General features: G+C 35.6%; 4 protein-coding genes across 6 annotated transcripts; 2 read left to right on the top strand and 2 right to left on the bottom strand.

Moving 5' to 3' along the window:
* The first annotated feature begins 11328 nt into the window (after positions 1-11328).
* LOC105059890 (polygalacturonase QRT3-like) lies at positions 11329-13812 on the top strand. The gene is made up of 3 exons (XM_010943385.4): positions 11329-11675; positions 12174-12410; positions 12599-13812. The coding sequence occupies exons 1-3, from the start codon at positions 11439-11441 to the stop codon at positions 13634-13636; spliced, it is 1512 nt and encodes a 503-aa protein (XP_010941687.2). The 5' UTR covers positions 11329-11438; the 3' UTR covers positions 13637-13812.
* A 6571-nt stretch (positions 13813-20383) lies between these two features.
* LOC105059889 (uncharacterized) lies at positions 20384-28731 on the bottom strand. 3 transcript variants are annotated; one of them, XR_003798398.2, is made up of 3 exons: positions 28394-28731; positions 27756-28321; positions 20384-21644 (listed from the first exon to the last, which is right to left on the bottom strand). XR_003798398.2 is itself a non-coding variant. In XM_010943384.4 (2 exons), the coding sequence occupies exons 1-2, from the start codon at positions 28708-28710 to the stop codon at positions 27811-27813; spliced, it is 828 nt and encodes a 275-aa protein (XP_010941686.1). In that variant the 5' UTR covers positions 28711-28731; the 3' UTR covers positions 27755-27810. The 3 variants fall into 3 exon arrangements, 1 of the variants encoding a protein (XP_010941686.1); XR_834341.4 differs by lacking the exon at positions 20384-21644 and adding an exon at positions 25734-26186 and having other exon boundaries at positions 28394-28729; XM_010943384.4 differs by lacking the exon at positions 20384-21644 and having other exon boundaries at positions 27755-28321.
* Positions 28732-46515: 17784 nt separating this feature from the next.
* LOC105059888 (small ribosomal subunit protein uS17) lies at positions 46516-51804 on the top strand. The gene is made up of 6 exons (XM_010943383.2): positions 46516-46667; positions 48078-48118; positions 48204-48304; positions 50524-50668; positions 50754-50843; positions 51527-51804. The coding sequence occupies exons 1-6, from the start codon at positions 46656-46658 to the stop codon at positions 51627-51629; spliced, it is 492 nt and encodes a 163-aa protein (XP_010941685.1). The 5' UTR covers positions 46516-46655; the 3' UTR covers positions 51630-51804.
* A 3748-nt stretch (positions 51805-55552) lies between these two features.
* LOC105059887 (uncharacterized) lies at positions 55553-56419 on the bottom strand. The gene has a single exon (XM_010943382.4). It carries the CDS (start codon positions 56376-56378, stop codon positions 55686-55688), a length of 693 nt encoding a protein of 230 aa, XP_010941684.1. The 5' UTR covers positions 56379-56419; the 3' UTR covers positions 55553-55685.
* Positions 56420-61266: the final 4847 nt, after the last annotated feature.

Below are 61266 nucleotides of genomic sequence, written 5' to 3'. Positions count from 1 at the left end.
TTTTAAAAACACCATATTTTTTGATATTTTTTTATTTTCTCCCAAAAAATAGTAAAAAATAGAAAAAAATAAAAAAATAAAAAATTATAAAAAAATAAAAATTTTAATTTTGATAAAAATAAAAATTATTCTTTAAATTAGTATTTTCATTTCAAATTATTTTTTAAAAAAATATCTGAAAAAAATTGGTATAAAAAAAAAATAAAAATACCATTAAAAATTTTAAGAAATAGAACTTATAATTCTAAAATTTAAGAAAATAAAAATTTTAATTTTAATTCCAATAAAAATCATCATTTCAAATTACAATCTCCTTTTCAAATTAATTTTTTTAAAAAATATCATAAAAGAAGAAAAAAATAGAAAAAATAAAAATTATAATTTTGAATGAATTTTAAAGAATAAAAATTTTAATTTTAATTGAGATAAAAAAAGATAATTTTAAATTATTTTGTCCATTTAAAATTTATTTTTTAAAAAAATATCTCAAAAAAATCTTAAAAAATTAAAAAATAAAAAATACCATTAAAAAAGAAAAAATAGAGCCAAATAAAAATTATAATTTTAAATTTAAAAAAAATAAAAAATTTTAATTTTAATTCAAATAAAAACCATCATTTCAAATTACTTTTCCCATTTCAAATTAATTTTTTTTAAAAAAAATATGTCAAAAAAATAAAAAATAAAAAAAATACCATAAAAGAGAAAAATATTTAAAAATTGAGAAAAAAATAAAAATTATAATTTTTAATTTAAAAAAAATATTTTTTTTAATTTTAATTAAAATAAAAAATATCATTTCAAATTACTTTTCCCATTTCAAATTATTTTTTTAAAAAAATATTCCAAACAAAGAAGTAAAAAATAAGAAAAAAATGAGAAAAAAAATAAAAATTCAAATGTTAACTCAAATAAAAAACATAAATTCAAATTATTTTTTTCATTTGAAATTAATTTTTTTAAAAAAATATCCTAAAAAATTTTGTGGGGGTTAAAAAAATAAAAAATATCATTAAAAAAATATCAAAAAAATAAGAAAAAAGTAAAAATTATATTTTTGAATTTAAAAAAATAAAAATTTTAATTCAAAATTTTTTTCAATACCACACCGTACGTAGCTGTTTGTGTCCGTACCAGATCGAGATGTATCAGTACGGTCCGATTCATCTCATAATTAAATTATCCGATATACTATTATTATTTACATTATAATTTCTATAATCTTTTTAGCATAATTTTTTTTCTCCTAATATTTTGAGACATATTAGAGTATGTGTAATCATATCTACAAAGCATAATATCCGATCACTTGAAATTAAATAATATAAAATAAAATCAATAATTAATAATATTAAATAGAATAAAAATGTCAAGCGTATAAAAAATAGTACAATAAAAGTTTCAAAAATACTAAATACAAATCTAAAAAAGACTAAGTCCCATAAGGACGTCGTGGTGCTCGTGGTCGCTTGGACCTTCTCAGAAAGGTCCTCAACGGCTGCTCCTGCTCCTGCTATGATGGCTCCTCCCCTATATCAGTAGAGGAGGTCTGCTGGTCATGCTGCTCAGAAATAACGGATGCTGTCGGATTATCTACAGATTGAGCGACCCGCTCAACCGTCTCATATGGATACATGGATGGGCCTGAAAAGAAAGTATCATACTCATGTGGCCAACTGGTATCCGATGATGTCATTTGGGGGATGTAGGAAGAAGAAGGCGCTGCCATCTGTGGATCAAAAGGCGGTGTCATCTGTGCAGCATCTAGTGATGACATTTGCGGAATATGCGGTGATGACATATATGGGATATATGGTGATGGCGTATATCTCATATCTGGGGCATCGGCTGCTCCATACCAAGGCGCACAGCTATATAGATCAACACCAATCGCCACCAATGTTTCGGAACTTGTTCTCTCTATCTCATGCAGTATCCGAATCCGTTTGTCCTCATCAGCCGTAGATAAAGCACGATGAGCGTCCAACACAAGACCCGACATAGAATCAGTCTACAAAATAAATCTTAATCTAATGAGATAAAAATAAAAAATAAAAAATAATGAGATAAAAATAAAAATTAAAAAGACTGAAATAGAAGGGTGCCGCAAGGCCGCATAGACCCACCACCGGAGGGCCGCCGCCGCGGATCGAAAGAAAAAGGTGCCGTAGGGCCGCACAGACCCGTCGCTGGAGGGCCATCGGGGCCTGCCGGGGCCCGCCGCTGTGGATCGAAAGAGAAGGGCGTCGCAGGGCTGCACGGGTTCACCGCCGGGGCTCGCAGCGGCCCATCGTCGAGGGAGGCCACCGTCAGGGCCCGCCGCGTGGAGCAGCCGTCGGGCCACCACGGGGAGCAACCGTCGGGGCCCGCCACCCACCGCCGGCCGTCTGTCGCTAGCGGCCAAGGAAAAAGAGGGAGAGAGAGAGGAAGAGGGAGAGGAGGGGGTCGGCCAAGGGAAGGGGAGGGCCGGGGCCCGCCATCGGGGCGCACCGGCTCGCCGCGGCCCTCTATCGCCGGCGGCCAAGAAAAAAGAGGGAGAGAGAGAGGAAGAGGAAGAGGGAGAGGAGGGGGCCGGCCAAGGGAAGGAGAGGGTCGGGGCCTGCCGTCGGGGCGCATCGGCCCACTGCCGGCCCTCTATTGCCGGCAGCCAAGGAAAAAGAGGGAGAAAGAAAGGAAGAGGGAGAGGAGGGGGCCGGCCAAGGGAAGGGGAGGGCCGGGGTCCGTCGTTGGGGCGCGCCGGCCTACCGCCGGCCTTCTGTTGCCGGCGACCAAGGAAAAAGAGGGAGAGAGAGAGAGAGGAAGAGGGAGAGGAGGGGGCCGGTCAAGAGAAGGGGAGGGCCGGGGCCCGCCGCCGACCCTTTGTCGCCGGTGGCCAAGGAAAAAGAGAGAGAGAGAGAGAGGAAGAGGGAGAGAGGAAGAGGAAAGAGAGAGGAGGGAGCTCACCGCCATCGGGAGGTCGTCGTCGTGCCGTCGAAGAGGAGAAAATGCCGGAGATAGCCGGAGAAGAGGGAGAAGAAGGAGAGGGGATTTTTTTTTTTTTAGAATTTAAGCTTCAAAAACACCAAAGGGAATGGTGTTTTCAAAAATGCCATTCCCTTTGGCGTTTTCCTCCATTTTTTTCTTTTTTTTAATGATTTTTTTTAATTTTTTTATTTTTCTTTACTTATTTTTATATGATTTTTTAATAAATAAATTAATTTAAAATGGGCATAGTAATTTGAAATGATAATTTTTTATTTGAATTAAAGTTAAATTTTTTTAAGTAATAATTACAAATTTTATTTTTTGCCATTTTTTATTTAAATTATAATTATAATTTTTAATTTTTTAAATTTAAAATTATAATTTTTATTTTTAAATTATAATTACAATTTTTTATTTTTTTCAATTCAATTCTTTTTTCTTTTTTTATGTATTTTTTATTTTTTTTACACTATTTTTTTCTTTTTTTCAGATATTTTTTAAAAAAATAATTTGAAATGGAGAAAGTAATTTGAAATGATATTTTTTATTTTCATTAAAGTTAAAATTTTAATTTTTTTAAAATTTTAATTTATAATTTTTACTTTTTTTCGTATTTTTTTCTTTTTTTTCACTTTTCGTATGGTATTTTTTTTATTTTTCTTGAATTCAAATTAAAATTTTAATTTTTTTTATAACTTAAAATTATAATTTTTATTTTTTTCTCATTTTTACCTTTTTTTCTATTTTTATGAATTTTTTTTGAGGTATTTTAAATTAATTTAAAATGGAGAAAGTAATTTGAAATGATGTATTTTATTTTAATTAAAATTTTGACTTCTTTATGGCACTTTTATTTTTTTTATTTTTTATTTTTTGAATATCTTTTTTTTTAAATTAATTTAAAATGAGAAAGCTAATTTGAAATGATGGTTTTTATTTGAATTAAAATTAAAATTTTAATTTTTTTTAAAATTTAAAATTTTAATTTTAGTTTTTTCTCATTTCTTTCTTTTTTTATGGTATTCTTTATTTTTTAAATTTTTTAAGTTTTTTAGATATTTTTTAAAAAAATTAATTTTAAATGTACACAATAATTTAAAATTATCTTTTTTATTTGAATTAAAATTAAAATTTTTATTTTTTAAAATTTATTCAAAATTATAATTTTTATTTTTTTCTCAATTTTTCCTCTTTTTTCTTCTTTAATGATATTTTTTAGAAAAAATTAATTTGAAAAAATTAATTTTATGGTATTTTTTGTTTTATGCTATTTTTTAAGATTTTTTTTGAGATATTTTTTTAAAAATTAATTTTTAAATAATTTTAGAATTATAATTTTTTTTCTTTTCTATTTTTTTAATGATATTTTTATTTTTTTTTACACCAATTTTTTTCGGATATTTTTTTAAAAAGATAATTTGAAATATAGATACTAATTTTAAATGATAATTTTTATTTTTATCAAAATTAAAATTTTTATTTTTTTATAAATTTAAATTTTTTATTTTTTTCTATTTTTTATCATTTTTTTTATTTTTTTGTGGAAGGAAATAAAAAATACCAAAAAATATGATGTTTTTAAAAACGACATATTTTTTTGGTGTTTTTATTTTTAATTTTTTTTTTATGTGGCCTATATGAAAAATAAGGGGTGACGTGGTCATGATAAAATGTCATTCAAAATGATGTTTTACTGATTTTGCATCATCCTGATAAATAAGTTAAAAATCAAATTATTCAGATAAATAATTTTTTTTTTATATTAATTGAAAAAAGAACTCCGGTGGTTGAAGTCCTGATATGTCTGGCTCGATGAGTCACTTCAATCCATTACCCCATCGCAGCAGAGCGAGGTGGCTCCAGGAAACGGCGGTGTACCTTTTGATTGTTGGTAACCAGATGAGAGGGTGTGGGGGAAAGAGTTGTGCTAGTCGTGGCGAGGGCTGGGTAGGAGGGAGGTGGTGGATTGGCCGTAGTAGAGGGCTCTGGATTTGGTGATGTGGGAGGTTTGTCCAGTGTGGGAGTGGGTAGGAGGGAGTATGGCATGGGAATGGATGGGAAGAAGCATGGGTTTTTGTGAGATAGGTGTGCCGGGAGGGTGATGGTGTGCTCGTATAGGCTAATTTTGTTTTCCAACGGGAATGGCATTTGCTCCTGACAAGGGTGGTTGCAGGTGAGGCTGAAAGGAGGAGAAATGGCCATTTCGAGGAAGGTTGGAGGTGGAGGTCGGAGGTTGTGGACATCTCCTGGTGGCTCTTATGGCTCTCTTATCCATACTTAATCACGTACGCAGCTAAACCAGATTTGCAAGCCTAAATCCATATTTGCAAGCCTAAATCCATATTTAATGGATCTGATAAGGTAAGTGTCGGGGGTGATTTTGTACCAATCAAAGCTAGCTGAATATATGGACAAATGGAAGATCCAAATAAAATCGGATCTTGTCAATCTCATCTTCTAGACAAACCACTTTAAGTGGTACTATCAGTCTCTTGACTTCGATCATTGATCTCGATTTCAACCGTCGATTCAAGTTATCAGTATCAGAAAGATACTCCTATCAGTCGATCCGAGATTTTTTTGTCGAATCAGATCTGATTTGAAAATCTCATAATTCAAACGGTCATGACATGATAGTTGGCCATAAAATAGATAAAAAAAAAAGATAAGAACATATTTTATCCTATAAATCAAAGCTAACCATTTGAGCCAACGTTTCTAATGAGATAAAAGATAACAAATATATCTCTCTAATAATAGGAGATAATAGGTGTATCTCGTTCAATAAATAAAAAATAAATATTTTTTTTTTTTAAGGCTATTATTATTTGGTTGGTGCAAGGTATTTGCTTGTTGTGTTGGATTACCTTGAATGTGGTGGCAACTTTTGCCTGTGTCCTGATAACTTTCTATCCTCTCTCTCTTCAATGCACCTAAAAATTGGAGTTTTGTGAGAGATTAGTTGGTAGATTATGATGTCTAACTTCTTTGTAATCAGAGGATGTCAATTAAGTGCAACAACACATTATGTTGCCTTCCATTTCTTGGGAGTGGGAAGAGCAATTGGAATAGAACACGCTGGAAGCAACAAAGCCCCAAAGGGAAACAGGCACCCCCGACTAGCATTAATTACCCTCTACCCATCTTCTTTAATGACTCCACCATGGCAAAATGATTTGATTACTATCCTTATGGCACTGTCTTATTGTCATCTTCATGATTCTCTAAACATCCATGAAACCATGATTACCAAAAAAGAGAAAAGAAAAAAAAAAAAAAGAGAGTCTTGGCCGGAGAAAACCTGGCAATCTGGTAGTATTCGGAGATGGCTGACAGTCAGCCCATTTCTTTAGGACTTCTACTTGGAGGTTGATCAGTTTATGGCCTCCGTGCGGCATACACCAGGTGCAATTGGACCATGCAAATCCCATGGTGGATAACACGCCATGCAAACCTTTGTATTTCACTGATTTTCAATCATGCACTCTCCATCGTGCATACGCTTCAGGATTTGTTCTGATTCACTTGCATCTGGTGCATGTAATAATTTGCCTAGTTTATGTGACACGCACACACCCCTCTGGACATATGAGATATTACGTATATATACTTCTTGAAATTGACAATTACATATATATACCTCTCAATCGTTATGTTTTTATAATAATATCTTTTGCATCAGATTCTTAGATGATGATATTAGTTAATAATTATTTTAAATATAAAATAAATCCATTATCCCTTTGCATCAAAATTTGTTAAAAAATTTATGCAAAAATAAGTCTTTTTAATGCAAATAGAATGCTAATTTTTTTTTTTTAGGATGTTAATCCAAAATAATGATGGAAGGGATACAAATAAATCAGATCGACTCGTGATCCAACCCAATTCAGACCTAATTAGACTCAAAAATCCATGTTGGAGGACTCGTGGATTGGATCAGGTTCAAATATTAGACACAATTTAAATCATGGGTCCGGTCTAGGTCTTTTATTTTTCAACCCAAGGCCTAGATCTTTTATTTTTAACCCAACCTAACTCAAATTGGCTCGTACATCATCTTGATCTAACATAGAGAAAAGATGTAAACCTTCCTAATCTAAGGCATCCTAACCCATAAACCTCAATTTATAATTCTCCCTCTCCTTCTCCTCCACTCTAAATATCTTTGCCAATTCACTGGACGAACTTTCATTTGAGCTAATTGCTCCTTTTCATCACAACAACTACATTTTCTCTTATCCATTTTCACTTAATTATATTTAAATATTCATATTTTTCTTCTTTTATGGATTCTTATTTATAATGCCCTCAATATATATATATATATATATATATATATATATATATCTGTGTGTGTGTGTTACGGTTTATAAACTTAAGAATGACTAATTACTTGGATGAAATTAAAAAATTTAAAATGCAAAATCGAATTTAGGTTGGCTCCTTTTAATTTTACTTAATTTTTTGTTAATTATATATATATATATATATATATATATATATATATATATATATATATATATATATATATATACTTAAGAATGACTAGTTACTTGGATGAAATTAAAAAATTTGGAATGCAAAATCGAATTTAGGTTGGCTCCTTTTAATTTTACTTAATTTTTTGTTATATATATATATATATATATCTGTGTGTGTGTGTGTGTTACAGTTTATAAACTTAAGAATAACCAGTTACTTGGATGAAATTAAAAAATTTGGAATGCAAAATCGAATTTAAGTTGGCTCCTTTTAATTTTACTAAATTTTTTTGTTAATTTTATATTTAATTATCAATATTTAATGTTCAATTAGTTGAATTGCAAATCTAGCCCATCTTGATGAATTCGAACATTTTGGGTCAAGTAGGATAATGTTTGAGCCTAATCCGACCTAAATAATTCACTGGGTTTAAATTCCTTTCCATGAATCTAAACCAACCTATCTTGATCCACTAATAGGTTGGGTCTTGGTCTTGATCTACTAATGTGCAATTGGATCAGATCAGAATCAAGCATATCCTAACCTGATCCGATCCATTTTATATTTAAAATAATAATTTATTAACAACATCAGCCAACAATTTAGCAAGAAGGGAGCCACCAAAATAGAAAAGGGGCAGTTGGTTGGGGGGAGGTGGGGTTGACTGATTAAGGGTATGTATGTTAACGGTGATTCTTGATGGTTGCAATATCTCATATGTGCATGAAATATAAGCAAAAATCCCTTTAAATGAATAAGCTAAATGAGAAATTTATTTTTTTTCAGACTAATTGAAAAGGTTTGAGCTAACAATGTTTTTGATTTGGCTCAAATTTGACTTGATTTTAATTTAGCTCGACAGACCCAAACCTAGTTGCGGGTAAATTTACCCGATCTGACTAGACCCTTCTAATTGCCACCTGTTAGCACTAACCAACATTTTCCTCATTTCCTTTTGTGAAAAATTCTTAAAGTGATGCCCATGCAAACTGGTACCATTTCAATTCCACTATATTGTGTGCATGCGTTCCATCTCCTTTGACAGTACATATGAAATTGGAAGGGCAATTCCAACCTTTCTAGTACAATACCGATACATTGGATGTCAGCATTCTATCACCCACAAGAAATAATTGAAAGCATTGAAGAAAAATGTAGGCCTTCTTGTAGAGATGAGACAACAACCGTTGTGGAGCCCATTCCTTGGTTAACTAGGATAGAGTTTGTAGACCGAAAGCTATGCGAAGTTTAGGCATCATTATTTGAGAACTTTCAACCAAAGCCTCTTACTCAAACGCTGGTGGGTTTTCTTTGAAGGACAATCTGACAATCATACATATTGGCACTGTAATGGATAGAAATTCGAGTACTTCATCCTTAATCTGACAATCAAAAATAGATAAATGATAAAATGACTAAAAAATTTTGTAGAATACTGTAGCAAAATCCGCTTCTTTTTGTTGTCAAGAAGAGTGGGCTTTTCTGTCTATGAGATGTAACTATCACACAGTGTCGCTTTCTTTTATCTGCAATGTAGCTTCATCTCCTTTTCATTAAAAAGAAATAAGGAAAGAAAGAAAGAAGAAGGAAAGAAAGAAAAAGGTGGCATCATTTTAGGCAGCAGGGGGTAAAACAAAACGCTACCATGGGCGCCACATGCACATGATACGAACAAATAATTAGGTACACAAGAAATGGTCTCAAGACCAAGAAAAGATGAGACGTATTTCTTGGGAGGAGCAGCTGAAACGACTTAACTCACCGCACCTACAGGAAGGCATTCGTCACCATCCTAATTCTCTATCCACCTTCCCTTGTCACTCTACCACAACATCAAAATAATTAACGTTATTTTCCTGTCGCCATTATAGTTCTGTCCATCCACATTACCATTTGTTGGTCCTGGCTTAATGACCCATGGAGTGCCAACTGCCAACCAACTAAAAAATTGTTCATTTTTTTTCCTAAAAAGAAGGAAAAGGAAAGCACCTACAAAAGTCATAAAATGCTACATTATGTGTAATTTTAGATTTCAAGCATCTCTCCTTGAATCACAGCTGTATATCCATGTCTCTAGCAGGAAACATCATACAAGTTTTGAAAAAAAAAAAAAAAAATGAAAATGACTATGGCACTCGTAGTAATGTTTTAGATGCCAAGGTGCAGAGTGATACATTATTCTGAGTTACTAAGGCACGACATAGATGGGAAATTGGTTCCAACAACTTAACCTCAACATGCGAGAATAGAATTATTTAACTTTGAAAACCACATTATGAAACGTTTAGAAACAAGCCTTACCCCAATATTAAGTTATTAACCACATTTTCTATTGTCTTTTTTCAACGGTCGAGTTTGAAATTAACAATGTTCAAGCAATCAAAGGGCCCATAGCCCAGCTGATCTAAGAAGGGCTTGAGCACGGGGACTTGATGTCTTTGCTAGACCAATAAATATTGGACAGACTTTGGATAGCGATAGCCACCTAATTGTACCTAGCAATAGAAGTCATGTCCATATCTCCTATGAGGGGAAAACAGCATTTCGTATTACTGCCTAACTTTCTAGGAAGAGCAAAAGTTGAATTAAATCACCTCATTTTCAACTTCTCAAAATCAGCTAGCTGACATCTCTCTTAAATCACCTGGCACCGAAAGATAATTTCCAAAGCAAAGCACATAATATCTTAACCAAATTTAATCACAAAACAGCATGGACCACGCAAGCTCAACATACCACCACATGTTTCAATTCTTGGGACATCAAATTAAATCACTTAATTCTTGCGAGGGAAACATGTGATTCATCGGATTTAGGGTCATATTAGGTACAAATCATTGTGGTTCAGCACATATCTAACTTGTTCAAGAGTCTTTCATCAAAGGGGTCGGGTTGTATCTTTGGAACCTTCTTTTATGATGTTAACCATTGGATCATACAGGCCACTTCCGGATTTGTGCATATGGATGAAAAGAAAAGGTTAGAATGTTTTAACTATATGACAGCGGCCTTACAGATGTCATCACAAAAGAAGATCAATCATTCTTTGGCATGAAAGATACAGCCCGGACCTTCATCAAGAAAACTTGTCCAAAAGTCAACAAGTAGCTTCAAATTTTTGATTTTATTTAAATCACATTTGCATTAGCTCAATTCCTTACACCCAGGACTGACTTGGATTGATTTAATGTAAATTGGCGTTAACCAATGGGTCAAATGCAGTTCCTGGTCCGGTCTGGACAAGGTTTCTCCAATTCACACTAATCCATTTTCTCAACCTTTTGGTCCAAGTCTAAGTAATTTAGAACAAAATATAGAGACCATAAGGGCACTTTTGTTGAAAGTAGACCCAGAAAGCAGTGGACTTGGTTATGTGCCACAACCTTTTGGTTCTCCCAATTCATCAGTCAGCAGACCACCATACCTGGCAGAGAACAAAGATAATAAAGACCTTTGAAGGAAGAAAAGAGAGGGAAGGAAAATTAAAAAGGGAATGCCCTCAGAACAAAGCAACTTTTGTTGTCCTCACCAAAGCTGTTAAGCATCATTAACATATTCTACATGTTTGAAAGCCCACCCATGTCCTCTCTGATCAAGCCACCACCATCCCAGACCATCCACTCCCCATCCAATGACTCATATTCTTACAACAAAACCTCTTACTAATAACAAACAGAAGCCAAAAGAACTACATGTGTGTGACCTTCCAAACGATAGGCACATGAAAAGGAGTCCATTCTCTTTTCCTTTCCCTAGGTGATCTTTTAGTCCTCCATTTGGCCCCCCCTCCTCACATGCACTCTACATTATTATAATCCATGTAGTCATAATATCACTATCTTGTTCATATATATATATAAACCTCTCACCCACCCCACACCCTCCCCCCCACATCTCTCTCTCTCTCTCTCTCCTCCTGTCCATTTCCTTCAGCAGAAGAACTATAAGAAGGCAAAGGGTGAGGACCTGACAAGCTCCTCTCAAGCACGATGGTGAAAAGAAAAGATGGTGGTGGGTTGGGACACCTTCCAACGGTCATTGGGCTAATGGGCCTTGTGGGCCTTCTAGCGGTCGCCGACGTCGATGGTGGGTATCCGGTGGTGGGCGGCGCTGCCAAGCTTGGTCTCTCCAGTAACCCGTATCGCCACCGCGAGCGTGTTGTTCGTCGAGTGGAGAGCCTCAAGGCCTCCCTCGCCGCCGGGACGGCCCCTTCGCCGAGTCCGCCGGTAACTCCTCTCTCTTTAGATTCCTCTTTTCTTCTTGTTTTTCTTAGTCTTCCTGTCTCATCGTGTTTAGCCGTTCAAATCTGCAAGAATTCTTGGACTTCTTGGATTGTGTTTGGTCCGCGGTTTCCACGGCCGGTGTAATGAAAGACTTCCACTGGGGCAATCAATGTAGGTCTCATCATAGAAACGTAAAGGCATGTGCTCTGTTTCTAATCAATTTTTGACCATTTTGTTACCGGGAAACACGGTTCCGATGAAAAATTTATTCGAAGTTTCTTGGATTCGGGAATCGTAGACTATAATCCAAGCTTTGCCTTTTCTCAAGATATAGTTGCTTTAATTATGTCTCCATAGTTTAGAGAACTAAAATTAAAATATCATTTAATATTGCTTGGGGCAACATTGGTTTTTATGAATTTCTTTTTTTTCCTATTAATGTGTTATGGTAAATTTTCTTGCTAGCATTTGCATCATTGATTATGTTAATGAATGGTGCAGATTTCATCGAGATCGCGAGTGTACCATGTGACGGACTACGGTGCCGACCCAACTGGGAATACCGATTCCAGTGCAGCCATCAGTAAAGCAATCTCTGCCGCCTTCCGAGACCCATCTGATCGTGTTTTGATGGCCGGGATCGCCGATCTTGGTGGTGCCGAGATCCATTTAGATGGGGGCTCATACTTGATTAGTTCTCCAATAACATTACCAGCTACTGGAGGTGGCAATCTTAAGGTACATTCCCAGTGCATGTCCCTAGTTTTCTTCTTAAGGAAATAAAAATCCATGTTAATTATATCAATTAGATCTAATGGTTGAAATTACTTTTGCATTTTTTTCAAAAAATGAAGTTAGGTTTCAATTTGCTTTATTTAACTTGAAATTTTACAGTCTTGATGTTAATCCAACTTTAATTAGTGCAGATCCACAGCGGATCATTACGAGCATCTGATGATTTTCCAAAAGATCGTTATCTAATTGAGCTATGGGCCTCACACTCGTCTGCCTCAGACTCCAAAGGAGACAATGATTCCACTGACTACAACTATGAGTACATCACCCTCAGTGGCCTGATGCTGGACTCCAATTTCCGGGGCGGCGGCATCGGCATCGTGAACTCCCTTCGGACGACGATCGATAACTGTTACATAGTCCATTTCACATCGGATGGTATCCTGGTCCAATCAGGGCACGAAACTTACATTAGAAACTCATTTATCGGCCAGCACATCACGGCCGGGAGTGACCCTGGTGAAAAGAATTTTTCCGGCACTGGGATCAATTTGATGGGCAATGACAATGCCGTCACCGATGTGGTCATTTTCTCGGCGGCAATCGGAATTCTAATCTCCGGTCAGGCCAACACCCTAACGGGGGTCCATTGTTACAACAAAGCAACAGGGTGGGGTGGGACCGGCATCTATTTGAAATTGCCTGAGCTAACCCAAACCCGCATCATCAATTGTTATTTAGACTATACCGGTATCGTTTCAGAGGATCCGGTCCAGCTTCATGTATCGGATTCATTCTTCTTAGGTGATGCCAATGTGGTGCTCAAATCAGTGAAAGGTGTGATCAAGGGTGTTGATATCGTTGACAATATGTTTTCTGGTGGTGGTAATGGTGTCAATATCGTCCAATTGGATGAATCGAATGGAAAATTTAGCGACATTGATCAGGTAATCGTGCAGCATAACGTTGTTAGCGGTATGACATTACGATCAACGGCTGCAAAGGCCTCATTGGATGGAAATGGGAGCGTGTGGACCGTCGATTTCTCACCGGTGCTACTGTTCCCTGACCGGATCCAGCATGTGCAGTACACACTGCTTGCTAACTCAGCTTTTCCAAACCATGCGCTGCGGAACACATCAGGGAATCAGGTGGTGATCGAGACTGATGTGGCAGTGGCAGCGAGCGTCCATGTGGCAGTGGACCAGAGTGTGGCAAGTATTGGGTGAATTCTAGTTTTAAGTGGCATCAGGGATTGTAGAGGTGGGGAAGGTTTTCAAATTTCCTGTAGAACACTATCATCCTGATTCAATTGTTTCTGTTATTTTCATTGTTCACACAATTCAAACTGAAAATAATAGTAAACATACTTAATGAAAGGAAACAAGTGATGGATTTCTTTATATACTTTGGTTCTTCCTTTTGTTCATTTTATTTTGGGATTGGACATAACAGTTGATGAGGTTCTTTCCATTCTCATTTCCCTTGCTTTATGTACAATGGCAATGCATTACAACCACTGTAAAGGCTAAGTTTGTGTAGTGTCACTGTTTGAATATACCAACACTAATTTGCATGTTAATCTCAAATGCATGCATCTATAATTCAGTTACTTAAAAAATATAAGTTATCTAAGCTTAACCTATTCATACCACCTTCATGAACTTATTTTAATAAGCAATTAAATGCCATCCATTAGAGCAATATATTAGTCCTGAAAATTATGTTAAATAAAACAAGCTCCATAACCATTATAAATAACTTCATGGTTTGACCCCTAAATGTGAATGAGAGATTCTAGAAACTATACCATGGTACCAATCTCTTTATCACTGTCATGCTGACCCTATCAACCAAACCACTCAAACAGGTTTAGTTGATCCACATGAGAAGTAGGTATTGTTATAGAGTTGGCTGCTTGGTTTTTTCAGAGATTTACCGGTTAGAGCCTCAACCTCGCAAAGAAAATGGATGTTGCGTTAGGGAAAGAGAAGGAAAGAAAATGGTTGAGGAATGGTTGTTATAAAGGCATAATGAACTAAAACACAGCAAAATTTGGAACAGGTATAAGGGTGCAAGAGCTTGTCAATCGATCTCTGTCCTTATCCCATTCACTGATCTAATAGTAAGAAACATGAACAAAAGGATTTTGTTTCTTTTACTCTTCCCACTTTCCTCAAGAAGACGACAAGAAGCTTCCCAAGCATGCAAGAAATGTGCGGTGGAACATTAGAATATATACATATATATTGTTCTTCAAAAAAAAAAAGGTTCAATGAATTCATGGACCTTAAATTTGATTGCATGAGATACGTTACTGGATTGGCCTTGTATAGTGTGACAGCCATTGGGGCCAAAGTCGATGAAGGGATTGGCAGAATGCAACAGAAAGATGCTCATTTATTGTGGACAAAAATATTTCAATGATGAACAGAGCCACAATATTCTTCAAAACATTATTATTTTATTGGCCAAGTAATTCTTATACTCAGTTGAAGATGATTAGTACAAACCATTTTGATTCTTGATTTCCTGAATTAGTTAATTATCCATGAAATATTTGTCCACGAAATTTTATATCAAATTCTTGTCGGTTTCCTTTTGTTCTCTTGGATGCTAGTCGCTGGTATCACCTTGTCAATGCTTCTTTATTTGCAATTTTTACATAAAAAAATATTCGATTCTGAATACAGTTACAGTCTCGTATTTTTCATTTAGGATTAAGATTTTTTTTTTTTTCAGTCTGTCACGGTCTATACTCTTGGTAAGACTTCTTAAAAGGTGAACAAAATGATGCAGACCACCATCTCCATATGTCAACAAATGGACCATCTATCTTGGCTACGTATCAATTTGCAACACATACTTTTCAATAAGCTTCTCTTGTTTTATTTGCAGCAACACAAATTATAGTTGTACACTACAATGACCTCTAGTCCACAACCAACTGCAGTGATGGTGTTTCCAATCACCATTCACCACTTCATGACAATCCTCAATGTGTAGAACCTAAGAGAAGAAAGAATGAAACTTCCTTCAGCCTCCATCACATTTTTAAGGTGTTTACAAATGGGCAGACCATCTCTGCCAGAAACAAACAACAAAGAGTCATAACTTGAGCATTCATCTTTCAAAGTTGTAACCAGAATAGCAGCTAATTTGGAAGCTAATAAAGCATATGGAAAATGCAATGTAATTTCCCATGGTAGGAGAGCTAACATTATCAAATAACAAAGTTGCAAAGGGAAATTTATTAGGTACAATGTTGTTTGTAGACAATGTGTATATGGACTAAAGAGGTCTTCACATGAGTGGTCCAAGCTTAGAAGGATTCATCCATTTTGGGTGCTTTCACTATTTAGGTTCACCATCCTCTGGTGCTAACTTACAGTATCCTGATATCTCTAAATAAATAAATAAATAGTTATCTAGTATTGTCCATTAAAATATAAGCTTGGAATTGGAGTTGATCGAGATTTGATTCAGCAAACTGATAATGATAGTGGAGCAGCAAGTCTTCAGCAGAACTACAATGCCTCCAGCCAGTATCCAAAGTCCAAGGTTTTGAAATCAGTTGCAGCCAATGGAGAGGTGTTTGTCAACAATTCTCATTCTATTTGGTGGTGCGGTTGGACAAATGAAAGGTTAGGCTGGTAGAGTTGTTCAGCCTCTCTTCCAACAGATATAAAAGGAAAACCATCTAGAAGAGGACTACCTGAGATCTACAACACAGATATGTTCATGGTAGTTAAAAAAAGAACATAGTCAAAAGAGGCCTACCTAACCAAATGTCTTTTCTCCTCTCCTCATAGTTGGTAAGCTAACATCATCAAAAGTTACACATAAGGGCTAGTTTAACTATAAAAATTGAGGTCACCTATGACACTTTATGCTCTGATCTTTTAAATCAACATAACCGGTTGATTACCACCATCCATCACATCCATCATTAAGGGAGCGTTTGGTTCGTAACCGAAATCAAAATGAAAATCAAAATCAAAATGGCTTGGAATCAGAATCAGAATGATCAAATCTCCCGAAGCATGGTTCGTGATCGGAATTGAAATTGGAATCGGAATAGGAATGAAAAATTGAATCCATAGAGAAGAGTAGGGATTGAGTTCTATATAGATTGACCTATTCTCATTCCACTTCGGAATCGGAATCAGAATGGAACTCCTCCCAATTAAACGGTTGGAATGGAAGTCATCCATTTCGATTTCGATTCCAGACCCCCACTCTTCCCAACCAAACATCCTCTAAGATTATACTTCTCAATTTCAGTGTGCATGTAGAACTAGATAAATACAGCTCAAAAGTGAGAATTTAAAAGATTTATAAGCTAACATCATCGAAAAATACATGTGATAAATGGACGAAGCACAACTGAAACAATCTCTAGAAATTGAGGTCACCGGTAACAACTCTTTATTCGGTCTAAAGCACAAGAAACTCCTCTCAACTTTTGAACTAATGCAACTTGTTGATCACTATCCATCATATCCATCATTAAAAAAATCATACCTGTCGATCACAGTGAATGTAGAACTAGATAATACAGCTCTCAAGTGGGTGACTAGTGATTTATATAAGCCAACAAGAGCTGATTGAACAAATTTTGGAGGGTCCCTGATTAATTAACTGTTTCCAAGATTTAGTATTTATCCTTGGAACTTACATGCTATGTACTAATATTAACCACTCAAAAAGTTAATACAAGTAAAACCTTCAATAACGTTAAGTAACCTTCAAGAAGAAAACAAGTTCCTAACGTTAAAAGAAACTTGCTCTTTTTTTCTGCAAGGCCCTTTTACATCATTGCCTTTTCATATTCCAACTTACATAGATCTGCTATAAGAGAGGAGAATCGATATCATTGGAAAGCAAGTGCACATGCATGGATAAACGATATATTGCGTGGAATCATTCATTTTAAATTTTCTTCAGCACTATAAGTAGATAATTTTGGTTCTCCACAACCCCCCCCCCCCCCCCCCCAAATTATTCTTAGAGAAATAAGTTGATAGAATCTATTAGTTTGAAACATTTTCAGATTGCTTTCTACTTGTCTTGTGTGTCAGAACTTGATGTCTAATCATCCATAATCTACTTGTCTCGTGTGTCGGAACTTGATGTCTAATCATCCACAAAACTGGCTAAGTTTTATTTCTACCATGATTAATATTATCAGAAAGCTCATTTTAATGGCAACCCAACAGAGGACACAATGTAATATTAAAATGTGAGTTTGTTCATAACAGAACCAAGTCAAAGTAGGTTTGAGTGACTAAGACACTTTCCATTAGGTTGGTAAACCATCAACATCGAAACAATATGATAGAAGTTTTCATACCAGATTGCAATAACAAATTACAACATATCACGAATCAAACTAAAGTACCGCTCAGTTTTTAAAATTAAATCATCAAATTCATTAGATCACCCCAATGGCACCCCTCCCACTACTCCAAACCATCATGCTTAAGTATGGCATTTAATTATTTTTCATGTCCATCATCAAAACTGACCATAAAAAACTTAAGGATACAAAAGATGCAACAAATTGTAGCTAATTCTTTTAAAATAAATAGCCTAATTTTAACTCACATATAAACACTCAAGGATATCTACCAAGCATGCAAAAATTGGAAAACATGGTTGACAACAAAAGTAATATCAGGTAATGTCAATTTATTATAAATTAAATGACCTATGGATACATGATTCATGAAAAGCTTCATCAAAACATGAAAGATTGTTACTTGGAATATGATGTAAAACAAAAATTATGCATCACTTGTTTCTAAAGAAGTTCCTCAGTACATTTAAACAAAAGAGGCCCAAGCAAATTGTTGATGAGCCTAAGATTCTTTATACCTCTAATCACCAAGATTAAATATAAATTGAATATTCCAATGCTTTCAGCGCTAGAAAGATATTTTCAGCTTCATGTCAAGATTAAACAAATCCGGTTAGAATTTAATAGACTTTAAGGGAATCTCTAGGAATTAGATCTAGTAGATTTTGGTAACCTTTATAAGACACGATACAATTTTCACAGTCCTTTTTCTTTAGTTAGACTTGTGATAGAGTGGAAAAGTATAATAACAGCTACTGTTGTCATTTGATATTTTGGATATGCTGAACTGCCACCATAAGGCAAGAGGTCCATTCCTGCAGCCACAGAATACTCCAGATGGGCTGAAGAAGTAAACGTGATGGAGTTCAAAGAAAACCCACTAAAGTCCTCCTAAGATAATATCTTAGATCAAATCAGGATCTTATGTTGACTCATCTCTGATAATTGTCCCGACAATTTGGAAGGTTTGCTCATCAAAATAAAATTGATAGATGGTACTCATCCATTTATAATGGAAGGGCAAATGGCCTGGTTAATGCCTTCAGCTTCAACACATGATATACAGTGGTGACAAAAAGGTGGCCGGATTGCACCTGAGATTGTTTAAAGCATTTAAGCCTTACCGAATCGCATATCAGACTGCAACTCAATCTATGCCTTACCTTCTTTAGCGTTTGAGGTGAAGGAAGGGCTTTCATTGGAGATAGGAATTTCTCTAGGCATCACAGTGCAATATGGGCAAACAACTGATAAAGATGCTCAATTATGCTTTGATGAGCTTGATGCCCTTGATGAAGACAACTTAATGGTTCATGAAAATTAAGAGCTGTGTCAAGCCCAAATGGCAAAAACCTACAAAAAGTTGACCTGAATCTGAAATTTTGAATGAGGTGGAATTATTTATCTTGGGAACACCTGTTACTGCTGATTGCTATGCATATTACCAATTGTTTGAAGGCCAACGGAAGCAGCCTGTTCCACCTATGCATGGAAAATTCCTGAAGAAATACCATGCACAAACAACCTTATGCCTCCCAAATAGGTGGAGATATGTAACCTATTTAGTTGATGGGAGTAGAACATAAGCGACTAACGAACTTGGTTAAAGTCATAGAGGGTAAAAAGGTTCAAATCTTTACCATGATTTATCCCCACAAGAAAAAAATAGCAACCTTGCTGTCGGAAATATTTGAAAGGAACCAATAGGTGAAATTAAAAGGTTTAGATTAGGTGAAAATCAATTTTGGACCCCAAACCAAGTAAACTAAATCCATCAAAATTTATTTGCTCATTAAGGAACAATTTTGTACCCTATACTAGAGTACTTGATCAAGTACAACAAACCCATGTGATTCTCAAGATTTAAAACATAAATGCTACTGTGAAGCACTGTTAAGGCATGAATGATAACCATCTATAGCAATATCTCAAATTTGCCATCATGAAGGTGGAGGACATTAGGTCCTAAGCGCCTTAACTCTCTATAAGTTTTGAAAAATATTTGGCTGCAAACTTGCAATTGTACTATCCTATGTTCACCATCTTAGCATCAAACCCCCATTGGTACCATCTGATTACTATATCGGTATATCCAGTACGAAAGCTGGTTCCATGTTCTGACACTCGGTATACCCCCATACCGTGTACTAGTTCAATACAGTATGATTGGTATGCATCGATGCTAACTGATACAGCCAAATTGTCACAATGATAACTCTACCCAAAACTCCAGCAATTAGTAAAATGATTCTGTACTGTATTATTACATCACCAGTCCTATCTTGAAGTCCCTCCACATCCATGTATCCGTGTATCCTACACTTTCCATCCCATTTTGGTGAGTTCGTAATTTTACGAGGATTCTAAAATTCTCTTTCTTTTTAAATGTACTATGGTTCCAAAGTATAAACTCCTCATTTCCAGTGACATGATATTATGAGGTGCAGAAGAGAGCAAGAAACTCAGGCCTCTTTAAGCAAAGATATCACCATCATGAAACTGAAATCTAGAATAATGAATTATATGTTTAGCATAAAAGCAAGATATCCCTCTTGGTATGCTGCATCAAAATCATGAGGATCTACTAGAAGCTCCAGTAACCTATCCTTCAGGATCGTCAAGAAATTATCAGCAGTATTTCTCCATCATCTTTGTGAAAGTCAAACAAAATTAGGGGCCTAATGGAATCTCAATGATAAAAATATTGCAAGAGATTCATAGGCTAGCTGTTGCAAAAAGGATGATGATAAACGAGACAAAAAAAGGTTTTCACTTCTTGCATTGCCACCATGCAGGGAAAACCACAGACTGACACCCTTGTGCCTCATTTGTTGCCTACTCACTGTTTCCTGGCCCTAAGCCTTGCGGTTCATTGTGGTGTCAACAGCCCTGCTCACCACCATGTTGAGCGAAGATGACAGTATGGCAGCCCCCAGGCCTCGTTCATATCCGTTTGCTAAGTCCCGATCATGAGCCTTGTCATTTAATGCCAGGTTCATAACTGCTTGCGGCCATGCCAAGAGTAGAGTATGCATAACAGCTCCACATCTACTTCACCACTGCCGTACCAGCTTTTGTAAGCTTCACCATTCATCACCACTGTTGATAACTCTCCTTGCTGTTGTACCAGCCCATGATTGCTGCATAGATTCATTCACTGTTGTATCATACTGTGTTGTTGCTCTTCCATCATGAGTAATTTAATCAAACTGTGCCACTGCTGCATTGCTACGGTTCATTCTTCGTGCCACTCTACCAATAACTTCTTTGTCCAAGTGTTACCATTCTAAACCACACCCTTTCTTTGTAATTGATTAAACTTGTGAGTCAGAAGCCACACCTTCAGACTCCAATTCTTTGCCCTTTATTATCAGAGATGAATGAGAGCAAAGAAAGTACCATCTGCCTTATTTATCATCCAAAGGAAAAAAAAAGCATATGGTTACCAGCACTACACCTGATAAACATGGCTTACTATAAGGTGCTTGCTGCCCTCATTAACTGTGCTTGGCCTGTCAGATCATCTCACTGTTTACCTCTCACAGTATTGCTTTCTGTCCTACAACTGATATCAAGATTTTTCATCATTGACCATGTCCTGTAACCACATAACTGAGGGTTGCTTTGCTTTTTTCTTTTTTCGTCTTGCTGTCCTATCATCATATAAGAAATGTTGCTCTTGGAATTTGGCCTTCTTTCAACTAAATTTCATGAGTCATATAAATAAAGCACTTGGCCTTCTTCCTGTGGCTCTACATGCTTTTTGTTAAGTGCAGACACTTAGAATACCTTCATCTTGTGGTGTTAGCGTGCCTTTAAGTCTTGGTATCTACTTTGTCCTTTATTTTCTTTGTGTAGAATGAAAATAGAAGCAGCCTCTGAGGAGAAACAATAAAACATTAAAGAGATTGAAGGAAAAGTCTTGTAATTGGTCTTAGGAAAGGTGAGTAGATATAGAAAAATTTAATATTCCACCTCAGTTTGATTTGGCAACAATCCATGATTACATTTAGAAGTGCCCAATTTATCAAAAAACAATTCTTTAAATAAACCATAATTGACAATGCATTATCGCATTCCTAATTATCCTTAAGGTGAGATATCAACCTTCTTGATCCCACATGCATAGATTCACATTTATGCGTGACTAAAACTCATGCTAGAGTATCCTTGATCTGAACTAAACTAGGCTCTAACCAAACCATTCCTTATACCATGTAAACTCAGCATTCTGCATAACAATCAGCGTATCAGTCATAACTCCATACCCCAAACTCAGAATTGATTTCCATGAAAAGCATTGGACTCTTGACTCTATGCCCTTTCCAATAAGTACCGCATTGCATATGTTTGGGCTCATAAAGAAAATTGAAACATTCGGAAAGCTTGTGTTAAAATGGATTGTTTTGGTTAGGGCATGCAACATGATGCTTAGAAGGGAAACAAACACATGACTGTCAATGCATTATCACCTACACAGGCATTCTTTAACGTGATATATCATCCTTCTTGATGCCACCATTCACATCCACATTCACAGATTCAAATTTATGGGCTCGAATCAAATATACTATACGATGCTTGTAATGACATACGACATGTGATTTTAGACAGATAATACTCTTAAAACAATTTGGACCATTTGTATACATACATATGTACATACATACATCCATACATATTAGCCATCTAAGAAAACTACACAACTAGAATAAAGCATATGGTTCTCTTCCCGGAGGGGATATTTTAGTGTTTAATAAGTAAAACTAGACTAAAATGGAAATCTTATGCGATCAACCACTTCAAAAAAAAAAAAAAAAAAAAAAAAAATCTTATTGTGCTGCAACCTGCAAACCCCCCTCCCCACCCTGCACCTACTTCTCTATCCTCTCCAAATCACAAGCACATGCACAAGGGAGCACATTGTAAATATGGCCGTGTGGATAATAATTACAACCCCATAAAATTTATGCACTAATAAGGTAAAAGAATGGTCTTCTAAATAAATTAAATCTTGCACCTTAAGGCTCCTAATATAATAAATATTAATTATAAAATAGAAAGAAATAAGAATGAAGATATGATCAAGTTTAGTGTAGAAAGAGCCTGACACATGTCCAATGAGTACCAGTTGGACTAGAATAATCTAAATTTATTTCAATAAAGCTGATTGAAATAAATAAAATTGATGTCTGTTTTTAGGTCACATTTGAGCCAAAAACAGCATTACTTCATGCAAAGCATAATGCACTTCAGTTCTTAACACCAATTTTACTTAAATATTTCAATGGTAGTATTGGAGTCATGATCAAGCTAAGGGCCTAGATCACGAGCCAGATGATTCAAGCCCAGATCAATTGCAAGGAGCATCGAGGAGATGCGGGCACATCAATCGGACAGTCCAAATTTTTTTTCATGTAATAAATCTGTATGACTGTATCTCTCGTCTTTAATTAGAATTTTATTTATGTGGCTACTTAAGTAACTTGGGTTTTTATGTTGCTTGTGTATTTCTCTTAGCCCTTAAGCTTCTTGATCAACAAGTCACTCAATCCCCAATTTATTTTTTCAAAATTTATTGGGTTAATCGACTTAGGTTTAGGAAAGCCAAAGTGGGGAGCCTTGAATTGAGCTGCATGTGAGTTTTTAATTGAGAAAGTGTTCCCCCTGGCAGACCTGCCCTCCTCTCTCTCTCTCTCTCTCTCTCTCTCTCTCTCTGTGAGTGTGTGTGCGTGCACGCGCGTGTGTGCGTGCGTGCACACGTATGAACCAAAAAAAAAAAAACCCTCTTTTTAGTCTTTCTTATTCTCTTCTATTGTCTCCTATTCATTTTGATAGCATCCCTATTTTCACTATCCTAAACCTTACTTTTCCTGTAATTTCTGCATGAACATAATTTCTGTTATAAGACATGAACTCACTTGGAACCCTTTGCAAACTTCAAATTTAGTTTCCCAACATCCTTTGGAGCCTTCCAAAGTTATATGCAATTATAGAAACCAGCCAGGTCATTCACATTCATCAAAACACTTCTTCTACTCTATTTTCTGTGACAGGACAGCAACGTAACATATTTGCCTAATCTCTAATTTCCCTCGCCACTTAGACCAATCTATGCTCTTGTGGGTCATCCCAAACTGGTCTTCCTTCAGGTCAATTTCTTTTCAACTACTTAAAAATAGAAAAAGATTTAGACTCAAAAGAAAAGAAAGCACTCTAATCTCCTAATAATGACCCTATTTCATTCCAAGTTTAGCATTTCACAAATCTTCTCCATTAAAGAGCCGTTTGTTTGGCTCTCTGCAGTTGAAGAGGCACTGCTGGTAGAGCCACATGTGGCTAGAACTGCAGCAATTCAACTTGCATGTAATTTTTTATATTCCGTTTGGCTGGGTACAACTAAAGTTGCCATAGCGACTTTTCTTTTGCTTGGTCAAATTTGTAAAAGATATTATCACACCTGAAGAGGAGTGGAAAGCCTACCAGTTAGTCGTAGAGCTCCTTTTTTTTTTTTCCTGCATTCCACGACTGTTTATCTCATCTCATCTTCTTTTGATAAAAATCCCATCATGAAAAGGCCTCCTGAAAACCCCAGTTGTTGCCATTGCTATCCTATGACTAGAATTCTCTTCTAGATCTCTTCCCCCTTATGGAATCAACAAGTTGTTCCCATTCTCTTCTTTACCCAATATGGCAGCGAGTGGATCACCATTCTCAATGGGCTGTTACATCTGGACTTCCCATTTCTTCCCCTTCATGAAATCACACACCACCAAAGTCTTACATATTTCCTGAAGGCCGCAAGGAATTGATGGAAGCCCTCACCTCACTGGTAAGAAACTTGACCTTAAGCCCGAGAGAGGAGAGCTTTGTTGGGGCTGTCTCAAATGCAGAGGTGACAATCGCACAGGTGCAGGTAACAGAGAGCAGTGAGGGCCTGGGAGTTCAATAATGGGGGAGCAGCCATTGGCATCATGGCTATGGCCAAGGAGGATGGTCTCCATGTAGAGGTTGAGGTGAGGAGGCAGCCAAAGGTGAAGGCATGGACAAGATACTTGAAAGAGTTGGTGCCCCCGTCTACAACGGCAAGGAGAAGAAGAGGCATCTGCAGGTATGAGAGAAGGATCAAGGTTTGGAAAGCAGAGTCTCGATATCTTACCAACATATCTAAGATGCCGATATGCACGTTGAGCTGCTTTAGCTCAACTCCCAATCATTTTGATCACAGGTCAAGTTGCCAAAGTATCGTAGGATGCTGTACATAATTGGATGTCATCTATCTTAACCATGCGGGCATTAAAAAAAAAAAATGTATAAATTTTAAAAATATTTGGACAGTTTGGACCGTCCATTTCATGATGAGCTGCATCCTTTTAGCAGCTCGAGTTACCGCACTAAATGAGTTGTAGCCCACCAAACAGCTGGACAGAGTTATAGCCGTAGCTGACTTTGCCCGCAGGTCCAGCTACAGCCTAGGAAACAGCCCCTAAAGAAGAGAACACTTAATGGAATAAAGGAACATTTTCCCTCCCCAACTCCTGCCCCTGAATCACTTATTGCTCTGATCAGAGCAACAGTTGGAAACTTTCAAAATCAGTACATAATAAAAGTTATATAAAACCACCTTTCAAGAGTAAATAATCCTTCTTATAACAAGAATGGACAAGCTTTACATGTTAAATATTAATTGGAAATATTCATAAAAGGGTCCTAGTCATATTTTTAATCTCCTAGATTACCATAGGTAAAGCATTTAATAGAGATCAACTAAATCGAACATAAGCTCCACCAATATCAACAAAAATTTCCATTAGATAGTAATGCAACATCACCACAGGAAAATAGTCCCCACATATTCCAACATAAAATAATTATCAAATCCTTCCTAGATCATCTTAACACTTCAGAAAAATCAGTTAACTAATCGGAAAAACCACAAGAGAATGCTAAACACTAAATCCAATTACTTCACCAAATTCAACACCCATCCCCTCTATTACGGCCCAGAAGATCAACATTGTTACATGCCTTCGCTTTGCTTTAATTTACCACTAAACACGATCACAACATCCTAGACAAGATTTTCATAATTACCTTGCAGGACCCTATATCATGGGCCTCCTCCTCAAGAATTACGGTTTGGTCAACACATATAAGCTTCATTATGATAGAATATACAAGAATATACGTAGCATCATCCTTCAAGATATGAGAAAAGCTCTAACAAAGGAGAAAACTTTTGTGGCTAAAAGCTTCTCTTCTCTAAATCCTTAAATTTCTGTCAGTGCTTCTCCAGTCTTGTCTCCCCTTCAGATCAACTTCTTCAATTGCTAAATCTGCATTTCCATGTCATCTTCTTTTGTGCTTAAACATAGTGCAATAGAAGATCAGAAGCCCTTAACAAGTCCACTACTGTTTTCCTATTGAATATTCCAATCAAAATTACAATATTAGTGAAAAAAAAAAAGAAAAAGAAAAAGAAAAAATGAGAAGACAACTAAACAAATAAACAGGAAGACAAAATATATTATCCCATTTGAGTCATAGATGTTGCAAGGATATGTGTTGAAATGGTGGAAGAGAACTAGACAACATCATCCAATAAGCAAAGGCTCCAAAAACAAGTATATTTTAGATGTAAAAAACCAGAAAACAGAAGCAAATATTCAATTTGACATTGTAAGAGTCCATTAGTTGATACATGAAGGGTACACATTGCATTAAATGCCACAATCAACCACAATCTAAACCCTCATGCACTTGATTTGTTACTCAATGTCTCTGCCTTATTAAATATCAACAAAATAAACGTGTGTTCGATCTTTGCTCCTATGTTGGCCATAATATTGACAGTTCTGTGTCAGGTTTTATCTTTCAGGCTCAGCTAACATTCACACTGGCTGTATACTAAATGCTTTAGTTTGTTTCAAGTGATTCCAAATCTAGTCAAAATTGCCTGAAACATTATGAGCTTCACATTCTATATAGATTTGGAACCATTACCAAATCTGACAAAACTGAAGCTTCGTTAGTTCAGCCAAAACCAAATTAAATTTCTGAAACTTGCTTCAACATTTAGCGATTCACAATTCTAATTAGTTCACTTCTATATGTGATCAGTTAGGCTGAAAGATAACAACATAAACCAATCCTACATATATGGCCTCTAAAATGGTCTACTAAATGATTACTTCTGACATAGCAAAAAAAAAAAAAAGCCACAATCACCAATAATCCAGTCTCAGAATATTCCCATAAGAATTATGCAATATGGAGACAAGTTAGACTCCTTTAACAACTACCATGTTTGCAAAATATGGAGCTTTGTTCAAAATCAACATTTCATATGAAAAAGGTTCTTCCTTGAGGTAAATCAGAGTGGTCATTACTTTTCCCACCTTCATGATAGACTTCCTAAAAAGTTGGAATAAGAGATAAATTACAGACTAAATTTTTCCAATTCAATTTGCAATGTCTTTTAGCTTATGAAAGGAGGAGGATAACTATTTTCAAGGAAAGATAAGAAGCTTGCTGCTTCTGAAAATTTTACTAGCTCTAGTCAAATGGATTTATAGTGTTGGCCTACAATTTTGAATGGAAACTGAGGCAAGAAGTCCTTATAAAGATCAAACAAAAGCAAAAACTCATCCAGCACCATTAATTTTTGCATGAGATGAATAAAGAACAATTTCTTCATTCCAAACTTAATAAATTAGAATACTTCACATAATAAACCACTCAAAAAGTTGTAAAAGCAAAAAATATTTCTATATTAGCCATAAAATTGAGCTAATAATGATAAGACCAGTACACAAAGTTAGAAACACCATGAAAAGGGAAGATGAATCATACAAGGAGATATATTTCCCATGTAAACGTGTAAGCTTGTATTATTGTGTTATTAAATCAGACAGGCAAGTTCCCAACTCAGAGGTCCTATATCACATAGATTTCTCAATATAATACATTTTGATATCATGAGAACTCACCGTAACATTTCCTTCACTTCATATATACACCACTAGCTTTCTTCCAATGCCCAAGCTATGAACAAGTGACAAAACCCTCGATACCAATCCCAAACAAACCTTGCTCCTCTTGCTCCAGAGTCCCCCTCACCGCCTGATAAAGCTTCATCCACGAGCATGGCCTCAAAACACCAGAACCCTCCACCTCCTCCCCCAAAAACGTCAAATTGGGACTCGGTGGGCATGTGCCAGCCACCAAATCCATCACGGTCACCGTCCTGACCGCCACCCGGGGGAAATTGAACGCCAAGTTGTCAACTTTATGCTCATATATCTTCCCATTCCGATCCAATCGATACCTCGACGTCCCCTGGAATCTTCCCCTCGCCTCCCACGGCACCCGGGGGACTCCCTGCAGCTCCCACCGGATCAAGATCATGTTCTCCGACAGCTGCCAAACCCGAGAAATCTTCAACCCAATCTCCCGAAATAATATCCGGCCATGCAATCGGAGCGCCCAGAAGATCAATTTATAGTTCTCAATCCCGTGAAAGGTATTGAGTGGATCGATGAAGGTGATATCATCCCTGAAAAATCAGGAAAAGGGGTAAAGATCGTAACTTTAGGCGTAGTAGCAGATCGAACGCTAGGGTTTATACCGGTAGATGTCGTAGTTGAGGTCTTTGGAGAAGAGGGAAGGGAGATCGTCGCGGAGGGTGCGGACGGCGAGGCCAAGGTTTAGATAGAACTCGTCCTTATCGCTGTTCTTCTCGCTCTTCTTCCTGGTTTCGTGCAACGCGGCGGGGGGCTTGCCGTGCAGCGCCGGGGGCTTCTCGCGCGTGGCATCGCGGAGGGGCGGGGGCTCGAGATTGGTGAGAGGAGAAGAAGAGAGGAAGGGCCTCGGAGGGGTATTTTGGGAAGCGCAGGGGTGAGGAAGGAGGGGAGAGGACGAGATTTTGGGAAGAAAAAAGGCCATTTTCTTAAATCTCCTTTTCCTCTTTCTTTTTTATATATATATTTTTTTTCCCTCTCAGGCTTCTATGGTTGAGAGGGCGGGAGCCGGTTTCGTGGTTTCGAACGCTGCAACGAGTACGGTCGTGGCATTGGATTGGATGGGATTTTTCGGATTAGTCCTTAACAAAGATAATTTTAGATTTTCTTACATTTTAAACCTCATCTTATTTTTAAATTTCTTTAAAATACTTTAATTCTTTTAGAAAGAAAGTAGGACTGGGTCTAAATTAATGTTGCGCCCGTGGGTTCCAGTCGGCTGGATTGTGTCGAGCGTAGGCCATAGGAGGATGTTTGGATGCCAATTTTTCCTAGTAGGTGTAGCTAGGGTTGCTTGGATTAGGCCAACATGGGCTAGCTCTCGGCAAAAAATTGTTTGAATTTTGACCTAGTATGAACCTATTAGTCCAATATTGGATCCAATTTAGTTTAGGTCTGGATCTAGTATAACTTGGTTCTGGTTTAATCTGAGTGGGTTCTGGGTTGTGCGTCCAGTGGCTTGATTAGATTTGGCTTCAGACAAAATCTAAAAGGGATTGAATCAGGTTAGAAAGTTTATCTTATTGGGGATCATGATGTTTGTCATTTAGCTCATGGGGATCATGCTTTTAGGCAGGGCCAGTCCTGGGGCAGGTCAAACTGAGCGACCGCCCCAGGCCCCAGGCCTAGACCTTGTATTGATGTTCCAATAGGATGCAAGGATGGCTTTCTACAATATTATAACAAAAAAAATAATTAAATAGGTTAATGTTGGATTTTATACACTGTTTAACGAATATATCTATAGAAAATTATTGCACGTAGATTAATTTTTCAATGATAATTAATATTTAAAGTATGTTAATTTTTAATAGAGAAGGTTTCATTTTTTCATTTAGCCCTAGGTCTAAAAAATGTCAGGACCGGCCCTGCTTTTAGGTGAGGCTTATCTTATTGATGTTGCTATGGGCATGGCTAATTTAAAAATATGGAGATACATTAACAAGGTATTACTTTGCAAAAGAAATATCTAGTAGTGTGTTTGGACTGACATGTTGGAACCCATTGAGGCCATACCAAGATGGATATTCTTCTTGACCTTAGGATGGAAGAATCTTTGGAGAACTTCAGAGCTTTGTGCTTTCATTGGTGATTTATGTACATATAGCACATGGGTTGTTAGCTTACATTATTTTCATGGTCTTTTCCCTAGTAAATTGTAAGAAATAAAGATTGTGAATAAATCATTTTGTATTATTCACATTGTAAAAAATTCATCTAAGTTTTAGTTCATCACTAAATCATGGACCACATACCAAAAGTTGCAATATACTTCAAATAGACTTAAACGTGGAATTCGGAGGTTCACAAAGTTCTTTAACATGAATATGTATCTACTAGATAAATTATATCACCAATAAATAAATAAATAAATAATTTAATATATGTATTGCTGATTATGATTACAATTAAAAAGTTGAGATACAAAGTTTTTCTATAACTTGGTATTAAAGATATAGTAAAATACTTAAACTATATAAATTGATTTAATTTTATAATTTTTTAAATCCAAAAATAAGCTAGTCTTTAGGTGACTCCATTAAAGATTTAAAATATATTTGATGATAACTCTAATAGTTTTTCTGATAAAACTCTCTTTAAATGTTGAAACAAGGAATTCTTAGGTTACTGGACTTTGAGAACAAGAAAACAAGGGATAGAGATGGTATATATAATGAGACCCACTTGTACTAACTTGTTGACTCGAAGAACTTTGAAAGGAGTAAAAAGAGAAACACTTCTACGTGAAGAGACTAAGATGAGAAATAGTCATTTAATAGCATTAATTATAACTTAACTATTTTTATTTTTTTAGAATTTAGATATTAACTAAGTTATCCTATGTAAGATATTTAGCAGCCTTGAGCATAAGAACATGCACCGTAACTACTTAAGATGGCTTGCAAGCACTTGCTTAGATAAACTCTAAGAAACTCTTTGTATGTTGTTTTTAGATAGAAAATTTGTTAATTTCTAGTTTATTTAGGACTTTTATTTGTGACACTAGGTGGTCACCTATTAAAATTCATATGTACTACTGCTATGAGACTCCAACCAGATGCTGACGTGACTAAAGCTATATATCGTTCGGGATTCAAAATGTCGGAGAAAATCTGTAAAAGAAGTCTACATTTGCCGGGGGCATTCCGACGGAGACCCTTCGATGGCTAAATTAGTTAGAGTTCGGGAATAATAGAGGAGAAAAAAAAATGACGAGAGAGATAGCTTTTCTCATGCGAGAGTTTTTCTTCCTAAAAATATTTCTTATTCGAAGGTTTTCTTTTCCTACCTTTTTTATAAAGAAATTTAGCCATAGATTGATAGTTGGAATCTGTAAGTTATTAAACGTGACTCTCTAGATTGTTGGACTATGTTTTGATCATTTATTAAAAAAAAAAAATATGTCCGTCAATTTGGTACCAAAATTATTAGTTGTGGATGTCATTGCAGACTTCACTCATGTAAAAAGTTGAGTTGATGATTTGAAATTGACGCGGAGTCAAGGTCCCGGATCTGCATTCGGCACAATTTCATCGAGTCACTCTGGGTCGGCAGGTTAGCCCACAACATGTACAAACATGTGCTTTATTTGTTATAAGCTGATCTCTATGTACTAAGAACAGAATGTTCTAACAACCAATACTTACAATTCTTGAGTTTCACATACCACTTTGTTTCCGGATCATGCTAAGTGAAGATTTCTGGTATTTTCTGAATTTTTTTTGTAAAGAATGAAATTTTGTCATGTTTTATTAATTTTATCTTCTTTAGTTTTTATAAAATATTAATTTCAATTATTATTTATTGTTTCTTGGAAATCTAAATTTTAATTTACAGATGATTGATATTGGGGATCCTATATCCCTAGCATAATATTTTTATTGACATCTAGTTATAATGTGAGGATCTTTTTAAATTTTCAATCATCAGTATATTCTTGGCATCGTGTTAATTATTTTTTGCTTGGTTTTGGTTTTTTTCAAAATAGAAATTTATTTTAACTCTTGCCTTTCTTGCTGAACTATCATAATAGTTCATAGATAGTGATTTTGTTTGTCGGAAGAATCTAAAACATGTACAATGCTTTTGCAATTCGAGTTAAGGATTTTTTTTTTTTTCTTACTTATAATAGCATATAATGGCAATTAATATTGTATGAAGGAAAGAAGAAAAATACTAAAATTTATTTAAGCGCTTTTAACTTTGGAGTGGTTGTTACTAATATGCCTAAATTTTATACTCTTTTATCTTTTCCAACTTGTGGAGGGGCAGCTGTCCAGCCCCACCTCCTTCTATTATGGTGAAGGCAAGATTCCAAGATAGGCACGCACCTTGTAAAAGATGCTTGCATTTACCAACTTGATCATTGGAGTCTAAAGATTTTATACTCTAATATTTCAGATTTTTAAATAGATAAAATCTAAGAAAAATGATTCCAAGAGCAGAAGCAAACAATTTTAAGTGATATGTAATACTTGGCATGGAAAAACTAAAATGTTGGTCAAATGATGTTGTCCCACTCAATCTTTTGGATAAAGATGACTTGAAACGAATGTTTGAACATTTTGATTCATAGTGAGCCAAATCAATGACATAAAAAAATGATATTCAGGCATCTTATACACACGTTTGATTAGTGGATAAACAAAGCCCTACAATAATTTACTGATTAAATAAACAATATCACTTGAAACCAATTGGTTTATGTTACGTATCTTGCTCTTGTTTTGAAGAGGTCATGAGCTTTAAATTATAATGCACTTTTTTAGTTGCTTATGACGCCCCGAATAAGCACCCAAATTTCATTGGAGTTGCTGTCTAAGTATCTTACATGGGTAAGGAACCAAAGAGAGACGGGGTGGGCGGGGCCTGCCTCGGAACATCCATTTGTTTCCAACATTAGGAGGCCCCCGATTGCACTTAGGCATGTATACGGATAGTGCTGCGGATTAGGTTGTTGAATTTGTAACTGAATACTTTGAAGAAGCTCTATGAACAGTTATTGCTATTTTAATCTTTTTCAATTGGGATATTTTATTTTCTGATCTTATTGGTTATATTCATATTTGTATGGTGTGAGTATTCTGTCCTATCAAAAAAAAAAAAAAAAAGAAGAAGAAAGAAAGAAAGAGAGGATAAAGACTTGAGAGGGATTTGGGATTTAGGTTGAGGTAAAAGGAAGCAAGACAAGGTGCACTCTCCTCCTTAGTATCATTAGCTGCTAATGGGTGCGGACCAAGGTTAGACCTCCTAACCTCAATATTTAGGTTTAAGCTTGGCCTTCATAGGTCCATTCCTAAGTTGATCCTGTTCAAATCCTATTTGTTTTCTAACGGTTCATTTGGTTGATGAAAAGTGAGGAGGAGAGTCAGTTTTTGAAAGTGGGGAGGAGAGTTAGTTTTTGAAAAGTGAAAAGAAAGCTTCTTATTTGGCTGGAGTTTTAAAAAGAAAGGGAGCGAAAAAAGCTATTCTCATGAGAAGTGAAAATCCATGGGGGAGATGGATTTCGATACTTTTCATGGGATGGGAGGTGGTGGTATTTTTTTTCTAAAATATCTTTTTAAAATCTACGGCTAAGATTTTATAAAATATCAATGGATGGTTTGGATGAAATACTGAATAGTGATACAATATTATATTAATATTATCTTAATATTTATATAAATATAATATTAACATTAATATTTAATATTATAATATTTATTATATTTTAATATTTACATAAATATAATATTTTTATTAATATTAATATAATATTTATATTAATAAATATTATATTTATATGTATATTAATAAATTTATTATATTAAAATATTAATATAATATTAACATATTAGTATTATATTAAATCAATAAATTATTATGATCTAACATTATATTATAATATATTAATATTATATTTATATTAGTATAAATATAATATTAATATTATATAAAGTTTAGGAGTAAAAATGCATGGTTTTATATCTACTAAGAATATAATAGATATTTTACATAATTTTTTTAAAAAAATGAATGTTCAGCTAAATATAAACTACTCTACAATAAATTATTTTTTCATAATCAATCAAATATGTCAAAATTTTATTCTTAAAAAATAATATATCAGGAGATAATTTTTTGAAAAGCTATTTTTTGAGATGAAAAATTTTTCTTATGTGCTAAACGAGTCCTAAAATATATCATATTCTAAGACCTCTCGACAATGCCTAGTTGCTCCTGTCTCTTCTCTTCCACTCTCTCGGGGTACTTGGAAGTAGATGATGATGTATTCAAGTGATTCGCCGTATAGGAAGTGAATAAATAGAATTGCCATCAAAAAAAATTGCCAAGTAGATAAGAGATCGAGAATAGCTAGAAAATTTTGAGAGCTGGGGTCTAATTATAGTGCTACGAGTACTACAAGAATTATGGTTTATTGTCTCATTTATTATAATCATGTTTACAGTAAATCGCTACAAGTATTTTGTCCCAGCATTTATCAATAAATATTGATATAAACAGGATTTGGCAAATTTATTGTGACATTTTTATTAATGTGATGGCACTACTTTTGTTGCTATGTTTATAAATGGACAATAGATATATCTAAACAAATGTCACAAAAAAAATTAATTGAAAGTAATAAAGTAATTTAATGTTAAATTATTATCTAGGATGATAATTTTTTAAATTGTTATCATATTAGTATCGAATTTTTTAAAAATTATTTTAATTTATAAGCCTGCATTCCCAAATTTCATTTTTCTTCTCTAGCAACCATAATCCACTAGTTATTTTTGAATTCCAAATCTTTATGCCTCAGCCAAATTGTTCCTGAATTCCAGAGTTGTGACTATCTGGTAGCAACTTTTGAAGACATACAAATACCATAGCAGAGGTTTTGACTTAAGCTTCGCTCATTTGCTAAGAATTAAAAAATTAAATCAATATAAAAAATGATTTTTTAATGTTCAATGGCAATATGAAAATTTAGGAGGCATTTACATGGATATGGTTTAATATTATCCTAGTCCAGTTTCCATTAAAAACTTAGAAATCTTAGAGAAATTCTTTCCTAATTATCAATTTGTTAATATGCTTTAGAAATTTTCTTCCCTTTTCTCCAAAATTTTAAAAAAAAAATCCTTGGAAGGAAGAATCCGTAGTCATACTGGTGTTGCAGCAAACACAGCACTTGGAAGTAAAACTCTCAATATTTTAGGTTAGCTTCAGCAACACAAATAAGAGTAGTCAGCTTCCATTTTTTGTAGCTATGTACAAATATAATATAACTAAAGCACACAACAAACATAATCATCCATAACTCGCGGTAAACTGATCGCAGCACACAAGCTGACAAGCATATGATTTGGGTGGGTATGGTCATGTGGGGTAATTCCGGCTATGATATCCTTTTAGTGAGCCATTTTTCTAAACCAACACTCCAAAACCATTGTAATTTACTCCTAATATATATTGGCTACCCTTCTTCCTCATCCTCAGACTGCAACGAGCTGAAGTCTCTTGACAATTTCATGAGTCAAATGCAAACAAAGGCCGGAATATTTAATGAACTTATCAGAACATAAATCACTTGTAAAACTTTCACAAATGATGGATGATGAATGGAAACAATGGAAATCCCCAGACGGTAGAAAAAAGCTAGGTATGCTCTAAAAAGTTTACAATACAATTTACAGGTTCCATAATCAGTCTACAAAACAATGGGGCTGGCCCTAGGGCTCTTATGGGAGTTTGCTTGCAACCACATAAGGTTGAAAGAGATGCAACAATAATGATGTTGTTGTGAGTCTAGAGTGAGAAAGGTTAGTGTGAGAAACTCCAACGACTGAAAAAAGCTTTTTTTTTTGTCTTCACCTTAGTTTGTATTAGGGTTTTGGCCGTCTGTCTCCATCGGTGGTATAGGTGCATTCATGGACTATGATCCTACCGGATCGGTCCAAATCTCGTTTTCCATTGGGAAGGGTGTCCTCCTTTCTATTGCGGAGGTATTGCTAGCTTCTCAATGAAGCTCGGACAGCAGGTATGATAATCGAGGCAATCGTTCTGCTTTTGAGGGTACAAAGAATGATCATAAGGAGAAATTGAAGTGGATTAGGCTTCTCTTCTCCTTGATTGGCCCTAAACATGAGTAAGAAGGTCCATAGTCAAGCGAGGGAGGTTCTTTTTCAACGGACTCTTGCTCATTCGACAGGCATATCAGCTTCTCTACTGGAAGCATCATCTTCATCACCAAGGGTACTTCCTTCGTTGGCGGACAAGGTGCCCGAGTCTGCTTCTCAACCGAAAAGCCTAATGGTGGATCCGAATTGTCAGTGGTCACATGTAGTTCAAGGGCAAAAAAAATTTTGGTGGAAGATGATGAGGACCATTGACGCTCAAATCGAACAATTGGAGCAGAGATTTTCTAAGGTAATCCATTTCTCAGACGATAAAATCAAACCAGCTTCGCAATGATTACATTCTGCATTAATAGGTAAGTTTCTAGGGAGGGATTTTCTTATAGAATTTGTTGAGAAAGAAATATGAACACGATGGAATTTGCAAGGTGAATTTTATGTGTCTGCTATGTCTCAAGGGCTACTATTATTTCAGTGCCCTTCAGAAGAGGCTAAATGTCGGATCCTTGCTAAGGGTCCATAGTCGTTAGCTGGGCAACTGCTTGCCCTTAAGCCCTGGAGACCAAAATTTAGATCAGGAAGGGATACGGTCAATCACCTGTGAGTGTGGCTTTGGCTTTTGGACCTCCCTTTGGATCTGTGGGACAAAAGTAAAATCTTAAAAATTGCTTCTCAAGCTAGTACTCCTTTGTTTTTAGATGAGTGGATGGTAAAATCTACTAGAATGGGCTATGCAAGGGTTAGTGTTTTGATGGATGCTAAAAAGCCAATATGCCCATGAGCTAGAATTAAACTATGCGACGAGGTAATTTAGCAGCAATTCTAGCATGAGAAACTACTGGATATCTGTTACAGTTGTGGGTGCATAGAGGTGACTCAGGATGCTTGCGAATGTTCTGCCAAGACTGAAAATGATGAGTTATTATTTGGGCCTTGGATAAGGACAGCACGAATACCAGTTACTCCGGTGTCCTAACTGAAACCAACAAAAGAATCTCGATTCTTTGCTCCTATTAGTGATCGATCCATCAATGAATGGCTCCAGCCAAAGAAGCCTGCAAAATATGTTCAGATGCCGGACAAAAATAAAGAGATGAGCAATCACTACTACAAAAAAAGACTATGGCAGTGCTTATATGGCAGCGATTTCTAAAACCGCTATCATGGAACCTACGATAGTGGTTATTCGTAATCACTGCCGTAGGTTAGACCTACGGCAGCGGTTATTCGTAACCACTGTGGTAGGCATAATAACTGCTGTCATAGATTTGACCTATGACAGCGGTTATTTGAAACCACCGTGATAAGCATAACCTACGATAGCAGTTATGGATAACTGCTGCTGTAGGTCAGATCTACAGCAGCAATTACTATAACTACTGCCGTAGATTATATCTACCACAGCAGTTATAAATAACCGCTGCCGTAGGTGACCTACGATAGTGGTTATTCGTAACCGTTGTGGTAGATCGGATCTACAACAGCGATTACTATAATCGCTGTCGTAGGTAAAAATTTTATCATTTCATAACTTTTGACCTAGAGGTTAGATTTCAGTAAATTTTTTTTGATTTCATATAACTTTTTTGAGATTTATGTAGCTGTGATGATAATTTTATAAAAAAATATCATTTTATTCCTCAAATTGGAGTTTTAAAAAAATTTAATCGATACTTACAAATAATTTTGGATGATTACGTGAATTTATAATAGTAAAATTAAATTTCAAATATATCTTCATCATTCATTATCTAAATAATTATTATTAGAATATCCTCACAAAGATCGTCTCGAACTGATAGCCCTAGCTTTATCGATCATTAAAATTTGATTTCGATGACCATAAATGATCGTATGATGATCTGATAGATAGAGACTACCGATAGGTCTGAAAATTTACGATGATGATCTTGATGATTATAGTATACTATCAAAATTTTATTTTAATCAAACATCATTAGCATGATCAATTTAGCATGGAATGATTTTGATCGTTAAATGAAAAATGAATGATCACAGGATCAATTGACGTTCGATTGAGATAATTTTTTGGATAAATAATCTTTATTAGTACTTAAATTATTTATACGATAGTAATTATAAAATTTAAATCATGCTTATATGTTTGAATCCATTTGGATATATTTTACAAAAGCATAAGTACAATTACTTAAGAAATTTAAAAATGAGTAGTAAGCGACATATAATTTTAGATCTTTCATATATGTACAGTTTGAATTTTACGATCATCATCATATAAATGACCAAAATAGTAGTAAAAATTATTTATCTAAAAAATTATCTTATAATCGAATATCGTTTGACCTTTTCATCACTCATTTTTTATTTAACGGTCTAAATCATCCCACGCTAAATTGATCATGATAATGATATCCAATTGAAATAAAATTTTGATAGTGTAATATAAATATCATTGAGATCATTATTGTAAATTTTTGGATCCATCGGTGGTCTCTATCTATCAGATCATCATGCGTACTCATCGAAATTAAATTTTAATGATCGACATATCTAGAGCTGTCAGATCGAAGTGATCTTTTGTGACTATACTCTAATGATAATTATTTAGATAATAAATGATGAAGATGGACTTTAAATTTTAAAATTATATCATATTCAGAGAAAAATAAAAAAAATTATATTCTGTCTCTATAGTAGCGGTTGCGTAATAACCACTACTATAGGTCTATGGTAGTGATTTACTAACCACTGTCATATCGTACTTATTGCAGTGATTAGTTATAACCGTTATCATATCTCTATCTATGACAGCAGTTATCAGCAACCGCTGCTATAAATTGGACCTACGACAGTGGTTATCCATAACCACTGCTATAGATTGACGTGTAGCAGCGGTTATCTATAACCACTGCCATAGATCCAACTTATGATTGATTGTGATAGTCCTACATCGATTGTGGAAGAAATGAATGATCTGTATATAATAACTTAGATTTTCAACCAGCTACAGCGTGGGCTTAAGCATTTCACGATTTCTCTCTATTGGGCCCCATCGCCGCCGCCCCTCACAGTCATCTCCACCTCGACGGGTGGGCCCACCACTGCCGTCTGCCTTCCCATCCATTGGTTGGCCATCATCCATTACCTACCAACCATTTTGCAGTGGTTGGCATAACCGCTGCCGTAGTTGGACAACCACTGCCATAGCCTCTATGGCAGTGGTTGCCATAGCAGCAATTGCAAAATCACTGTCATATCTTTCTATGGCAGTGATTGACACAATCACTGTCGTATCCAAAAAAATCGCTGCTATGGATCTACGGCAACGACCATAATGGTAGCGGTTGTCTAACCACTGTCGTGACTATGGCAGCGACTTTTTGGGCTACCACAGTGGTTGAAAAAATACTGTCATAGTTTTATTTTGTAGTAGTGAATACTCAAACTATATCTAAATTCTCTCCCCTAATGGAGAAAAATTCTAGAGATTTACAAGAATCTGGGAATATAAAAGTTATTGATGTGATGGTTTTTAGCGCTAGTCCAATAGAGGTGAAGAAAGGAAAAGGTAAATGTAAAAGATCTCCAATAAGCAGCATACCATTCAAGCTCTTCTTCCCCACCGCAAGCAAAATTTTTAGTAAAGAAATCAAATGAGGTGGATGATATAGGTGATGGGGGTGATAATAGCTCATTGGACTGAGAAACAAATCTGCAATTGTGAAAGTATGGAAATCAGTTAATGTTACGACATCCAAACTAATGCTGGTTTGTAAGGCATGCGTCGGATGAAACTCAAGATGAATCACATGTGACTGTGGAAAATACTACTCCCTCCTACTAGTTACAGATAATTTTCTCTCACGATGAAGTTTGTCGCAACCTTCAAAGTGTTCTTCATGGTAATATTAACTCTACTTCTCTTGTTAACGTTCGTATGGTTCAAGGGGATGGGGCTATACCAAAGGACAATAATAAGGTTGATTCTAGTGTGGAGGATCAGCGTCATGAAACTTTCTCATGAAGATGATAATTGGAATTGTCGGGGTGCGGCAAAGCCTCCCTTTGCTAATTTTGTAAAATTACTTTTAAGATAATATAATGTAGACATAATGTGTTTTTTGGAAACTTGTCTTGATGAGACTACGGTTAATCGCATTTGTAAGTTTTTTGGGCAAGCTTAGGATATTTACATGATACCTATAAATGAATTATCTGACGGTATCATCATTATTTGGAAAAAGAGATTAGATTCCATAGATTTCTACCATATTGATAGACAGGTTGATTTTGATGTTATTTTCTTGAACAATGTCTCGTCTTGGATTTTAAGAGTTGTTTATGCTAGCACCTTTGTGTTTCAAAGGTATTTTATTTGATCTCAGGTTCGGAATATTTTGGTATTACAGGTTCTTTTGCTTTTTGTTGAAGATTTTAATTGTATTCTAAATGTTTCTGACAAAAAAAGAAAAAAAAAATACTATTAATAGGGATGTTAGAGAATTTCATACTTCTCTTCGATCTACTGGTCTTATCGATCTTGATTTTTCTGATCCTTCTTTCACTTGGTGTAATAATTGTTTGGATTCTGTGAGGATTTGAAAATATATAGATCAAGCCTTTACTTCTAGTATCTGATTAAATCAGTATCCGAAGCCTTTTGTAACTCATTTAGCTCGATTTGTCTCAGATCATTGCCTCATTCTTCTTTCTATTACTGATAAAATTAATAGTGAACCTCATCCTTTTCATTTTGAAAAATTTTGGTTGACCTATCCTAAAGTTGCAAAAGTTGTCCATCAAGCTTGGAATGGTTTTAATAGTTATTTTCCTATTGATAAGATCACGTTATATTTAAAAAAGGTTTGTCATGCTTTAAACTCTTGAAAATATTCTATTGGTAATCTAAACTCTAGAGCCAGGTAATTATATAACCTGATTTGTGATCTACAAATTAAGAAATCTCAATGAGGGAGTCTACCTTCAAATCTTCATTCCCTTCTCGTATCTTATCTTCGAGACTATAATCTGATTTTGCATCATATTGAGCTAATGTGGCACCAAAAATCTCATATTACTTGGTTTAAAGAGGGGGATTCTAATACCAAATACTTTCATTATTCTACAATTTTGCGTAGAAGATGAAATCGGGTTCATATCTTATATTCGCCTCAGGGTGATATCATAAATGATCCTTCAACTATTCAAAATATGTTGATACATCATTTTCAAAACTGATGGATGGCTTGTGATGGAGTGCCCTAGCTGGATTTATCAATCACCTTTCCTGTGTCATCTTCTACTCAAAGATCTAATTTAATCCAACATATCATAGTGGATGAAATTGAAAATGTTGTTATGAATTTACATCTTGACAAGGCTCCGGGCTTTGATGGTTTTTCTGTCTGTTTCTTTCAATATTTTTGATCGATTATTAAATCTGATATTTTGAAAGCGGTGTCTTTTTTTTTCTCTCAGAAATTTGCCAGATTCTTGGATCAAAACTTTTATTACTTTCATCCCAAAAAATACTAATCCTCAGGTTCTGAGTGATTATCGTCCTATTAGTTCATGTAACACTGTGTATAAGATTATTATGAAGATTTTGGTTAACAGGCTTAAAACTATTTTACCAAATCTCATGTCTAAGGAACAGGATGCATTTGTATCAGATCGTAATATCACTCAAAATCTATTGATTGCTCAAGAAATTATGTACTCTTTCACTTTCACTCCTCGCACTAAGCCTCTTATGTTGATTAAATTGGATATGGAAAAAGCATACGATAAGGTGCATTAGCCTTTTTTGTTTCAAATCCTCACTCAAATGGGCTTCCCCTCTCAATGTACATCATGGATCCAAGGTTGCATTTGTAATCCTCAATTCATCCTGTTTGTTAATAGAGCTGAAACTTCTCGCTTTCGTACTTCTAGAGGTCTTAGATAAGATTGCCCATTATCTCCATATTTGTTCATTATATATGTTGAAGTTTTCTTTAAATTTTTTCATACTGCAACTCAGATGCATCTACTACATGATTAAAAAGTTTGAAGAGGGTTTGAAGTTTTTCATATCTTTTATGCAGATGATTGTTTATTTTTGGCCATGCTACTTTGAGAGATGCAATTTCTTTATTAACTATTTTAAATGCTTATACTACTTACTCAGACCAATCCATAAATATTACTAAATCTTATATTATGTCTACTCCAGGTACTGAGCGTGAAGTTCGACATCAAATAAAGGAGCTGCTTCATATTTCGAAACAAAGAAGAAATTGACAATATTTAGGGGCACCTTTATTAGATATGTACTCTTGCACATTTGATTATCAATTTATTCTTACAAAAACTTCCAACAAGTTGGCTGCTTGAAAATGGCGGGTTTTATTTCTAGTGGATCGAATCACATTGATTCAGTCTGTTCTTTATGCTCTCTCCTTGATGCATGTTCCTATATTTATTTTGTGTAAACTTGAGAGGGAGATTAGATCTTTTTTTTTGGGTCACCCATCGGAGAGGCATGCTTTCCATTCTATTGCATGGGATAAGGTTTGTATGCCTAAAACTAATAGGGGGCTCGGGTTTCAATCGTTAACTCAATGTAAGTTCTTTTGTTTATGTAAGTTAGCCATGTAGGTGGTCCTTCAGCCTTCCTCCCTTTGGGCTCAACTTGTTAGGGCTAAATACAAATTCCATGGATCCTGCTATGATTATAAGTATGAAAGAAGAACTGCTATTTAGCCCTTGGAGGTTGGGACTCATATAAAGTTTTAGTTTCAATGGCTTGTTGGATCAGGTGAATCAATAAATATTTACAAAGATCCTTGGATTTCACCTATCCCTATTATGTTTTGGCCAACTTATATAAATATGAACAATCTTGATATTAATATGCATATGCACCAATTTATTAATTATGATAGATGTTGGGATGTTCTGTATCTTTCTCAATATTTTTCAGCTGAGCTTGTTAATCTCATTTGTAGAACCCCTTTGTCTCATAGTGTTTGGCCAGATCAATTGGTCTGGGCCTCATCAAAGCAGCTGCAAGTATCCTTTCAAGATATGAGGATTTTATCCACTGCTAATGATATTCAAGCTGTGCAGGTAAATTGCGAATAGATTTGATCTATGAAAGTGCCTCCCAGAATTAAAATCTTTCTATGAAAACTGGCTTGGGACAGACTACCATGCAAAATTTTTCTCGCATGTTGTAATATAATTGCTACAGATAATCAGCATTGTGACTTATGCTCAGATCAATTTGAGGATTGTGCGCATGTCATCATTCATTGTAGCTTTACGCAGATGTTTTGGCAGTAGCTAAGCTGTATGTACTGAGCAAATTTCTATTTTAATTTCTTACTGGCATGGATTGACTTTCTTTCAAATGCCTTGGTAGGGAATGAATAGAAATCACTCCTGGCATATGTAGCTTAGTTGCTCCGGTGAAGTCGGAATGAATGGATCATCAATAATTCTTTTATGACTCTATCACATCTTTTAGGTAGACTTCTAGCTTTTTGTATGATAACTGACTGTGCATTTACTCGAATTTCACAAACTCTCTGTTGGTACTGGAGTAGCCAATTACAAGAGAATCCATCCTTTTGTCGATCTGTTTAGTGTCTTGGCAATCCCCTCCCGAAGGGGTCATAAGAATTAACTTTGATGCATTTGTAACTGTAGAAAATATGACGGTAGGATTTATCATTCGCAATCATGAGGGGGTCATGCTGTGGGCTGGAGGTAAGCTTCTTTTTCGTGTGCCTATTCCTTTGGCAAAGTTGCAGGCTACATGGTACGGGGTAAAGACAGCGATATCTGAATTTCATACCTCTAAAATCTAGCTAAAGGGAGATTCGATGACTGTTGTGTCATGGTTAACTAGCCATAGAATGTAAAATCTGGTTCACATTCTATATATAAAAGATATATATCAATGAAAAATTACTGAGATTTTTTATAAAATCATGCATACTTATAGAGAAGCTAATCAAGTGGTTGATTTTATGGCTAATAAAGCCTCACAAGGAGATTTTGTATGGACATCTCAGGTTGAAGTGGATATTCATTGTCAATATTTATTACAGATTGATGCATATGGCATTCTGTATAGAAGAGATCCTTAGGGGGAAGGAGGTGTATGTATACTGCCAGCATCTTTTAGTTTGTCTTGTGGTTTATAATCTCATCTGTCATATTACGCCACTTTATGTGCAAATGGTGTTGTTTTAATTTGCTCAGAAGTTATTTTATCTACTATCTTTAAATTTATATATACATCCCTGCTTCTTAATATTTTTTTTGGTAATATTTCAATATTGTATAAACAAGATTTGCAAAGGTTTATATGGTGGCAGGGGATTCAAAAATTCTTTCAGACTATCACATTACAAAGAGGTATTTCTAAATGGCATTATTGCTCTTTGCTTTTCTCCTTGAATGGGAATCACAAGATTACTGGATTTCTGATTAATCTTCTTCTTTCATGTTCCTATACTTTATTCTGAGCTTTTTGTGCAACTTAGATTAGTTGTGCCCTTTTTCTTTAGCATATATTTCATTATCCTCCAACCTGATTGTTGTTGGATCAAAAGTTATAGTATAGAGAAAAAAAGCATTGGTGTGCTGTAAATAAAAAGTTCTGTAAGATGCATAATGTGGTGCTTCAATGTAAAGGCATAAAAAAGTTGGAATCAAAGAGAAAAAAATTATGGGGAGAAAAAAAAAATTATAAAAGCAAGATGGAGATTATTAAGTTAGATTTTCAGGCTCTCAACACCTTTTCTTCGTGAACTTGGACTGGCATCAATTGGTTGAGGAGGCCGAACAATTTCTCTGAAATGTCAAGCTATGCTAATTTTAATGCTATGAGATAAGAGACATCTTCAAATACTTTAATGGTCTTAAGGCACCTATTTTTCTAATTTGTCAAGCCCCTGAAGTTAAGCTAATTGCAAGAATCAATTTCAATGTTCAAAAAATTCTGAGCAAACAGATAGATGATTTTTTTGGAAGTTCATGTTCTATGAATCATGCATGGTCGGTATCAAATCAATTTTCAAAATATTGTTGGATATTAAGTCAGATGTTATTTGCTCATTATTATATCTTCACTGACCAACTACTTTCCTTCAATATGATGGTTGTTTCTATATATTTGAATATTTCGATAGAATTGTACCTGTTCTCAACTGATCTACGTTGCTACGATGGCTTGGATTTTCAGTTACTTTCATGCAAGGATTCTATATTTTATGAAATAGTGGACATCATGTGAGCACTGACTTTTTCGACGTGCTGTTCTTCACGGTATGGCCATAGCAGAGAAGGTTGGAAAATATGGAGGAAAAAAAGAAAAAAAAAAGATAAAAGAAAAATACAAAAAAAATACAAAAAAAAGAGAAAAAAAAAGAAGAATAAGAAAAAAAAGTTTATCACTAACTTTTTTTGTTTTTGTTTGCAGGTTGTACTGTCAGGCGAGCTTCTTTCATAAATTATGCTCTAACTTTTCTGTGTTTAAGGTGGCACATTTTTTATTTTTTTTGATAGCCAGGATAAATGATAAATCTCGGATTGAGTTTTCTCCACATTTTGATTTTTGTCTTCTTGCTCTATCATATATTATCTACTCATATGAATTATTCAGGATCACGATAATAGGAGGTCATTGTTATTATCATTGTTCTAAAAGCTTACAATGATCTCTATGAAGTTTGATGAAAATATTACATGTTTGGATTATCAACAAATATGAAGTCAGCTGTATCGTTACCTGAATTTTATTCATGACGGATGCTGTGGATGTTCATGTGAATATTTTTTTAGATGTATTTTTATTTCGGACGGTGGGAATATTATGTCTTCTTTATAATGTACTGTTTCATGTACTACTTTGTTGCTTGTCCTTTTTCTGTGGATAGAAAGTCTGTAAGCACCTTTGGTACTTGTCCCTTTTTTTTTTTTGGGAAGGAAGCCTGTAAGTTTTTTTTTTTTTTTTTTTTTTTTGTAAATCAAGATGCCTGCGAGCTATCTTTTACCAAAAGAAATTAGAATCAGTCTCTGAAATGCGGAGGATCCAAACATCCAATATGCAGTATCTAGTGCTTAATTTCTCATCAAGGCAATATTATGCAGGAATAGGGCCTGCCACAAGGAACCAGGAAAGCTATTTGGCATGCAGAGAAATTAAACTTATTGGTTATACAGTTTAAGCTCATGCAATCAGAAAAAAATTACATGACACTATCATGCCACGAGCCAGAAGAAGTAGTGGAGGGATGGGAGAGAGTGGGCGTAAAAAAATTATGGATGAAGAGATAGATGAGTCGTGGACGAATGGAGAAAAAAGAAGAAAAAAAAGATGGAGGAGCCGTGGACAGATGATAAAATATTATTTTTTAAAATTAATAAAATATATAAAAAATAATAATATTTAACATCTTAAATATTTTTTTATAATAAAATATTTTTTTAAAAAATATTATAGTAAAATTATAAATAAATGGCACATATTGTGAACATACATTGGTTATATGAAAAAAAAATCAATTAAAGACCTTAGTTGGTAACTCGGTCTCATCATTTCACCGCCAGCCAGTTATTGGGTCTCTTGCGCTTGACGGCCGAAAACCCAAAACCCAAAACCTGTCTATAAACGTAGGGTTTTTTCCGGCCTCTTCTTTATCCCGCCGCTTTCCTCCGCCGCCTCTCTCCCCCTCCCCTGGGCCCTTTTCCGGTCCTTCTCCTTCGTTCAATCATGGCGGAACAGGTATTTTCTATCTCCCCTTCTCCCCATGGCTTCTCTTTTCCTCCATTCTTTTTTCTGGCAATGCAGTTGAAACCCTACTGCTCGATCCATACGCTTCTATAGCGGGGGGTTTCTCACCGAGATGGTTAAACATAAGCAGTTGGTGGTCTTTTTTTAGGTTATTTGTTCATAAAAGTTTAGATCCTATAGGGCATATGTGGCTTTCTGAATTGGGTATTGGCTCTCCAAGAATGGAGTAGAAATGGGCTCCAATTCGTCATAAACGAAGTAGGTCCTCTGAAAGAAAGTTTGTACCTTTAGGCTTTCCCAAGTGTGGGGATGCGCCTGGTGTAGCTTTTCGATGCTGTCTCTGAAGTTGTTTTCATTCAGGAAAAGTAGTTCTAGTTCTTGGTTGCATGTATGTTTATAGCCTCTTTGTAACTTTTCATCAACATAGTTGATTAGGGGCTCGACGTGCAAAGAATATTTAGCAATCTCAATCTATACAGTAGATGACATTTGATTGATTTAGTGTAAATGGAAGGTGATAAAAGATTTCTGACACAAGCATCCAATATTAGAATTTAACAAAGAAAATGGTGCACCTGGGTTCGGATTTTTTGATGTTGAATCAAGAAAAGGGAAAAGAACGGATCTTTCAGTTGTATGCTAAATCTTATAAAATTTGAATTTCTGACGTCTTTTGATCAATGCTTTGAAAGAACGCCACCAATACACGTTTTAATGTTTGGCTTCATGTTTGAGTATGGAGTATTGATCCCTTTATGAACTAGTATCAAATGCTACCAAGGTGGTACTTTCCATTGACTCATTACCTTTCAGTTTTTTAGGTTGGTTATTTTTGGGTTGCCTTGACATCTTGCAGCTGCCTGTCAGTTCTAGATGGTCCTAGCCACTCATCCTATCATGTAGAGTCTCTCAAACATTGGTTTTATCCCGATTAACATATAATCTGTTTCCAGGGAGAGTGGAAATTTTAGCTGATGTAATTAACAACCTTACAAGCTGAGATGCTTTCCAATATTATATGAAAGTTCATGAATCTAATATCTAAATGTGTAATGAGTTGGTTGTGGTGGCTATTTGTCATGTAACAAAGTTTCCCTATGAAAACCTTAGGTCTATCCACCCCTCATATTGTTTTTGAACATTAAATCTATTTACCCTAAGTATGTTATATGTTTCATCTTTCTATAGGCAACGGAGATTTTTTTAGAGGACTCTTCTTTTCTTTTCAGTGGCTTAACTTTATCTACGGTGCCATAGAGAAGATCATGCTGCTATTGTTTCATAGTTTATTCTTTTCACCTAATTTGTGGGCAAATCAAGCATGTAGATCCAATAAAGTAGTAAGGATTTTATAATATTTTCTGAATTGTGATGCTTTGCATTCATGGATTTTAAATGCAGACTGAGAGGGCTTTCCTTAAGCAGCCAAAGGTTTTCCTTTGGTAAGAAACTTTTCTTCTCTCTTACCCTCTATTTGCAATTTTATATGTAAGCATGTTCCTTTGACAAGTGCTAGGGATGTTGCAGCTCGAAGAAATCTGGTAAGGGGAAGAGACCTGGTAAGGGTGGGAACCGCTTCTGGAAGAGTATTGGTCTTGGATTCAAGACTCCTAGGGAAGCTATTGAAGGTCTGAATTCTTAACCTCTCTTCCTTATATAAATTTCTCAGTTTACATGCTGATCTTACATTTTAGTGAATGCCATTTGCATTTGGCAGCTGTGTAGGTGCCAAACATTTTGTTTTGTATCTCAATATGAGATCTTTTTCAATATTTTCTTTTAATTGGAAGTTCTCATCTGCTGCAAATTTTGATGATAAAGATACAAAATTTAAGTATAATTGTTCAAAAGGAAATGAAAATGAGGTTTCATACCGCAAGCAACAAACTGAGAATGTGCATGGAGTGGTACTTTTTTTTTTTCACCTTTAAGCCTGTCACGTATCTCAACCATTATTCTTTCCCTTTTTTCCCCTTAAAAAGAGAGAAAAATTTAAGATTCATGAGGTGCTACATCCTGGAGAACCTTCTCATATTATTCTTTGTTTGAAGGTTAAGCTAGCGTTTTCGTTTTTTCAGCTATCTCAATTTACTTTTTATGCTCACAATTTTTCAGTGGTTGGATTATCTTTTCTGTCTTCGTTTCTTTTGAAAATCTTTGAAGACATGATACAAGTTGACCTAAAGGACGTTAATTGACCTTAATGACAAGAATGCTTAGTGATTTTTGACTATTTGCCAGTTATTAGTTGTCATCTCCAACCACGCCAAGCGAGGATGTTTATGCATTTGCTTGATGCCAATATCTTTGCAAAGCAGCATAACTACTCCATAAATACAACCAAAATTGGATCAATCCAGATAGGCTTCTTATGCATCTACAAGGTCCTTGGATTTTAAGTAACACTTGTTATCTACGGTTAATAAACAAGATCCTCACCTCTCTATAAACTATAACCATAACTATCAATTTTTCCCTGACTATTTGTTGTAGGCTTCAAGAATGTCCATTTGCTAATTAATTTTACTTTCCATGTCCTTCATCTCAACTTCCACCCTAGTTATCTTAGGTCTTTTTTTAACTTCCTAAGTTCTTCAACAAAGATCAGAGTACCTCTTCTTAGCTTTTTGTTGCCTCAATTTCTTCTGTATGACTTCTATTCAACTGTGTTTGATAGTTGATTTTTTCCCAAGTGGTACAATTCTTAGGCTTTTTATATTGGAACTCTAACCTACCATACATCCACCTTAGCAAATTTTGTTCTTTTCTTGATGGTGGCTGTCACCTTGTCTGTATATTTGACATAAACTAGATAACATATAACTTCAGGTTTTGATCATGTATTATGTAATATCTTATTAACCTATGGTGTGACATGTGCAATGCATGTGCTTTTAAAAGAAATGATAAAAAAATAAATGATAAATGTGAGATATGATGGTTTGAACCCTCGACATGATTGTTGAGAACCACATGCTCCATATTACCGCCACATATGAGTGGTGATGCTGGGAAACATGTGGGTGGGAAACACATGAATACGTAAGAGGGTATTCTGGGGACACACGGAAGGAGCCTCATGAGCAAAGGCATTGTGCGAGTTTCCTTGTAATGATTGGATAGATAAGGGTAAAATATGGATCTTTTTCATTTTATTTTGTTTTCTTAACATTTTACCTTACATACAACATCTATCTTTTAGCCATTCAGTATTTTTCTACGAAAGTATGCAGTTTCCCCTTTTTTCTTTTTGTGATCCTGAGAATAAGATGGTGTGTTTCTTTTGTTTTTTTGGTTATATAAATCACATATAGTACCAAATCACCAATCACCTGTTTGGCTTCTCATAAGGAAGCATTATCTTATGCTTGAAGTCATGCTGTGCCTATATGAGTTGTTAGCTTTACTGTGTACTTGGTTTTCCATATTTTTCATTTATTTTCTCTTCGTTATAATTCTTAAATAACGAGCAAGAAAAGTTGGGTAGAGATACTAGTCTGGATATGGCGTTTTAACAGATGTATGATAAAATATGAGGTAGAGTTTTCATGTCTGAGCTATTTTCTATAGGTTACATGGCAACATCACAAATTAGAAACAGATGCTATATAAATCTAGAAACAGCAGGAATTCTGATTTAAACATCTTTTTCTGATCAATAACCTTTTTCTTGGATATTTGGGCTAGATAGGCCCACAAAAGGATTGCCTATGATCTTCAAGTGTGTTGACTGCTCTTACTATCGTGTAATAAGCTGTATGGTATACCAATTTATCTTTGCCTATGGTACATCATGCACAATACAGGTCCTTAATTTAACATGTATCCTTTTTTTTTTTGTGTGTAGGTGCATACGTTGACAAGAAATGCCCGTTCACTGGTAATGTTTCTATTAGGGGTCGCATTTTAGCTGGCACATGCCATAGTGCCAAGATGAACAGAACCATTATTGTCCGTAGAAATTACCTCCACTACGTGAAGAAGTATCAGAGGTAGGCCAATTTGTGGTGGCTTTGTTGTGCTTTCCGTGCTACTGAGTTCACAATATTATAATTAAATGACTATTTTGTCTTCCAGGTATGAGAAGAGGCATTCAAATATTGCAGCACACATATCCCCATGCTTCCGTGTGAAGGAAGGAGATCATGTTATCATTGGCCAGTGCAGGTAGGCCCTATGATCTACCTATCATAATGCTTTTAGGACTCGATAGGTTCACAAGAAGAGGAGGGAAAGTGTGGGCTACGGGAAAATGAAAGAATCCTTCTTGGTAGGTTGGAGTTTTCAAAAGAGAGAGATTGAAAAGTGGTATTCTTGTGGGAATAAACTTTCTATATTTTATTGGAAAGAAAATTCGTGTAGGACATGAGTTTTTGGCTTTCCCATGTGAAGGGAATTAGGATTTTTTTATCCAAAAGCATTTACAAAGCCATGATTAGAATGGGACAGGATTTTTTCTTTTATTAAAGATATAATAGATATTTTATATTATTTTTTTAAAAAGTCGACGTTCAATTAAATATAAGGTATTCTGGAATGTATCATTTTTTCATGGTCAATCAAAATGCTATAACTACCTTCCTAGGCATCATATTCTTAGGAATCAACTTTTCAGAAAAAAATTTCCAACAAAAGAAAATTCTTGTCAAAAACCAAACGAGCCCTAAGGTTTTAAATGAGCTTACTATGTTTACTTTAGTTCATCCTACAGTAGTACAGGAATCTACTTTGTTTTACTTATATGATGTCGGGTGGGTTTGGTTAAAATTTCTATAAAATGGCTCTTCTAAAGTTCACTTCCTTTTATACACGTCAGTATCCTATATCATATGGATTACTTGTTTCTTCAGGCCATTGTCCAAGACTGTGAGGTTCAATGTTCTAAAAGTCATTCCAGCTGGGTCAAAAGGTGGCAGTGGGAAGAAGGCTTTCACTGCAATCCGAAGTTTCTAACGTTTTGTTCTTACATATTGCAGTCAGTTGGAGTAGGTTCAGTTTTGAATTGAGCTCTTTGAATGAAGTAATGCCATTTGACCAGGAGTAATCCCGTTTGTCGCTTTAAGAACTCTTCAAAGCTAGTTCTCAGTTTTGCTTTCTGAATGAAGAAACTAATGCTGTTTATGCAGAAGTCAACTCCGTTTTCGCTGGATTTCCACTGAATACCGGTCTTACCTATGAAATTGCATGAGAAAGTCTTTCTAGGGCTGTTGCATGGTTTAAAAGATATGACTGCTTGCAGACTATTCAATATTACGTGCAAACAGCTATCGTACAAGTTACAGCTATTGTAATATCCTAAATTCGCGCTCGATTTGATAAAAACAAGACCATACCCGATGTTGATTTGACTCGAATATGAATTAAAATTCGAAGTTGAGTTTTAATCTATTTATATAATTAATATATATAATATTATTTAGAAAATATAAATTTGAATGATCTTGTGGGTTTTTGAGCCTTGTATTTTGCTATTTGAATTGGATTTGAAAAATTATTTAAGTTACTTGGGCTTGATTTAAGTTTGATAGTAGTTGAGTTAAATTTGGATTTGAGTCGAGTTCAAGTAGTTCATGAGCAGTTTGATTTGTTTGCATTCTTAGTAGGGATATTGTTTTACCTTGAAGGCTATTAGGGGTGTATCAAATAGCCATGTTGGCCATCCTGTTTGTTTATCTTATAATCGATCTTTAGGGCTATCATCCTCTCATTGGTTATGACATCAACATTTCTTGTGATCATTCACAACTTATGCGGATTACATGCTCAATAACTCAAAACTGTTGCTTGATGGGTTTGTATATATAATATCATCAATATATATTTAATATAAGATTTGAATTATAATATATTGTATCATTGTAATGTTATCATTTTATATCATGGACAAATAAATTTTAGGATAAATAAGTATCAATTTTTTCTGGTCTTTTTTGGGCTTGCGTTAACGTTAATGGTTAGGTTTTTCAAAAACGGAAGGAAAAAAAAAAGTTAATGTGTGGTTTCTAATGCTACGAAATGGGCGACGAGGAGTTTAACTTAATATAGAGAGACTCTCCTATACGAAGAAGAATGCCCTAAGGTTCTAAAAACCAACCAAAAGAAAACTAGGATAATGAACCTGGCATGGCTTCCAAGTTCTTCGAAAATTGAGCTGGAACAATCTTCACATATCTCTAAAACCAATTTCCTCCTGCCAACACCTATGTATCCCATATTAAACTGATAATATCAGTTACTGCACTTGATCTTAGGCTCTTAGCCAAAAGGCTGAGAAAGGTATGCCAAGAGTCTTTTTTTTATTTTTTATTTTATTTTTAATGTTGAAGTCATATGACATGCTAATAATAAGCAAGATGAGCAAGCTTCATGCGATCCAAGAGGATTTTCAAACATGATATAGACCATTTCATGTACTGTAGGAAGGATTGGACGTGGTCTATGAACAAGATTCACTATATTGGAAACTAAATTACATTCAAAATCGAAAGTCATAACTTGCCCGCATGGTGCCCTACTAAGGTGCCTTTTTTTCCCTGGGAATTGGATGATTTTTTGCCCTTTATGATATTGCACTACCTCCTAAGTATGCAATGTATTAAATAGTCAAGACTAAATTCTATCATTTGGATCCTGAAAAGGATCGGTGAAAGTAAAATTTTTTTTATTGGAAAAAATTTTTGATAAGATATATATTCTAATTTGAAAAATATTAGACAGAGTGATTGAAAATAAAATAGATATATAAGTCCAGATGTACCTCTTATATTTAAAAAAGTTATGTTCTCTTTTAACTAGAAAAGAAATTATGTACGAGTGAAACTCATTAATATAAATAGAAATTATGTATCTTAGTTTGTTATTCATCAATAAAAGAAAAAAAGATCTAAACTTATTTTCATCAAGTTTTCTATTTTTTTAAATTTTCTTAAGAGATTCTAGTTAAATAGATTTAGGGAATTACTTCCTTCTTATTCCTGATCGAGTCATCCTATAAAGAATCCAACAATGCAAATATGATATTTTAGCTTGAGTCCTTTATTATATATTCTAGACAATCAATATCCATATATATTTTATTATATTTTCTTTTGTTTTTTGAGAATAATTATATAATTTTGTGTTAATTCTTTCCATCCGATATCTAACTTATGAACCCCTATGATTATCTGTTTCATGGGCTCAAGTTTTACAACTAAGCCAACAATCAAGTTTTAGGAAAACACCATTTAAATCCTTAAAAGCCACATAAACTTCATTTAATTTAGACAAAACATCCATTTCATGGAGGCAAGTGAGGATTTCGAGGAAATCTCAAGGTTTTCTTCCCAGAAACTAGGAGTTTGCGAATAACTCATGTGATATGATCAATTTTGTAAGAGTGATCTAACACTCTTTATTAGGATCCTAAGATTAGAGCTTCAAGAAAAATCGTGAGAGAGTGTTCTTCTTGGTAAAATGGAAATGCTTGAGAGGGAAACTCCCAAAATAAGAATGGTGGATAATTTTTTTAAGAAAATGGTTGATAAATCATAATATGAACCATGACTCAAAAAGAACTTAATAGAGAATTCAAGGAGTGGGAAGAAGAGAATAGGGGTTTCATGTAATTGTACTCTCATCTTGGATGATAAGAGCTCAAGTAATTAGTCCTATAAAAACAATTCTCTTTTTGGGGACGGGATTGCACCTGAACCCAATCAAATGGCATTAGACTGCACTTCGTCAAACTTAACTCGACGGGGATTGACAAGCATATTTGTGCCATCATGTTATTATAATGGAATTCATTCAAAGGAGATGTTTGAACTGGTGATCTCATGCTTTGAAAGAGAGAAAGCTTCACCAATTCAACAAACTCAAATTTATGAACATTAGTGGGACTTTCGGAGTAAGCTACGACTAAATCACCTTCACTTTGGAACGCATGCTTTTGACAACATACCCCGTTGAATACCAGCCATTGGAAGGTTACTCATGCCTCTTTTTAGAGGGCAAATTTTTGCTGCTTGCGGACAGGCAAGTTTGTATGAGCACGTATCCTGTGTGGTGCATAGATTGTATTGAAAAGTACCATCAAATATTCAGCGATTGCTATTAGAAAATAGATGGCTATCAAATAAAGTGGCCTTATATACCATATATAGTGCCCCTTGACAGCGGCCATTGAGTGTTGACATAGCACTTTGCATTTGCGCACTACAGATTCTAGATCAATTTACATGGTCATGAAGTCAACAACATGTGTTGGGATCAATAGAAATTTTTTTTTTTTTAAGCCAATAGCTAAGCTAGGCCGAAGATATTATTTAAGTATTGTTGATTTGTGACTGAACATATCTGCATAAAATCTCACATACTTTTTTCAGTTAAGTACTTGCATCCTCACAAATCAAAGATTCCAAATCCATCCAAATTTAATCTAAACCCATATTGGAGTATCTTTTGATTTACACAAGCTTTGGATCGAGTCTGATTGATGCTATTTATAATAATTTAAGGCATCATTCGATAAGATTAATCGAAAAATATTATTTGAGTTATTTAATTCAGTAAAAATATTTAGGATCTATTCATATGCGATAAAACATATCCTTACAGCACCATAATAATTTCTATGCATAACTTTAGGCTTCTTGAGATATTCTCATCCCTTATGAAAGAAAAATAGAAATTTGTCTCATCAATATCACAAGAGGAACCCCAGAACGGGGAGTGCCACCCATGTGGACTCCACCAAAGTCTCCATCCATGTCCCCTTCTCCACTCCATCCCGGCAAGCACGTCTTGGAAAGAAATGTTTGGCCACTTGGAAACAACTCTACCACAGTGAGCTCTCCTTCCCACAATGAGAAAAAACGCATCCCAGAAAGACTCCATTTACCAAGATATATAATCATATGATATCACAATAATATTTACATGTGTCAATATGCTTCTCTCTCTCTCTCTCTCTCTCTCTCTCTCTCTCTCTTACAAAAGCAAAAGCTAACTCTCCCTGGTAACTTCCCCTCATGAAAAAAATCCATGAGTCCTGTTGTCAGTGGAGGCCGGCCTTGGCATCATGTGGCTGGAAATGCCCTCCAAGAAAAAGCCATCCGTCACCTCCGAGTTAGCCCTTGGGTTGCTATACCCCTGAAGAAAAATACCATCATTGCTTTCATGATTGCCTACTGTAAACATATTATTACCATCATATATTTGCTGCTGCTGTTGCTGCCCTTGCTGCTGGTGCTGGAAAGCCGGCCCTTGGTATTGATGATGCTGGAGGCGTCCAAACGGCATCACAGTGGCCGCCTGACGGGTAGGATCATTAAAACTAAGCCCAAAACTTGTCATCCCTCTGTCACCAGCCTGATGATAGTTTGAGGAATACGCTCCGGAGGGGATGCCTGTGAATTGCTGCACCATTGCCCGGAAATTGGTGGTGTCGGTGTTGAGAAGGGTGGTGGGAGCCCTTCTGGAGGCCCTCGATCGCCGGCGACCCGACTTCCCCACCCGGCCCTCGATGGCCGGGTGCGAGGTCGGGCTAGTGCTGCTCGATCCGGCGATCACCGGGGTCGATGTCGTGGTGACCACGATCGAGTCCGCCACGGCCGACACCCGGGGGGACACGGCCGGCGTGGCCACCGGGTGCGATCCGAGGCCGTGCTGGAAGAGCTGGGCCCACTCGGCCAGGCTTGAGCTGGTGTCACTCATGTCCATGGATGGGTGCAATTGTGGAGGTGGAGGAGAGGCAAAGGTTGGCTGGGTATCCATATATAGATAGTTAGATAGAGAGAGAGAGAGAGAGAGAGAGAGAGAGAGAGGAGGACCATGGGGAATGGTCAAATAGAATGACTCTTGATGGAATCTTGGCCGTCGGATCTTTAGAAAGGGTCTGATCGAGGGGCTCTGGGGATGCCACGTACTATTTTGCGATTCCTTTCGGGTGGCATTGGGGTGGTCTTCTGGAAGGAGCTTGGGTTCGAGGAAGCATCGCTGGTCAATTTTCTGTGACGTGGCGATTTCCGAGTGGTGATGTCATTTGGGTTGGTGACTGCCCTCTGTGAATTGGCGCGTGGTGTCGGCTTGGCTTAACTAACAGTCTTCATTCCAATGCTCTCTTTCTCTATCCAACTCCTTCAACAGTAAAAAAGAGTTATTAATTATATGCTGCTTTATACTCCAACAACATTACAGATGGAAGCCTGAGACCAGCCATGATTTTTTTTTTTTTTTTTTAAAAAGAAAGAGAAAATGGACACTTTGCCTTGTTTTATTTAACTTTTGATTTTTGCTTTAATTTCACAGATACAAGTTTTTTGTTTCTAACATGGCATGAGAGAAGAGAATAAATTTATTTAATAAAAAGGCCAAGATGTATGAAGAATTTCCATCTCTTTTTATCCCTGTAAATGGAGCATCATGGAGATAATGCATTTGAAGTGACATAATTGAAGGTTCTTATGACCTGTGGAACCAAATATAACCGACAAGATCAGAATATTTAAATCCTTTTCGTGATACCAATTTATGCAAATCCTTTTGTGCGTTACATATATTATGCTAACGGATCATCTTATCCTTGTACATATTGAAGTAGATGCCCATCAAATCATTATCAACAATCTCAAACTATCAAGCAATTAATATAAGTTTAAGCCAACCTGGCTCCATTCTGTCCCGAACTTACCTGCTCCCTCTCTTTCCTCTTCTCTTATCATGCAATAATATAAAAAATTACTTCTTCTAAAGATTCCCTGTCCTTTAAAATTTACTTTTTTAAAAAAAATATTGGAGAACTACCATATGTACACTGTCCTTAATTTTCTCATATTTCCTGATATATGCCAACATAGGCCACACATTTATTTTGGATTGAGATAGAAACTAAGATGCATTTCAATGAGCTAAACAATTCTCTACTTAATTGGATTGCTTGTTATCTAACTTTTTTTTTTTTTTTTTTCTCTCTCTCTCTCTCTTACAAATTATATTGATTGCATGCAATAAGAAAAACCCAAATATATGACAATTTAAGGGGCACTGAGTTCATGGCACCTGACACTGTCACCTTATATTTTATGATTTTCATTACAGACAACACTGTAACGGGATGTTTGGTTAGAAAGAGTGAGGGTCTGAAATTAGAATCAGAATAGGTGATTCCAATTCTAACCGTTTAGTTGGAAGGAGTCCCATTCTGATTTCGATTGCAGAATAGAATGAAAATGACTCAATCTATATAGAACTCAATCCCTACTCTTCTCTGTGGATTCAAATTTTCATTCCAATTTTGATTTTGATTTCGATTCCTATCATGAACCAAATACTTCAGAGAATTTGGCCATTTCGATTCCGATTCCAAACTATTACGATTTTCATTCCCATTCTGATTTCGGTTACGAACCAAACACCTCCTAAATGCATTTGAAGTATTGCACAAATGCCATAGAAGTTGTATCTCCAAAAAAAAAAAGTTCACTTTAAATTACAATTTTGTATGAAAGAAAATGCCTTATACAAGATTATTTAAATTGATTGTCAAATGTTGATACGAGAAAATAATACCATATTTTTTTTTATCATGATTTATTCTTTTTATGAGAACATCTCAACTATTTCTACGAGAAAACTTAGATGAACTTAAGTAATGCATCATATTATCTTGCGAGACAAGATGAAATATAGAAACGGTTAAATCAGGAAGGGAAAAGGAAGTCCACTTGGTTGTGGATTTCTGAGAATACGATCAAAATCCAATACTAAAGTTGTTTTGCTTTCTTTTCCCCCCCCCCTTTGAAGAATACATAAATACTTATTACCAATAAAAAAAGAATATATAAATACATACACGTCAAGTAGACTGTCAATCTTCTTGACAATCTACAAAATGTTATACTGCTACTACTGATGAAATGATGATAGTGGTATTCTTATAATCTCCCTGGTTATTTAACACATTCTGAGTTAAATAATTTGTAACTATGATAATTCTCACTATAGTTGTTAAAAGTTATTTGTTTCACAACATGATGATGCAACATATTCTTTGCAACGCTACTTGATAAATCAAGTACCACCGTTCCTCCATCATGGTGTCAACGTAGATGAGCTGCCTAAGATACCTTCCGCACCCTACGCTGATTTTGACATGCATTTTTGTCAAGAAGAAAAGAAAAAGGAAAGCATCTCAAGGCTTGAGCTTCTTTATTCCACATTAATGTTTTTTTTTTTTTTTTTCGGGTGAGAATATTCCACATTAATGTTTGAAAAGCACGCCCAACATTATGTTATCCTTAATATTAAAGAGAGAAAGACCATCCTTGGCAGCAACATCCAGAATCTTAAACATTTGAGGCTTAGCCACCAATACAACTTGATGATTCATGAGGACCAATTGCATCTACTTCGAATTCATGATGTAGTAGTTCTAGTATGATGAGTTCTAATTGATTTACTTGGAATCTACCAATGGAAGGATTTCCCAAAACATGTAGTACCTCATGGAACAAGAGAAATCACTGTAAAATAGGGCTATAATTGATTGTCAACATAAGGCATTTTTTAAATTGCAAGTAATTGCTAAATGCATAACCTGGATATATTTTGGAGGTTGCCTCTGTGTTAAGTCATGTTTGAGAATCTAAACAAGTCAATCACTGTCTCTCTCTCCTTTTTGTTTTCTTCTTCCTTTCTCTTTTCTTGCTTCATTCGGCTACCAACCGAAAGAGTTCTTCAAGATGCTTCTATACTTGTGATGCAACTCGGTCAAAAACAAGCTAAAAGATAGATGATTGCCCCCCCCCTCCCTCCTCTAAATGATGGATGCTCTCTCTCTCTCCGCCTTTGAGATAATTATCAAAAAATTCTATCCTATAATCAAATTTATGCTATTTATTATTATTGTTATTGTTGTTGTTGTTATTTTGAGATAAAGAAGGAATTAGTCCCACCCCCATCCCAGTACTCATGGTACTAGGATATTGAGTAATAAGACCGGAACAAGGGTGAATACCCAAATGAAATTGGATCTAGCCCCTTTTTTTCTTCAAGTGGCAAAAGATTGTTGTATTTGAACAAATAATGTTTAATTTTTTACTCTCTCTTATATGACAGTGGGATGTGTTGCCAAACTAAAACTCCGCAATTTATAGTTAAAAGCTTGTAATACCGTCCATACCCTACATATACATACTACAAGAAAACTCCTTAAATCAATATGATCTAGTATCAAAATAGAGAGCCTCCTCAATAGACATCACAATTCAATAAATCAATTTAGCAAATTCACCAATTATCCCAAAACAACATGTTATAAATTCAGCACTCTACAAAAATCATAAAATTGCGAACTGCGTTGGCAAATAATTCTAGCAATATTCACCCAGGCTTAACACGCTGGTGGTGTTTCACCAAGAACTGCATGTAATTCCTAGACATAATCACCTTGTATCCTTAATCATTCATTCAGCAAGACGAATCTACCTCCTTTTCCCACTAAACCAAGCTTAGCCCAGCCCATCCTTTTCAAGGTCCGGTCAAAGTCCGCAACCTACTCACCTTAACCCATGACCTAAATGTGCACATGCTTCAAAGTTCCAACCCCAATCTCCTCCACATATTTTTAGTGCACGATGCCCAATTCTACACTCCACCACGCCACCACTCATCTCATGGCAGCCCCTTCCTCCACTCCTGATGACCCACGATGGTGCTTCAATTTTCGCGCAGCCCTTGACAATTATGCCAAGCGATTCGTCTTATCCGGGGGAGCAGGTTAACTATCTCGGATCTGAGGGGCAGGGAGAGGAGAACGGGCGGCTCGCGGATGCTGGCGCGGCTTGAGTCCGCTGCACGGCGCCGACCGTGGGGCCCGCCGCACCGAAACCGGACGAGGAGATGACGTCGCGGATGATGGAAGGGAGGATACCGGTCAAAACTATGACCGAGAATATATTATTATATGTGTATATTTTAATATGTAGTATTAGAGGCTAAGGTTGTGAGGATTATTGATATTTAAAAGGGATGGCTTTAGTTAGGGGGGTTTTGGTTGGGGTGGGTCCCACTCGCTTCTTGACCTTTCCACCTTTGTGCTTGATTAGCGGGCAGGGCCGCAGGAGTAACTGGATAGGTAGGGTTATCATAGACCTAGTTTGGAAGTAGGATAGCATCTGGAATAAGAGAGCTATCCCTCAGTTGCTTTCAGACCTATTTGGAGAATAGGATAAGAAGTGGGATAGTAGAGTTTGCCCTTGTCTGACTGGAAATAAATCAGAAACACGATATTTTGATCCTGAAACTGTCGATCTCTTAATTAAAGTTTGGTACGACCGGGGATAAGTGGTGTTTACCCTAAAATTTTAGTTTGTGGTTATGTGACAGAGTGATGGCAAGAATTTGGGTATCGGCTCAACCAAGTTTCCATCAGTTATATTGTTAATCATGAGCGCTTGACAGAAGGGAACTAGAAATATGTTCATGGATTGAGAACTGAACGTAAGCACACGAATCTTGAAGTAATTTTGAGAACCGACCACAAAGGCGTCGAGCTAGTTCCAAGAACTGACTGCAGTTGAACCAACCGGAAGAATATGTTATAGTTTAA

The sequence above is a fragment of the Elaeis guineensis genome, chromosome 10 (assembly GCF_000442705.2).
Source record: "Elaeis guineensis isolate ETL-2024a chromosome 10, EG11, whole genome shotgun sequence".
Classification (NCBI taxonomy): domain Eukaryota; kingdom Viridiplantae; phylum Streptophyta; class Magnoliopsida; order Arecales; family Arecaceae; genus Elaeis; species Elaeis guineensis.
Note: the sequence above shows the minus strand (reverse complement) of the source record. Positions and strands in the feature narration are given on the sequence as shown.

Excerpts from the sequence above, each read along its gene's own strand:
- LOC105059890 (XM_010943385.4), top strand. The coding sequence starts at position 11,439 with ATGGTGAAAAGAAAAGATGGTGGTGGGTTGGGACACCTTCCAACGGTC. Across the intron at positions 11,676-12,173 it reads CCCCTTCGCCGAGTCCGCCG|ATTTCATCGAGATCGCGAGT; the intron begins GTAACTCCTCTC and ends TGAATGGTGCAG. Across the intron at positions 12,411-12,598 it reads CTGGAGGTGGCAATCTTAAG|ATCCACAGCGGATCATTACG; the intron begins GTACATTCCCAG and ends TAATTAGTGCAG.
- LOC105059889 (XM_010943384.4), bottom strand. The coding sequence starts at position 28,710 with ATGGCCTTTTTTCTTCCCAAAATCTCGTCCTCTCCCCTCCTTCCTCAC. Across the intron at positions 28,322-28,393 it reads CTCAACTACGACATCTACCG|GGATGATATCACCTTCATCG; the intron begins GTATAAACCCTA and ends CTGATTTTTCAG.
- LOC105059888 (XM_010943383.2), top strand. Across the intron at positions 50,669-50,753 it reads TACGTGAAGAAGTATCAGAG|GTATGAGAAGAGGCATTCAA; the intron begins GTAGGCCAATTT and ends TTTGTCTTCCAG. Across the intron at positions 50,844-51,526 it reads GTTATCATTGGCCAGTGCAG|GCCATTGTCCAAGACTGTGA; the intron begins GTAGGCCCTATG and ends TTGTTTCTTCAG.
- LOC105059887 (XM_010943382.4), bottom strand. The coding sequence starts at position 56,378 with ATGGACATGAGTGACACCAGCTCAAGCCTGGCCGAGTGGGCCCAGCTC.